Here is a 72089-nt window from a genome sequence, read left to right as displayed (position 1 = left end):
CTAGCGGCCGCGGCCGCCAGCCCGGGGGAAGGGGGGTGGGGAAGAGGGGGGGTGGGCTGGGGGGGGTCTCGAAGGGGGGGGGAGGGCTGAGAGGGCGGGAAGGGGGTGGGAGGGGTTGAGAGGAGGGGGGGCTGGCGGCCGCGGCCGCCAGCCCGGGGGAAGGGGGGTGTGGGGAAGAGGGGGGGAGGGCTGGGGGGCTGGGGGGTCGTGAAGGGGGGGTGGGGAAGAGGGGGGGGGAGGGCTAAGAGGGGGAGGGGGCTGACGGCCGCGGCCGCCAGCCCGGGGAGGGGGTGGGAGGGGTGAAGGGGGTGGGAGGGGTGGGAGGGGTTGAGAGGAGGGGAGGGGACTGGCGGCCAGCCCGGGAGTGTGGGGGTTAAAGGTCACTGTGCCTTTACCCCGGTTATGTACAATACTCAAACACATATATAAATGAATGAAAAAGAAGATTAGGGTGGTTCTGCACCCACCAAAACTTGTGTGGCTCTCTGTCTCTCTCTCTCCTTCTTTCGTTCTTACTTCCGTTGAGAGCACTCTCAACTGGTATCAGAGCCCGGGTGATCTAGCTAAGCGTGCGTGAATGCTTGAAGCTTAGTAGCTCTGTGGGAGGAAGGAGAAGCTTTGTGGGAAGCTTTGTGGGTGACTTTACTTGCATCCGAGTGTGCAGAGACCTTGGAGGAACCTTTGGAAAAGTCACTTTGGCTTTGTGAAGAGGTTTTGAGAGCCTATTAAGAGCTTTCAAAGAAAAAGTCGTTTCTTGAGCTTTTTCCTGTTCCGTTCGATGACAGAGACTCCGTATTGACTTGTAGAGGCAACTATTGCTTGCTTTTGGTGTCCACATTACTTCAGGAGCTTGGAAACATTTTCATTCTTGAATCTGGGTTCATTTCAGTGGATTTGTGACTCACTGTGTCAGTTCCTGCGTTTTTTGCCCGGGTGTTGGAACTCAAGTTTGGAGCAACCATTTGCAGATCTGTCAGTTCCGATGGACTCAAGAGGTCCTAAAACTTCTATGTTGCTCATCATTCGCACTCCGGTGGAGTTTACAGATAGCTCTGTTTCCAAAAACGTTTTTCAGTCCGTGTGTTGGACCCAATGATTGAGACCACGGTTTCCAAAACCGTCTGTCCCATTGCATTCCGGACGCCCAAAAACCCCTACCTGTCAGTTCTTGCGCGATTCGGTGGAGGATTTTCAGAGTTATAGATCTCTGTGTATTCGATTTCGTCTCTCTGTTATGCATTTTTCATTCTAAGGTTTTGAAACCTTAGATTTATGCCACATGGCAGTGGATAAGTGTTGACTCCCATTTCTCACTCATCGGTTGGGATTTTGGAGTTCTGGCAGAAGAGAGATATTTGCAGATTTTCTTGCTGATTCCGATTATGCAGTGGTGCCCATGTTTTGAGGCATCTCAGGTTCTATTTTCAGTAGCGCTCATTACCGTGGGACTATGATTTCTTGAGCATACCTTATGCAGATCACTCTGGTTGCAGTTTGAGCAGTGTGCGCTCATTCGTGGTGTGCATTGGGTTGTAGTGGATGATTTATAGGCCATTTGGATGCATTGCGGTCCTTATTGGATGCGCTGATAGGCCCAAATTGCCTTGTGGGATGCTATTTTTATGGACGCTTTGCACATGGATGCTATTTTATGCTGAGGGACAGCTTTCACACATTGCTGGTGATGCACTGATAGTGCTATGCTCTAGTGGACGGTGTTTATGCTTGAGTCATTTGGCACTTATTGGCATTTTCTTTTGGGCCAGATTTGCTCATATGGATGCATAGTATATGCACATGAGTCAGATGCATCTTTTGATGCTTTGAGCTTTGAGTTTTTTGTGATATTTCAGTCTATTGTGGCATACACATTTGGGTGCACCTGGTATTTGGTGTGATTCTCTCTTGCAGGGACTAGCATTTGGGATTTTGTTTCATTTGCATCATGGCATCCTCTTCCATGCCTGAAAAGGAGTTTTTCAGCATTAAAAAGTTTGATGGGACAAACTTTTCTTTGTGGAAAGAACAAATAAGGGATGTGCTTATTCAAAAGAAGCAGATTAAACCCTTGGCAGGGATTGAAGCTAAGCCTGCAAATATGTCTGAGGATGATTGGAATGAGTTGGATGCATTAGCAAAGTCTACTATTAGACTTCATCTTGCAGAGTCAGTTTATTTCACAGTAGTAAATGAGCAGACTACGGAAGATTTGTGGAAGAAACTGTGTGCCACTTATGAGAAGGAAACTGCCTCTAATAAAGTTTACCTCATGAAGAGGTTGTTTGAGCTGCAGATGAAGGAAGGAGTCTCCATTGCTTCTCACTTGAATGAATTCAATATTATTTTCAGCCAGCTTCAGGCTCAGAAAATGAATTTTCATGCGGAGACTAAGGCAATATTTCTCTTATGTTCATTGCCATCCTCATGGGATACCTTCCGTACAGCTGTCAGTAACTCTGCACCTAGTGGAGTACTGAAATTTGATGATGTTGTGGGTAGCTTGTTGGCCGAGGAGATTAGACGGAAGTCTATGGATGGCAACAAGCAGGATGCAGCCTTAAATGTGCAAAGGGGCAGATCACAGTTCAGGGGGAAGTCCCAAGAAAGAGGGAAGTCTCGTAGCAAATCTAGGGCACGAAACATTGAGTGTTACCACTGTGGCAAGAAGGGCCATATGAAAAAGGATTGCTACAAGCTGAAAAGAGAGCAAAAGGATAAGAAAAAGAATGCAAATTGGGGTGCAAATCAAAAGGAAGAGAGTCCAAGGGAGGACAAAGGAAAAGTGAAGATCGAGGAGATCAATGCAGTCACACATGATAGTGACAATGATGTTCTCTTCATGTCTACTTTATCTGTAGAGTTGCTTACCACTTCAAATGATGCATATTCCCAGGATTGGATTTTGGATTCTGGTGCTTCATTCCATGTTACTCCCCATAGGGAATGGTTCTCCACTTATGATAGTGGAAAGACAGGTTGTGTGCATCTTGGAAATGACTATGCATGTGACATAGTGGGAGCAGGTGACATAAAGTTTTCTTTTGCAAATGGGTTTGCATTTGTTTTGAAACATGTGAGACATGTGCCTAAGCTGACCAAGAGTCTTATTTCAGTGGGTCAGCTAGATGATGCTGGTTTTCACACCACTTTTGGCTTTCAAAGTTGGAAAATTCAGAAGGGCTCTATGCTTTTGGCCAGGGGTGCCAAGTGTGGGACTTTGTATCCCTTACATGTATCAGGGGTATTTGATCATGTTGTTGCAATAACCGAGCAGCCAAGCACTTCTTTGTGGCATTGCAGGTTGGGGCACATGAGCCAGTCATATTTTCATGACTCATTTTAGTGGGAGAACTAGCTACATCACATTCTTCTTCAAATGAGCTTACTATGTCCTCATCATTCTCCTTTTGCTATAAATAGGTGAAAAGGTTATGAGATTTACACATCCCAATTAATTCAATTTTATAAAAAAAGCTTTGTTAAACAAGAATAGAAGTATAAAGATACGGTTTTATACCTAAAGATATGTTCATTGTCTCTTTGCAAGATCTTCTAAGGCAACATCATTATTATCATATTCATCATCTTCATCATCGGATTCCTCACCGTGATTGACATCATCATTACCATATAGGCTCTAGTTTCTTCCTTCTCACCTTCCCCATCCATCTCTATGTAGGCATTCTTTTTATCATACTTAGTTGTGAGATAAGCTAGGGTTTCCAAGTACCCCATGCAAGAAATGCTTTTAATAATATTTACAAGATAGCCTTTCCTAATAAGTGCTTCAAATAAATAGCCCATCCGACACAGGGTGACTTCCCATCCTAATGGTTGTGCAAAAAGTAAATCATACTAAGTAAGAGATCACTACCATTTGTTGGTCTTTCCTAGTGATTCTGTTGTCGATGGAGGGAACATGAAGCTTCTATTGGAAATAAAAGGCCAATAGGGCTTTGGTGTGGTCCAAACCCCCTCGTGGGTGCTGATAAAAAATGAGGGCATGATGCGCATGATGACACATGGACATATTATTGGGAGAAATCCCATAAGCATGGGATACATATATGATCCTTGGTATATATAAGCTAATAAATGGACCCTCCTTTAGTTCTGCCAGCTTTTTGCTAGGGACTGAAGGAGCTTATGCATGGCTAGGAGGTGGGGGATTAGGACCCCCCCGTACTCGGCACTACCAATGGTAGGCTACCATGTGGTAGCTACCCTATATTGGTATTAGAGCATTGGTATTAGAGCAGGGACCTCCTACGGACTATGTGGATCTACATGTGTGCTACGTGGTGGCAAGGCGGCTACATTGAAAGTAACTACACAAGAGTGAAGGTTACCAATATCACTCCATGACTATCCTTCTTTGACGTATCCATTGTCAGAACATATTGGGATTGAGGAGAATTCGAAAGCAAGCCTCTGCTAATATATCAACAAGAGATGATCTTGAGAAAAAGAGAGGAAAAAAGAAGACAAAGAAAGGAGAAGGATATGCATATGCTTATGAAAAGACATTGAGAGAGGGGAAAGAGAGGAGGAAAGAGAGAGGAAAAGAGATAGGCAAATACATATGCTTATGAAAAGACATTAAGAGAGGGGAAAGGGAGGAGGAAAGAGAGAGGAAAAGAGATTGAAAGAGGGGATGAAAGAGAGAAAAAGAGCATGAACATAAGAGAAGGAAGAGGCGAGCAGGCCATTGAAAGAGTGAAAAAAGAAGAGAAGGAAAGGAGGAAGAGGGGAAAAAGAGATTGAAAGAAGGGATAAAGAAGCGGGAAAAGGAAGAGAAGGAAGAGAGGAAGAAAGGGAAAGAAGAGGGAATAGGGAAAGAGAGGGGGAAAAGAGAGGGAAAGAAGAGGGAATCGGGGAAGAGAGGGGAAGAGAGGGTTCCTACGCCCATCACTACAGCTAGCGCTTAAGGCACTAGCTACAGGCCAATGCAAATAACAAAAATAACAAAAGGAAAAAAGAGGAAGCACTTTCTTACCTAGAATAGTCTCGCTCGGTGTTTTGTGGACTGGCCCTACAAAAGAGAGGAAACATACCATTTTTCAAATAACTAGTTAGAGGAAGGAGGAGTTTAAAGAAGCAACTTCTCAAAGGGATTGGATTGAGGAGACAAGCATAAGCCTACAAACAAGGAGAAAGCATAAGCTTACAAACAAGGAGAAAGAGGAGGAAGAGAAATACCAAAAAGACTAGAAGAGGTGAGTCTTTTTTCTTTCACAAAATCTCGTTTTTTGTCTTTAACCCTTGAAAATCAAGCATGAAAACTAGCACATAGCCTTAGCAATACAAGGAGAAACATGCTTCAATACTCATAAAACGAAATCTCATAAAAAACGAACCTACATTGCTTATAGAGTCTCACCTTCTTGAAAAACTTCTTTTCACACAAGCAAAGAGAGAGAAGGGTGGAGGAGCACAAGTGTTAGGAGAGGGGTTGAGTAGTGGTGAGTAGTAGAGAATAGAGAGGAGGAAAGCGAGGTCGTCGGATATAAGGTGGGAGGAGAGATTGCTTTTCCCACAATAGAGATGCTAAAGGAAGCGCCATGCTGCGGGGTTTCGAGTTTAAGCCCACAACGTCGCTATATAGCGATGCTGGTCAGTCGCTATATAGTGACACTTATATTTAAAAGCGTCGCTATATAGCAATGAAACAGAGCAAAACGTCGCTATATAGCGACGTTTCAAGGCACTTATTGTTAAAAGCTAAAAAAGAAGCTCATAGGTGGCTATTTTATTACTGTTAATAGATTTCCTTGCAACTTATGTTGTGATGTTAGAAATGTGCAGATGGAAGGGACGAGTGGAAGCTCATCAGATGATGCGCCAATGCCCGGGAGCACAAAGTGGCTTACGGAGAGGTTGTATTGTCATTGCACTCATTGCAAGCGAGAAGTACGACATCAATGTCGTATTATCATGCCCCACTTCTGGATGTATGGGGAGGAGCCCGAACCAGTACCCACCGTTGGTGTTGCACGTGTTGATGGATTATCGGTAAGTCAAAGCTATTTGAGTTCGTGGTTAATATTGGATACCATTATAATATGAAACCTTGAGACAAGATCTTATATTTACATGAAATCTTAAAACAGGATGAGGAGGCTGACGAGGATACGCATATACCTTCACACTTTGAGAAAGACTATGGATGATGAAAGGTTATGGTCGACATGATGGATTCTATTTTTAGGGACACTACATCCCATGTACAGGTGATGTCAGAGTCTGAGGTCAAAATGTGAGAGTTGCAATCAACACAGTTGTACGAGGGTGCTAGGATGTCTAAACTACGTGCTTGTCTCTCAATCTTGAATCTGCAAGCAAAGTATGGGTGGTCGGATACAAGTGTATCGGCCTTAATGAGGTTAGCTCCTGGATTAATTTGACTCATTATTTGGATATTGTTTGTTTTGAGAATCATCATTATTCGAAGCCTTTGTATTCTCACTTTTTCTCTCTTTTATCCCCACTTTTTCTCTTTTCACTTTCTCTCTTTTTCTCTCTTATTTCCTCTCTTTTTCTTTCTTATCTTCTCTCTTTTCTCCTTTTTCTCCTCTCTTTTTCTCTCTTATCTCCTCTCTTAACTCTTTTTTCTCCTCTCTTATCTCCTCTATTTTCTTGTCTTATCTCCTCTCTTTTGTCCTTTTTCTCATCTCTTTTTCTCTCTCTTTCCTTCCACGTGAAGCTTCAATAGCCTACTATTGAGCAAACAAATACAGACTTTTGTCACTCTAATTCAAAGAATGCAAGAGTCTGTAAATGTTTGCTCAATGTCAGTTTGTAAGATTCTAAGCTTGCTCAATATCTTTCAGGGATTCCAAGCTATAGGATTAGTGTACCGAATCATCATTATTCGAAGCCTATGTATGTTTGAATTGTGATAGGTTGCTCCAGAAGATGTTGCTTGCACCAAATACCATGCCCGCATCAAGAGATGAAGCGAAGAAGATGCTAACAACAGTGGGTATGGATTATGATACCATCCATGCTTGCCGTAATGATTGTATTCTCTTTTGTCGTGAGCATGGAGATTTGGCTAGTTGTTCGAAATGTGGGGAACAACGATATAGAGATGACTTACAGGGTGAGCAGATACCGGTAAAGGTCTTGAGACACTTTCCCATCATTGCAAGAATACAACACATGTTTCGATGCAAATCCATAGTGGATTTGATGACATGGCATGCATCTCATCGGTCCATTGATGACACAGTGAGGATTCTCGTAGATTGTGCAGCTTGGAAGCACATAGACAATCAGTGGCCAGACTTTGCGAGGGAGCCACACAACTTACATCTTGGGCTCGCCATGGACGGCGTGAATCCTTTCAGGTTACGCTCGACATCTTGGTCGACATGGCCCATAGTCATGGTGAATTACAATACCCCACCATGGCTAACAATAAAAAAGGGACACCTCATGCTTGCACTACTTGTGCCAGGGAAGTACAAGGCAAAAAATATGGACGTGTACATGGCACCTTTGATAGAGAAGTTACATATATTATGGAAAGGAGTGTGGGTCTTTGACATTTCCAAAGCTCCTAGACATACCAATGATATTTTGGTCAGGGGTATCTTGATGTGGACCATGCATGACTACCCAGGGTATGGAGAGTGCGCAGGTACGTGGTTGTGTCTCTATATGTATAATATAGGATTATGCTTTTATGACTCTCTTTCGCACGCATGTCTTATACTAACACATTCATGCACGCGTGCAGGACTTGTTACAAGTGGATACCATGCTTGTCCTATTTGTGGACCGGGTTTGAAATCACTTGCATGATACTCCAAACATATGAGGAAAAATGTTTATGAAGGTCATGCTCGATACCTTCCGCTGGACCATCTCGCGCATGGAGGTCAGCTTGATCCACCACCATCATATTTAAAGGCAAGTGACTGGATTCAGGCTTGGAGGGTGAATGGAGAGGAACCTCCTCCTGGTATGAACAGGCTATCGATCTTGCTTATTGGGGTCAGTTACAAATCAATCATCTCTTGGATCCCATGCATATCTTCAAGAATGTGGGGGCTACTATTTGGGCACACTTGGTTGGTTCCAAAGACTCGAGAGGAGTGTGAGAAGACTTCCATGCTATGAATAGGATGTCTCGTTTGTGGCCCCAAGTGCATGCTTCGGGAAAAGTTATCCTCCCAAAATCAACATGGAGCCTCTCTACGAGGGAGGAGGCAGCAGTCAAGGTGGACATTGCCTCTTTTCAAATACCCACAGGGTACATGCATTGCTTAAAAGGAGCATTTTCAAAGGACAATAAGCTTAGTGGGCTCAAGTCCCATGATTGGCACAAGGTCTTATAGGTATTCTAAGCTGTAGGATTACTGTACCGATAATCGTGATGCGTTAGCGTAATTATGATTATGTTATATTGTTGACATGACTTCTTTGTTGATTTGATAGTTCATCCTCCCAATTACAATAAAAGGGTGCTTACAAGAAGATGTTAGAAATGCTATATTCAAGATCAGTGGTATTGTGAGGTATGCTTACTATCAAATCACATTAATTGCATTTTCTTCAATTTAAGCAGAATAATCTGTAGATTGATTATGAAAATATCTTACATGGGCATGTGAAATAGGTGGATATCTCAAAAAGAGATCTCCATATCGAGCATTGAGAACGCTAGGGTGGAATCCATCGAAGCTGTATGCTTGCTTGAGAAGCACTTTCCCTCGAGCATTATGACAACTCAAGTACACTTGCTTGTGCACATAGTTGATGAGGTGGCTATTGCAGGTACCGTTCATAGTCGGTGGATGTTTTTTCTCGAGCGGTTTATGAAAACTTTGAAGGGATTTGTAAGACAAAGAGCAAGACCAGAAGCAAGCATGGTAGAGGGATGGCTTGTGCAAGAGTCATTAGTATATATCACAGAGTTTCTTGCACCCACGGATCTCGATATGCCGCAAGCTTGGCATAACAAGGATGATGATTGCATCATTGACGAGGTTCCCCAAGGAAAAGGGATTGAAAGAAAGATGAGCGAAGAGCAAATGGAGAAATTCAATAAGTTTTGTATCCTCAATAGCAAGGAGATGCAAAAGTGGATTGAGAGATATGAAGCGACCAAAGCAGAAAGAATAAATGCAAGGACGAGATTCACAGCAATGTACAGGCGATCGCAACCATATCCATGGGATCTGGCTCTTCTCCCCACTCACATGTCACTTGATTGGCTATAACTGGCTCTACATAAAGCCGAACGCGATGGAGAGACAATAAACGAATGCGAGCGAGAGTTATCATCTGGATGTATGATGCATGTAAGTTTCTTACCTCTTGATGTAATTAAGTAATTATTTGTGGCAATATACGCTATAAAATAGATGCATCTTCATTGTTTTAATGATGCTCTTTTACAGTACAAAAAGTACAGTGCATTATGGTCATATGGACGACATTTTTGCGTGGAACGTATCGATTCAAATAGAGTCACGTATGATTGTGGAGTCATGGCTAACTTCACACAAGATAGCCGAGCGAGTGCTTTGGATACCAATCTTCTCTCCTCACAGTTGGATTATTATGGAACCATACGCGAAATCTATGAAGTTGATTTCAGACGATTTAGTATTTTCATTCTTGATGTAAAAAGGTTTAGAACTATTTACAATGGTCCCCATGCGACAGTGAGAAAAGATAGTAGCGGTTTCTTTGCAATAGACTCCACCAAACTTTGGATTGATGAAAGTGATACTTTTGTTCTTCCCGAGCACTATGAGCACGTGCATACTAATGATTTAATTAATCAAAGCTTTCATTTTTAAAGATCCATTGATACATGTACTTAAGCATAATTTCATATATATAATTGATGACATTTGGCACCCATCTTCAATATAGGTGGTTTTTCATCCGGATCACTCTGATCCAAGATGGTGGTATGTGATCCAAGTTGCACCACGAAGTAAGAAAAATTTTGAAGATAGAGATGTGGATATGGAGATGCCACTACCAATGCCGGATCCAATTTATCCAGATGAATCTAGCAAAGAAGATGAAGATCGCAATATGAGCCAAGAGGAAGATGCACATAATGACATCGCATGGGAGGAAGATGGAGATCACGATATTGAGGAAGAGGACAACGATCATCAAGAATCACCACACTTTATTGAAGAAGATGATCAAGTACTTTTAGGTGAACGTACGATGCTAGAGTATGATGACGATATAGGAGATCAACTCGGTATAGAGTTAGAGATAGACTTGTTTGGCATGTTAGACCTGGCTCAAGATGAAACCGTTGATGTAAATGCTCTTCATTGATTTTTTTCATCTCAAACTTGGACATGAATATATGAGCTTCAAAGGCTTGATGTACATGCTCTCTTACTTTTATTCTCTCAAAAGATCAAACATGTATGAAAATTAAAAAAAAATTGCCATTGGAGAAAACTACCTTTTAAGGTCGATATGGGAAAAAAAACTCTCTGTAAAACATCGCTATAAAAAAGTATCTCAGTGTTGCTATATAACGACACTTACAATTCTGATAAAAGTTGCTATATAGTGACTTTAACAATGGTCGCTATATAGCGACGTTTGACTAAAGCCGCTATATAGCGACGCTTGACGAGGCACGCTTTCAACACTGATGACTAAGTGCCCCGCACACGCTAAATGTCAGTACTTAAACGGGGATCCGTGTGTAGTAGTGATGGATCTAAAATGCACTTCAATATGAGCCCTAGATCAAGCATGGATCCAAGGAAGGAGGTGAGACAAAGAGGCGTTCAATTCGGGCCATCCAATACGGCACTTCAATCCGGTCCATCCATCTTAATCTTGTGATCTCCACCCTCCATGAAGCGCCTCAATCCTAGCCCTTCATGAAGCATCTCCATCTCCACCATAGAACTTGAATAGATCTTATGGTCTACAATGAAGCGCATTATTCCTCTTTAATAGGCCTTCCCCTTATCAGATTTGGAGGCCACTAAAGTCAACCTAGGCCCCATCCAAGGCATTCTAGGCCCTTGATCCATCCTCCATCCAAGAGCCCATGTCAGCTTAGTAAATGCGAGGGGTCCCTTATACCCCTGGGCCACCATAGTAGGTCACTTTTACTTAACTTAATCTCTTCCTTAATCTATTCCTTGTGAGGCCCTTTTGAGACCTCAAACCTCCCCTAATACTTGTGGCAGTAGAGGATATGGAGCTTATGTAGATGGATGTCAAGATAGCTTTCTTGCATGGGGATCTACATGAGGAATTTACATGGTATAGTCAGAAGGCTTTGAAGAAAAGGGAAAAGAGTAGTTGGTTTGCAAGCTGAAAAAGAGTCTCTATGAGGCTTAAGCAAGTACCTAGAGAATGGTATCAGAAATTCAATGCTTTGATTCGGTCCCAGGGTTTTAGAAGAAGTGAGATTGGTCACTGCCTCTACACTAAAGGGCTAACTTGGATAATAGCTTGATACTCATGGGACTTTATGTGGATGATATGCTATTGGCTAGCAAGAACACTTGTGAGCTAGATGCATTGAAGGCCAAGTTGCATGAGGCCTTTGACATAAAGGATTTGGGACTATAGGTCATATTCTTGGTATGCGCATCACGCGTGACCAAAGTAGAAAACTCCTTTGGCTTTCACAAAAGAAGTATGTTACAAAAGTGTTGCAGCATTTCAATATGGGGGGGGAAATGCATCCGTGGTAGGGAGTCTTATGTATGCTATAATACTAAGAAGCCCTAGGTATCTTGTGCGTTCAAGGGGTATTTTAAAAACCCGTCAACTAAACTTTCCCCCCCAATAAAAGCACCCATGCTTACTTATGAACTTACTGTTTTTTTCTAAAGTTGGATTGAAAAGTACTTCCTATTATTATAACCTTGTTAAAATTTTCCCAGAAGTTGAGTTTAAATACCTCTCCTTTTGAATGCACGTCGTATACTAAAATTTTATGAGGTCAACCCCCCAGCATGCCCCCTATATATTAGGGTTGGTGATCTTACAATCAATACTAAGCCCATCATATGTGAGCATAAAGTACCCTCCATAAGCTAGTGCTTGCATTGTAGCATGGGAGTGGTGAACCATGTAAGGGTGAGGAGCTTATATAATAAATCCCAGCACATGCTTGCATAATCATGCATATCTTGAAACCATGATGCTCACTCTAAATCGATCTTAGTGTTAGTTTACTACAAAAGACTTGAAAAAATGGATAGTTCGGTTTGTAAAAGTAGTGACAATTTTGAAAAAATAATATTTCTAAAACCAACCCTAGCTATATCCTTAGTGGGCAACAACTGCAAGTGTGAAATCTGATGTCAAGTTGTCCTATTGCCTTTGACCTTGAAGGATCAACTTGCTATGTTATCCACATTATTCTTGTGTCCAATACGTTCAAGGATCAACTCATCATGTTTTGAAATTGATTTTTGACTATCCTAAAGTCTATGGATTCATGTTGGTATTCAACTCAAGTTGTTTATTTCCTTTGAAAAAAAGGGATATATATCCAAAGTGTTATTTTCTAGTATGTCACCTTTGTTGGGCTCCTATATAGATGGAGTACCCGCTCATATTTGTTGACTTTTTATGGGGAGGATCTCTATTCTAGGAGGTGTAGAGTGGTTTGCTACCTTATTTAGAGCCTTTTGCACGTTAATCCTTTGCTGGTGAGATTTCTTTGGAGTGTTCGTGACAAACATTGAACATTTGAGACAAAAAATGACACTTGGGCAAAGATATATATATGTTTGTAGATATTATATGTTTTTAGATACTTTCTATTGAAGGTGATTTGCAACCTTATTTAGAACCTTGTATAGAGGGTGGTTTTGTTGATTCTAAGAGGAGGTTCCCACGATGGCATTTATGCCAGGAATCGCCAGAATTTCCACACTTTTGCCTTAGCCACGACGTTATAGCTGACAATTTTGGCCATTGCAGGTGCTCTGGTGGAGACGAAAATTCTTCCTCTCCACCCGGGCATTACGAGGCTAACCCCCGTTTTCTCCTAAAAATGCAACATTTTGAATAAATGTCCCTCTTGTAATAGGTTGCTACATCCAAAATAGAGTGGAAAAGCGCCGACAGAAGGGCAACTCCAAGCAAACATACTCACACGGGGACGAACTCTGCAATATGCGAGGGGCTGGCAAATATGCTGGAATGCGCTCTAAATCCTTGATTTGTGAGATTGTCAGGGGTAGTGGGTTTGACAAACAATGATAGATATGTCGACCTTTTCGGTGAGAATCTCCATTGAAGCGGTTGGAAATCTGAAATTAGTTGTTAAATTGTGTATTCTAAATTCGTGAGAGTGTTCATAAAGAGTTGGGCAAACACTGATATTGGCGATGCGTTGTCCACGGTAGTGCAAGACAGCCCGCGGTATCAAAGTTTCGTTTCTTGGGGCCTGACTTATTCGGAAAGCAGATTCCTTCGTCTTCGATAGTTGCGCCGGCGCGTGACTTTCGTCCATGTCTATTTCTTTAAGCTCCACGGCAGCTCATCTTTACTCCGCTAGCTACGTCCCACTCCGTTTGTTTGTGCTCTCGTAGTCAGACAGCTCCATGCACATGCATAGATGAGCAAAGTCATCGTAGCTGTAGTCTAGACTCTAGGAGACTAAGGCCTCCGCTCTTTCGATCGTTGCCCTTTTGCCGGTTCCCATCACTCATCAAGCTATTTCAGTGAGTGAGACTCGGACGCAAGCAATCTGGGACCGCTCCACTTCCTGCAAGTTCTTAACTACGCTTCCCGAAGTATCTTTGCTTCACCTAATTTGCACAGTGCCGTCATCGATTATCTTACTTCTTAGTACTACTAGTCTACGCTGCCTCCGGCTCCCTGTCATCACACTTGCCCTTGTTAGAAATAGGGAGTACAAAACTTTCATGCTATCGGCTTCGTTCGATCTGAAAACCGCTCCTTCGTAGAGCTCATAGATGCATGATCTTCAGCTGCTTGAGCTAGTAAAAAGTATATGCCCATTGCGAACCTGCTTGCAGGTATTCACAAGTAAAAGCCTGTGATCCCACAAGAGCCTTCTTCCTGCCTTGCGTGCTGCTGCCCGTGAGAGGTCGTGAGTAGAATTTCGCCCGTCCGATTGATGGCTCGTCTGATTCCTACAGTCAAGGTTGTGCATGTCTGCCCACCAATTATGGTCGAAACAGACCCCTCGAATTTTCGATTCCTGGTGCAAGAATTCACAGGCAAGAGAAAAAGCCCCTGCGAACTCCCCGAGCGAGACGGTCGCAAGCTAACTTGTTCATTTGAGAGCGATGACGAGAGGAGACTGAGATCTGTTTCTGCGCATGCCCATCAAAGTCCAAATTGTCTTGACGGATCAAGAATTAAAAAACATTTGCCACAGTCTGACAAAGCAGACGACACTCGTAAGTCTTATAGTTGGAGCACATGTAGCTCTCATGATTCGCAGCAGGAAGTGACGAGCACATTGTCAAATGTCGATAATCATGTCTATCTTCCCAACGATCCAGTTCCACTGAAAAAGACGAAATCTGCCGGAATGAAGCGCAAGGAACACTCTAATTGCAAGAGTCGTTCTGCACTGGCGGACGTGATCACAGCACCCGCCATGCTTAATGTGGAGATACTAGCTTCAGAATTGTTCTCGTATGAACAGCCGGACCTACAAAACGCTCTAACACCACCACGATCGACGCCCCCAGCTTGTGCAGGTCCCGTTTATAATACTTCCAACGATAGCTTCGACTATGATCTTTACGCTGATCTGGATGCCTTTTTGAATTTTGAATGTTAAGTTTTGTACTCACAGACAACGAGTTCCGAGGGCAGCAGGCCTCGGTTCTCAATTTAACCTGCTGATAGTGCATGCATAAGGAACTTCCTACCAATCTCTGTATAGTCACTTGCTACAGATTCTGAACTAAGAAATTCAAGCATATTTCCTAGATACAAGTTCGATCAAGATTCAAGAGTTCCCAATCTCACGCAGCCTATTGATATTATCAAGAATTTTTCACTACAAATTGTATCAATTCATGCTTGCTCTTCTTGCATCACGTCTCACACGAAATGCATCATGAAGACAAAGCGCAACTTTACCAACAAAATGCTAATTTTGTGGAGAAACTCCCTCTCCTCTTTGCCTCATCTTCTCTGTGAGCAACTTGTAGTTTCTTTCATCTTCTGTGACGTACTTGCTATCGAGCTCTTGGTTCCTGGTAGCAAAGCTGGAGAAGACGATCTTCGTAGAAACACGGTTCACCTTTTTCACAGGCGAGGATCTCTTCTTAAGGTAAAAATTTCTCGTGCATTCGTGGGTGTTCCTGGGCTGAAGGTAGCGTGGAGCGTCAGGAATGCGAGCTGCGCTTAGATGTTCTACTTGCATGCATGCATGAGAATTTGAGAACTGAGCTCCGAGCTTTGATCGAAGTAGACAAGGGGGTAGACGATTGTGGGTTGGGGGAGGAAGCTCGCAGCATGGTAATTTTCACTGATCACTCTCTGGAAACTTTCGAGCATTTTGGCTAGGATTGCCTTTGTTTTGCCTTTGTTCGATCATCATCCGCATACGAGTATGAAATCTACTTTGCGAGCAAGCTAGAACTGGCTTTTCAGTCCTTTATATAAATGTAGAGTTCATCGAATTCTCAGCTTCTGTGCCCTTGGTTTGCAGCCTTGCTCCAATTAACTTCTTGGAAAACAAAAAATAAATAAGATGCGTCTCGAAGGTGCTTCGATGCTACAATTTAACAAGTCAAGACCTGTATCGAGGAGTCCAATGATCACATCTCCTTTCAACTCTAAGCTGGTTTGACTCCTTAGAAGCGGGAAACCCACGTAATTCCAGGACCTTATACTGAGTTATTTGCTTCTAATTATAGATGCGATGCCAAGCATTTCTCGAAAAATAAATAAGATGCGTCTCGAAGGTGCTTCGATGCTACAATTTAACAAGTCAAGACCTGTATCGAGGAGTCCAATGATCACATCTCCTTTCAACTCTAAGCTGGTTTGACTCCTTAGAAGCGGGAAACCCACGTAATTCCAGGACCTTATACTGAGTTATTTGCTTCTAATTATAGAATCGTAAGATCTCTAACTCAGTTGCACCTTACAATATATAACAAGGAATATTTACCATTAATGGGGCAACCATGCGTACAAAGCTCTTTGGAGTCAAGGAGTTTTCATGTGGAGCATACTATGTGTGTCGAAGTAGATCTTGCAAGCCTCTGTGACTACGTCTCTACCTGTCTCTAACATTTTATGCAGCATAGGGGCTGTGTCCGGTTAAGAGCCTTTGTGGCTAGCTTTGTTTACTTGTGAACCTCTGCATGGAGTTCAATCAGTCCCTTATCCGTAGAAGCCAATCTTTTGGGTGTGGTAATAACTGTTTTGGTTTTCTTCTTGCAAAGTGTTATATTTCATGTCAAATTCCTTTAAATGGAGAACTATTGTATGCTGTTCAAGTCTATGAATCCTAACAAGTAGTATGAGAGCAAGGGTGTGTTCTCTATTAGGTCGTACGTTAACAAGTTCCGTGGAATTGTCATGGGAAACTAGTCGAAGCCCGTGTCCAAAATGTGTGATTATCGAGCAAGGTGCTCACTAAAAGCATTAATTCCACCAAGTAGAACTGGTTGTGTAAGCTCAAGGTGTTGATTAATTGTCATGGACTCTAGCTTGAAAGATGACCTTGGCAATGTGAAAGTGGTGCATAGCTTAGATCTTTATCTCACAAATCATCATGTTGGTTAAATTCATTTACACCTTATGGAAAAAAACTTGGGGGGCCGCCAGGTAGGGGAGAGAGAGAGAGAGGGGGGGGGGGGGGGATATTATTCTAAATTAGGGGAGAACTTTAGTCTCAAATGGGTCTCAAATTAGTGTTTCCTAATTTCAAGGGATTAGACAAGGATTTGAGGTGCATCATTGAGAGTGATGCTCCAAGATATGGGGCAATCCCATGTTGAGGTGGAGGGTGGGCAAGCATGCAAAGAGCCCCTATTGACTATTCCTCTTACCTCCTTTAACCCATGTTGACCCTCCTTATTCTAAATTAGGGGAGAACTTTAGTCTTAAATGGGTCTCAAATTAGTGTTTCCTAATTTCAAGGGATTAGACAAGGATTTGAGGTACATCATTGAGAGTCACGCTCCAAGGTATGGGACAATCCCATATTGAGGTGGAGGGTGGGCAGGCATGCAAAGAGCCCCTATTGACTATTCCTCTTACCTCCTTTAACCCATGTTGGCCCTCCTCCCATGTGCACCTTCCAACAAATCAGTCCCAAATCACATTCACGGAGGAGGTTTGCATCACAGTGCATACTTCGCCAAAGTCAAAGTTAGAGATGATTGTGATGCACAAAGCTTTGTATCGAGCAATAGGTGCCTATTTACACAAGAAGGGAATTTTGTATGTCAGTCCTTTCTTTAATGGAGGTAGTATCCCTTATATATTGACATGGCTTCCTCCCTCCTTTGGATCATACATCAAAGGATAAGAAGCCAAAATTCTAAAGAAGAACATTGCTTAGATTGGTAGTCTATGCTCACAAAGATGTGAGCACGATTGTTTTGCCAACATGAACTTTCCATCACTAGCACTATTGTAAGTGAATTGAGAGTAGTGCATGGCCAACATGCAAATTTGAATGCTTGCAATTATATGTTGGATTTCATGGGAGATGGTAGATTAGGGGAGGTAGGAAATTATTGATTAGGAAAAGAGTCTACATTGGATAAAGAATAAGTAGAAAAAGATTTGACTTATGCTTTCACATGTCATAGATTTCCTTGCTTGACGGTGGAGCTACATGCCACTAATGCATGTACAAAACCCAAGGGCAAATGGTAATGGGTATAAGATTGCTATACTATGGGTCGGCTGTTTAACTTAGAAATATCCAACTTCCATATAAATTGTGCAGACGCATTACAAAACAACTCACATGCAAGAGGACTTGTGATCAAGCTTGTGATGAATTTTCAAAAACAGTCTATGCAAGCCTTCTCCTAGAGGAAGATCTACATTAATGAAAGATATCTTGACAATAATTCACTAGTAAAATGTTGATGACGACATTGCAATGCCATCAACAGAGGAGATGAAGGCGTGTTTCTGACGGCGTACATTTTGACACCATGTGCCTACAATTTTGATGAATTTTGTAAACTCTTCAAATTGTCCATGTTGAATTTGCTTTTACATGCGTCTATGATTGACACTTTTAAATAGTTAAATGATTTTATAGCTTCATGTTGCACCCACAATTATAAGAGCTTAAGTGCCATGTACTATCTTTTCTTTCAAGTTAAACATTTTTGAATGCTTGATTATGCATCTACAATTTTGAATAGTTTTGTAGAATTCAAGTTGCCCTTTCTATTGTTGTGAGTAACCATTGGTATTTTAATACCATGTGGCAAAAAGTATAAATAATCATTTTCAATTGTGCAATGTACACATGTCTTGGCATTCTTTCATGACCTTTTCTTAGGTATTTCAATAAGTTTTCTTTCACAATGACATCATCTTCTCAACCATCCACACAAGTTGCTTACTATGCACAAGACCAAAGCACTCATTCTCAGTGAGTCAAGCAAGATGCACTTATGAATACAAAGTGTGGTGGCTTTCTTGGTCTGCATGGGCCAATATTGTTAGATATTACTGTAGCCTTTGAACAACATATCAGCCCACTATTTGTAGCCATGAGCAAATTGAGTGAGAAAATACTCCTCTTGGGTCTTGCTTCTTTTTGCCAGAGAAAGACACAAGTTTGTGCATGTGCATACATTTATTGCAAGCTTCAAACCAAGAGGTCTTGTGTGTGGTAGGCTTGGCTAGTTGGATTTATTCATTGTTAGTCCCGCACACAAGTACCTTTCTAGTTGTTGAAATTTCCAAGCAATCCCAAGGCCTTAATGTGTGGATTTTCAATGGAGTATCATTCCACCCTGGGCTACTTCCAAGATCTAAGAAATGCTTGAGAGTAGAGACTAAACATCCCCATGCAACAAAATTCTAGGATGTTTTAAAGTCGTCGAAACCAATCTTTCCAGTCAATACAACATTAATAACTACATTTATGATGGCAACCTTGAGAGTCCTCATGGGACATTATTGTTAATTGAAACTTGAGAACATATTCCTTTTAAAATTGGACATGAGGTGGATTGGAAGTCCCATTAGGGTAGGTCCGCATGGGCTGAATTTTCCTATTTGCTATGATGGAAATTGCTAGCTACATCCTAAGAGGAGAAATCTGTGTCTGGCTAGCTTGTTTCATCATTCAATATTGATGGATGACTTCCCATTTCCTACACTTGTTATTTTTGGGGCTGGATGTACATCTTTGGTTGTCAGGGCATGGTCCAACCTACCCTCTGTAACCTTTTGAAGATATCTACCTTGAGGCCACACTACGCGTTTCTCGATTGGGACCTACAAAAGGAATGGCAATCTTTGAAATTCTATGGAAGTCCAGTCCATGGGGACCTATTGTTTTGCAAGTAGTGATGTATAGCCCAACAAAAGACACAAAGGTTTGAGGTCAGTGGAGAATAAATGTACACCATCCATTTGGGCCACTTTCATAGAAGAAAAGTGCCCCCTAATTTTAACCTACCCAGTTCTGGCATTTACTAAATAATATATACTAGACCTAACTAAAGCCAACCAAAACGTAAAACAAATGTAAACATTTATAAACAACCTAAAAAATACACATAAATAATAAATATAGATAATAAAAACCCCACATAAAACTTCATCAAATTCATAGTTGAAATCCAAAACATAACAACATTTCACCAAAATATTTTCAACACAAAAAATGTTGACATATTCTGCAGATTCAAAAACTCGATAGTGTCTTCCTATAGATCGATCCTTCTTCCTATAGATCAATCGTTCTTCCTACAGCTCGATAGCATCTTCCTATAGATCAATCCTTCTTCTAGCACCAGGTCCTTCTCGCCACGGTCTACTACATAGCCTCCAACTAGTGCTTTCATGCGGAATGCATGGCATCCACCACTAACAAATTTTATAACACAATTTTTAAACATACGTTGTTGAACAACAAATGACCCAATGAAAACATCACACTTCTCCATCACCAAAGCCTTTGCACAAATGACCCAATGAAAACATTACACTTCTCCATCACCAAAGCCTTTGCACCCTAAGGCCAAGACTCTTGGATTCACTTCAAATTTGAACTTAACAAATGATCAAACACCTCTAGAACCTTAGCAAGAACTTCATTAGTTGGCGTAGAAGCATCCAAGGAATGAGAATTGCCACTCCAATAGAATCCACACTAAGATTACCCTCTGCCACACCAGCAGCTTCAAAACACTTGGACTATTCTTCAAATCACAAACCTACTCAAGCCTCCATGATGCAAAATTCAAAAAAACAGTGAGAGGAGGCAGAAGACTAACACTCAATGCCAACCCACCCTCTAACATGACCATCCCTCCCCGTAGCGATGATACCCAAACTAGACAAATCTTGCAATAAAGCCAAAAAATAAAAACACAAAACTATAGAATACACCACAACGATGTGTACACATACTTGCACAAAACTACTAGAATCCCCTCCCCGTCAAGACACTCCACAAGAATCTAAACACATGAATACCATCCACCTTCCTCGCATACTCCCGCATAGTCTGCTTCAATAATCTCCATACTCCCGTACATTTCTAGCCTTGTCATAAGGATTCGATAACACCTCATACATAGCCTAAACTTCAAAATCAGATGTATAATCATGCCCTTGAAAAGCATAACAATTTTATGACTGGTCACAACCAATCTTATGACTAGTCACAACCATTCCTACCTCAACATGCACATTACACATTGTTATACAACTCATAGAGTACTTTGAAGGCTATTGTTAAAAAACTTGATGCCTCCAAGTCGCAAGTTTGTATCATATTAGATCCATTCTCCTCACATGATTATTGTCATACTAAATCTACAAAACCAAAAGAAAATTAAAAATAAACATCTAAACAAAAGTCAACAATCCAAAATACAAATTGATAGACTCAAACATACCACACATCAAGAGGATTCGAAATTGGTGTAAAAACACAAAGTTCAGATTCACACAAGCATAATCATCATAATAGGAGGTAAATACTTCTCATGTTGACAATGCATCATGATTAAAATAGGAGGTAAATGCTTCTCATGTTGATAATGCGTCATCATCAGAATAGGAGGTAAATACTTCTCATGTAGACAATATGTGAAAAATTACATATGCTTCATGAACTTATCCTTCCACCGTTTGCTTCTTCCGAATTCCAAGGAATTGTGAAGACAAACTCCCCAAACCAACTTGTTATAGTTGAGATCCTTGAGTTAACGGTAGGTGAAAGGGTGTTCAACTCAATATCTATGGTCTCATTGAAGAGGTTCGATAGTTATATATTTTGAGCATGCTATTGGATACTTTATCCCCATGTCTCAAGCACATATCATGCACACTTGGACATCCATTAAACAAGGGCTTCCATGGAAATCCAAGACATAAAAAATACACAAATAAATGTTGCTTTGAGTGGCGGCAATGTATTGTAATTGCTTTAATTATTGGTGGTGACATTGACTCTTGTAACTTAAGGAGATTACTTCTACTTTTACGAGAGAGGGAGTCGTCCTCTGCACTAGGCCACAAGCCATTATACTTTATGTACTCCAATGCAATGAAGGCATGCGCTTATGCATAGGAGTATTGTCCAAGTACTTGCTTGGGAGTGTCATTGAAGTACTTGAAGGGCTTGATGGCTGGACGGCTTCAGATAGAGTTGGCACACCACCAACTAGGCTACATGCAAGTGCGGGAAGGCATCCCTTGACTGACCGCACTGAGGGTAGATGGAGCATTTCTTGGGGCAGCCCACTCTCGGGTTGCGGGGCCCGTTTGGAGCCTCAGATGATCCCGGATGGCTCTAGGCCAAACGGAGAACGTAGGTTAGTTGCTCTATTTTGCGCACCGGTTCTATCGTATGGTTGGTGGCCTATTTCGGGACCAACCCCCAGTTGACTGTTTTGGGCGGACTGGGTCGGTCACCCAATTGAGCCTAACCGACTATGACTGGTGGCTATATAAGAGCAAGCCCGTGAAGCCCATTTCATCATTGGCTATAGCAACCCTGATTCCTTAGCATCCACAGCCTCTGTCTTCTACTGTTTCCAGCACGCCATCGAAGCTTCTTTCATAGGAGCGCACGGTTGGGAAGCATCGCCATCTATTGTATCAGTTCTACAGTAATCAAATTTTTGATTCTCCATACTATCTTGTTTTCTCTCTTGCGTACGAGATCCCGTTATCTGTTGAGCACAGATGTTGTATTATTTTTGTAGAATATGAGTCTCTAAGGCAATGCCTTCAAAGAAGATTCTAAGGTATATTTGGAATACTTGAAGCCTTTCAAACACTGTGCCGCTCCCCCCCCCTCCCCCTCCTCTCCCCCGAACTCATGCTTGCCAACCCACCCCCAACCCCCAACACACACACACACACATGCACGCACGCACGCATGCACGCACATGTGCGCATAACTATGTGGGACTAATTGCCCGTGGCCTATGCTAATAGGCAAGAGATGAGCTTCTTGAGGGAAATGAATGTGGGAAGCTAGCTCAAGCGGGCGAATGCCCAAATTGCTGGAGTTACTATTGCTACATGAATACTTAAATCTTTAATGCATTCTCCATGAGTTGAGCAAGATGCACCTACAAATATGAAGTGTAGTGGCTTTCCTAGTTCGCATGGGCCAATATTGCTAAACATTGCTAGAGCCTTTGAACAACCTACTAGTCTAATTATCCCCGAATTATAAGCTTGCTTGTTTGTAGTCAAGAGTGAGTTGGCTAAATAAAAGCTCATTTATGGCAATCTCCCTGGTTGTTGCATACATTTTATTCAAAGCTTAAAACCAAGAGGTTTAGTGTGTGGCAAGCTTGCCTAGTTGGATTTATTCATTGGTAGTAAACCTTGGACAAGGGCACACAAGTCAAGTAATCACCTTTCTAGATGTTGCGAATTTCCAAGCAATCTTTAAGTCTTTAATGTGTGAATTCTTAATCTAGGATCATTCCACTCTTAATCTAGGATCGTTCCAATCGAGGCTTCTTCCAAATTCTAAGAAATCCTTGAGAGTAGTGACAAAACAAAGTAGATTTTATTTAAACTCATGGAAACCAATCTTGACATATTTATTCTCATACAAGTAATAAATAATAATAAGTTTCAAGGATGTTTTAAAACATCCTACAATAATAGAATATCCTTACAATAATAAATTCTAGGATGTTTTAAACTCATGGAAACCCACTATGTTCATGAGGGCAGCCTCGAGAGGCATTGTTAGTTGGAACTTCACAACTTTTGCCTTTTGACAAGGGAGCTGAGGTGGATGGGGAGCCCCATTAATAATGGGAGCAAACCCCAAAGAAGGACGTCATGCTGTGCTGCAGAATTCAGAGCGACTGTTGTAGGAACAGAGACAGTTGTCCAAACAGGTTGAAGAAGAGAAATATAGTAAAGTAAAAGAGCAAGCAATTTTGAGATGTGTGTGAAAGCAAATATGCTTGATTGTTGGAACAGAGGCAGTTGTCCCAAAAAAAACACAGGTTGGGGAAATACAGTAGAGTAATTAGAGCAAGCAAGTTTGAGCAGAAACAGACTCCAGAGGCTTGATTGTGGAAGAAGAATGCTCTGCAGCTGTGAAAAATAAATAAATATATGGTGCTTCTGCATGATGAAGAGATGAATGTTGTCAGTCCCTGCATGATCTACAAGAGCAATTGCATGATGAAGATAGTAAAGAAGATGAATGTTGTGAGTGGTGTCATTTCCTTTCCCTGCATCATCTACAAGAGCTCTGTGAGCTCTGCAGGAACAGGGCGGAATTGGGTCCCCTGAATTCCACAGCAGAAAGGCAACCAAGACATCGCTTTTCCTTCTGGAGCTCCTCCTCCATTCCTGTTTTCTTCTTCTCATTCAATTCAATCCTGCTCCTCTCTCTGCCTCTTCGCATCCCCTTCTTCCATTCATACTTCTTTCCTCTGCCCAGTTTCTCTCAGATTGCAACACCCTTTTCGCCCCTCTCCTTCTCTTCTCCAAACACACTCGCTCTGCCTTCTCATCGCCTGCAATTTGCTCTGTTGGATTCGCATTTCTTTCCCCTTGCCTCTCACTCTCTCCAGTAATGCCGCTCTTCTGGGTCCCTCTACCCTCAAGCGATCTTGCCTTTTAAGGTGAATGGTATGCACTTCACCGAGGAGGACACCGTACGGCGTTTCGCTGTAGCATTCATTGTGAAGCACACTCTTTCAAGGGCCCGCTTTTGCGGGAGCAGAACTTAGAACGGCCATCGCGTTTTTCTGCGGCCCTCGCCGAGGAAGATTCTAACGGCTTTGCGTTATCAACGGCAGATTGAGATTAACACAACTACTTTTCACGTACCGCTCTCTATTGTCTCCCATTCTATTCTTATTTGGCGGCATGAGGATATCTTCATCATCAAAACCACGGAAAGCGACTCACCAAACGTGGTAAGCTAAGAGCCGAAGTGGAATCTCGGATTCCAAACGGGTCGCGTGGTTTATTGCCGCAGGGCAGATTAAAGTGCAGAAGATAAGGTGTTCAACGAAACGTTCTAATTTTGTGTGTGTACTTTTGGGCAACTGCATAGCATCCTTCTATGTTTGAACTTTAGCATTCTACCTACTATGTCTTTTTGCTAATCGAGCTCCCTACAATGGCGCCGGTGTTGATTATTTTGTGTTAATAATCAGGATAACGTTTGGAACTCACAAGCCCATGTTTATGGTATAAGCACTGATGACATTTCTTGAACTGTGTCAAGGCCTTATATACATGGAACTTTCATACATGAAGGATTAAGGACAATATTTTTGTGGATAGGATTGCTTGGGTTGGGCTCCACCCTAATGTGACGAGAGAGATTGTGCCAGCCACTCCTCTGAAATGTTTACACAAGCAAAGAAAGGATTTAAGAGTCCTTTCTGTCGTGGCTATGGCACAATCATCCTGGCTATGGCACAATCAATGATAGATCAAGTAGGTTCAGAAGGCCATCCATGGGTTTAGTCCAAGGAACAAGCGTGGGGTCTTTGTGGTTTTAAAGGAGAGGTCTGGAACATTGTTTATTAGATGAACCTTACTACACTGTAGTAAGCCAAGTTCTTCTCAAATGACACTCGGTTGATCATGTGTGCCTAGGACTTAAGACATTCGTGTACCGATATATCATACTTAGGCAAAGCCTCATGAGAAGACCTTGGACTTTTCACTTTCAGTGCTGATTGTTTTGATATGCAAGAGGGTTCATTGTGTCATAGTCATTGAGGGCTTGTTTCAAGAGCCTCAAAGTTTTGGTTGCATGATTATTGTGAGTGGAAAGTGTACTCAAGAAGGTATGTCTCGTCTTGGTATAATATTAACGGCTCACAATATTCTATTAATTTGATCCACCCCGACTGTTTTTTATCCCCCTTGAAATTGCTTTTGCAACTATCACACATGGCATGGACGACTCCTATTGGGATCCAACAGTCTAGAGGTCTTTTAATTGCATTCTTTGCATCCTTTGCATTTCATGTTTCAGAGGCAGTACCTCATTACGTCTATTTCGACAACAGGAGTTCTGCCACCTTGGGAGGGCTCACAAGATTGGAGACTCAAGGGCCAGAAGAGCTAGGCAGGGCTGCCCCTACCTTGGTCATTGGCATCTCATTTTCACATGGTCATTGAGGATCCGTGGGGGTCTATTATCACCAGATTGGCTGTATGCAGACGCCTGTCACCTTTCTCTCTCAGGCAATAGCACTTCAGAGAGAAAGGGCAGTATTCTCTAGTGCCATCGATTATCGCGAGGAACATCTCTCCAGGGTCAGTTGGCCGAGTGGGTGAGTACTGTATCCACCATGTTCATCTTCATCTTTTGATTGGATGGTTCTTGAGTAGCTTGGGGCAAGTACGTTGGTCACTTCTACCTTGGCCACCAACACATTTGTCTCACATGGCTTATAGACTTTGAAGTTTTCAGACATTAATAAAGCTTATCTTTACTATTTTTATTTCGGCAATTTGTAAGATTGGATGTACTCTTATCTTATTTAGGTATATATTAATTGTTTCTTCTTTTTATGCTTCTTTACCTTGGAAACCTTCAACGAACCTTTTTGTCAGGATTATTTCCAGAAAAACCCTGCTCTAAGACCTTTAAAACGTTTTTTGCTAATGCCATGCAGCATTGATCCTGCAGAGTTAAACATGCTCCCTCCATATGTTATATTACTTCTTTCTTGTCTTTTGCGTAAATTCTGGTTAATCTTAAGAAAATAAGGTACAAATCAGCATTCTGCAGCCGTGTTGTTTCAGCCAGGTCCTTGCAGATGGTTTCACACTCACTGCCTGTGAGAACCCTAACAGGCGCAAGGAGCCCGTTAGCATAACACTTCAGTTTCCTGCAGTCCTTTCCTTGCTCCCAAATGAAGTGCAGGGTGTAGATACGCCCACGGAAATGGTGTCTTACATGATTAACTCTCAAGACCAGCTAGGGCTCAGATGGAGCATAGGGTAATTGTAAAATCTTAGGTTAGAACCATTATTTGTGATTATTTGTATTACTAGGACATATTGATTGCCATAGTCAAGATGGCCTATTTTCTGGTCATATTTTGACTAGTGTTTTTGTTGGGGACCTTATGTTCTTGATGAGATCAGTCAATACCAGTGTCGTGAACATTTATTGTACTGGCCAATTTATCAGTTATAAAGACTGACCAACTTGAAAGTTGCTAAAGACGTATAGATATATGGAAAAGGTCTACAATATGTTCTGCTAAAACGTAGGGGTTTTTGAAAACCGTGTATGCGAGTGCATGGAGTGGGTGCATGCGTGCAGACATGTGCGTATGTAGACACGGACACAGAAATGACTATAGGACATGGTAATTTAATTCTTTTTCTTTGTAGAAATTTGGACTTTAGAACAACAAAAAGATGGTATTTGTATGATTGGATATATTCTAGTCTTACAAAGGTATATATATATATATATATATATATATATATGAGCCCACACACACACACACACATGTATGTAAATATATGCCTATATACATTACATACGTGGATATGGTCAGAGACATGGACGTGAAAGCACACACACAGGCACACACTTTATGTAAATAGATGCCTATATACATAATATACATGTGTCTATGTGTTAGGTTTAGTGAATGCCCTGTCTGTCAGCCCCCATCTGAGGAACACGTCAGGGCCGACTGCTCATGTATTGGACTCATGATTTGGGGTGGTTTGGAGCCCAGTCAAGGGCTGTAATGGACTGGCTGGGTATACCCTTTATAGGCCCCCAAGAATGCGCCAGCTTGCTGGTTGGCTGAGTTTGGGGGGCATGGGGCACCCTGTCTGTTCTCCTGTAAGAGGCGGCCCTACTACCAAGGAACACAGGAAGGGAGTACCTTCTACACATCTTGAGGTTCAGTTACCCTCAGTTTTCCAGCCCTTTGGCTGTGTTTTGTAGTTAGCACTTGCCTGCGTGTTTGGAGCAGCCTTCTTCCATGCCTTTTTGGAGCTCTTTAAAGGTTACAACTTGCTGTTTTGTCTGCTGCGCTCCTCAGATTTAGCCTTCTTCCATGCCTTTTTGGAGCTCTTTAAAGGTTACAACTTGCTGTTTTGTCTGCTGCGCTCCTCAGATTTCAGTTCATCTCTTTGTTCACTATTTTGTTCAGACATTACAGAGTTGTGGGACTGGCATTAGGGTTTTTGTCTATTCTGTGTCAGTATATCAGAGCCAAATGGTTGAACACTTGTGATCTCCAGAAGGGAGGAGTTGCTTTTGCGTGATGGAAGGAGATCCTGTTTTGAGTTAAGTGTAAGCTCCTGTAGTTTGGCATTGTGACTGTTTTAGTTTCCACTTTCGAGATCTCTCTCTCTCTCTCTCTCTCTCTCTCCCCCTCCCTCCTCCCCCCCTCCCCCCCCTGCTGTGGCTACATATGTGCCTATCCCAAACTTTGATGAAAGGGGGGCGATTGATGGTACCGACTATCTACTTTGGAACGTGAAGATTTGGAGCCACATGGTTGCAAGAAAGATCTTTCTGTATGCCTATCCCAAACTTTGGTAAGGGGGAGAGTTGGATGGTGCCAATATCCACTTCTATAAATACAAATATTGATTTAATTATGAATACAAAATATAATAACTATAATCAGGAGAATCATTAATGTTAATTTATAGTATGCCTCTCTATTTATAGTATAATGTAACACAATTATACTAGCAGGTATGCTTAGTTTTGTGGAGATTGCATCTAGGCGTGGTATATCTGGGTTCTACTTTTATATATTACAATGTTTCTTAATAGTTTGAAGAGACTCATAACTTACAAGGCACAAACACAGGTCATGTGACATCAGTTGAAGTCAATAATTTAAAGTTGTGATGTTAATTGAAGTCAATAAATTGTAACCCGTGAGTTAATTTGTATTATATCTTTCTTTGTAACCCGTGAGTTAATTTGTATTATATCTTTCTATTTACTCGGTTACACTTAGTTATATGTAGTTTGGTAGAGGGGTGGAGGTTTCTTGCTACAGCCAATGCTCCCCACAGTGGAAGCAAACCAAAGAGCATGGTGCCCAGGATCACACAGTGCTAAAATCGGATCCAACTTCTTTCCGTAGTCTGTACTAGTATAGAGAGAGTGAGATGTGCAGACAGTAATTGAACAATTCTGAAGAGAGGATAGAAACAGCAATATGTATTTGTTGAAAATAGGAGGGAATGAATCACTCAAACCTCCACCCAAGATCTCTCCAACTCTTACACACACTCAAGATAGATGATCACAGATGCAATAAACACTCACTCAGAAATAACTTGGACGGAGAGAGAGAGAGAGAGAGAGTATATTCATCCACCGGATGGTGGGCAGAAAAACAGCTCACAGGGAGCAATACAAAATACAGCAAAGTGCTGGAGAATACTGAAGGACTCTCTCTCTCACAAACTGCTCCAGAACTGAGTGCACAGCACAGCCTTGGAAGGAGGCTTTCAGTCTTGCACTAGATGCTGGAAACAATGAAGGAGAGGGCCTTTTATAGGCACTGCCCAGGCCCCTAGGGTTGACCGACCAGCAGGGTTGGTACCCTGTTTGGTGGCCGACCAGGTGGCCCTAGAAAACCGACCAGGGTTGGCCCTGGTTGGGCCGACTTGGCCTGCCACAGGCCCCTATTTAAGGGTGCCCTGTGCAGCCAGTCTGTGCAGATGCAGAAGCCTCCAAGTGAGGCCTAAGGCCCCTTATATTCCTGCTGTTGCAGGCAGCAACCAGCCCGTGTGCTGGTTGCCTATGATGCCAGCCTGAGTCTCTCTCTTTCCCCAGCCCTCCTACCTCTCACTGCCCCTTGTCCCCTCAAATCGGGGGCTCACAGGTGGGCACAGTGAGTTTCTGACAGTATTTGTTGCAAGATGGACCAAATCATATACAAAGTATGCGCACAGTGTGCTACCCTCTATCAGCAGGGTGCTGACCAGATGTGGACCCCTATGACACCCACAAGTTCTCCTACCTTCAAAACACTTAATCTGCGTTGATCTCCTAGAGCTTTTGTGGGCTTTGTAATGGTACCTTGCAAACACACCTTCCTGCTGCTCCTGCTCCTTGATTGTTCGCACTCTTATGGAGATGGATAGATGCATGCTTACTAGTAAGAAGTTGCCTCACAGGTTTTGGCTCGAAGGCCTCATGTGTGCAAATTATGTTTTGAATCGGGCTTCCACAAAGGCGTTGAAGACAATCACTCCCTATGAGGCATGGCATGGGAGAAAGCCTTCAGTGGATCACTTCAGAGTTTTTGGTTGTGTTGCATATGCCCACGTGCCTGTGGAGTTTCGACACAAGTTGTCAGATAAGGCACTTAAATGCATTTTTGTTGGGTATAGTGCACAAAGCAAAGACTATCATCTCTACAATCCTGCTTCTCGCAAGATTTTTGTGAGTAGAGATGTTATATTTTCAGAGAATTCAGCACATACACATGCTGAATTTACTATTCCAGCTTCTTCAGATGATGTTTTTGAGGGAATGCTTCCTATAGCATTTGGTTCCCCAGCTGAGGCTCATGCTGAAAATCAGAGTTTACAGCAACCTCCTCCTGATCCACATGCCCCGATTCAGCCATAGGCTGATTTTGTACCTCCACAGGGTGTGGCTGAAGTTGCCAGGCAAGAGATTCAAGAGATACATGCAGCCAAAACAGTTCCGAATTGGTTGCTACAGACTTTCATGGAGAGTAGGCTTGAGGCACCTTTGCCTCGTAGTACTCGTAGTGCAGTAAGGCACGTAGGGGGGGCTCTTTCTGTTGAGACAGCTTATGCAGGTACTCTTCTTGATGAAGAACTTGACTTTTTTGAAAAAGCCAAGGATAATGTGCATTGGATGCATGCTATGCACAATGAATTGCAGTCCATTGAGAAAAATCAGACTTGGGATGCTGTGGATTTGCTACCAGGTAAGCATGCCATTGGTACCAAATGGGTTTTCAAAGTGAAAAGGGCCAGATGGGTCCATTGAGAGGTACAAGGCAAGGCTGGTTGCCAAAGGCTATGCACAAAAGAAGGGCATAGATTATGAGGAGACATTTACTCTTAACTCTCGGATGACCACACAGGTCAGTTATTTGGAATGTCCATTAGTTGGACATAAAAACAGCTTTCCTTAATGGGGACTTGCAGAAAGAGGTTTATGTCAAACAACCTCCTGGATTTGAACTTTCTGGCAATGCACTTCAAGTTTGCAAGCTGAACAAAGCTTTATGTGGGTTGAAACAAGCCCCACGTGCACGGTATGCCAAGATTGATGAATTCTTGGCAAGTAAAGGGTTACATAATAGTCCCACGGAAAGCACCCTCTACATCAAGAAGGATGGGGGGGATATTTTGGTCATCATTTTTTATGTAGATCACATGCTGCTCACAGGGTCAAATGAGGATATAATTGCAGATTTCAAAGCTGAGTTGAAAGCTGAATTTGACATGACAGATTTGGGCATGTTAAATTTCTATTTGGGGATCCAGTTCATACAAGACAAGCATGGCATCGTTTTGTCTCAATCTAAGTATGTGCAAAAGCTCTTGGATAGGTTCAACATGCATGATTGTAAGCCTATAGCCACTCCCATGGAGCCGGGGTTATAGCTTACTAGATCTACTCTCATGGGGTGAGCACACCCACAGCACAAGCCCTCTCTCTCCCTACCCTAGCCTCACACTGGGCGGGAACACCCACAAACACTGCCCTTCTCTCATCATGAGATGTTGATCTCTAACACCCCCTCTCGGCTCTTGGATGGAATAGAGATGCCAGGGAGCTAGGTATTACTCCACCGCTGAAGACTACCACTGGTACTGTTGAAGAAGTCCCCTCGTGGCTCAAATTGCTTTAGCACGATCACTGGAAACCTGGAACTGTTGCTCCCATGCCACATGTGCTAGGTATACTCCTCTGGTCTGGTATTGATATATTGGGTCAACTGGTACAACAATCCAACTGCTGGAACTGGTACATGACTCCAACAGAGGATCGTGGAACAATAATCCAATTGATACTGCCTTCGGTGCAAGGTCTGCTTCCTTGCATAGGCACTTGTATCGTAGAGCTAGATAGCCCCCTCTGAAGCCCCCTCTCAAGTCCAAACTAGTACATAGTTGCCAGATCGATGAACTTTAGTGCTCCAATGGCAACAGGCATATAATAGCTCACAAGGATCAATCAGTTGTGTCTAGGTTCTCGCACTGGCAATCTACTGACCCATCTGGATCTCTAGCAACATCAGACAATAGCTGCAACAGAACACTGAGAGACCCCCTCTGGATTTTCCAGGTCATAACGTCCAAACAAAATACAAACGCGTAACATATTGCCACTTGAATCAGCGGGAACGACTCCTCGTGGCTCGAGGTCTGCCTAAAAGCCTTACCTCGATAAATGACTCCCTGCTTGATACACCTGATGGGCAGGTCCAGCTACCACAAACAAGCAAGCAAACCTCCATCTGGAAAGCATGCTGGCAGCTCTTGCCAAGTGCTAGTAAAAGGCTGGAGTAATCACGGTCGCGACAGTCACACTGTTGGCTACTTGGTTATTGGACCCCTCTGCGTTCCTCTTGGGACACTGACGCCAATAATGACCTTTCTGGCCATATCCATTACACATACAGGATGCCTTGAGACGTTCTCGTTCCTCAGCTGTAAATTGCTTTCTTTCTTTTTGATCAACTGTTAAAGCCTCAGGCTGATTGTCATAGGTACGATCGATGAAGCGCTCCTCCTGGTCAAGCACCATTGGGACCAATTCCTCCTAGGTCAACTCATTCACCTACCATTGGTGATGAGGGATGAATAGAAGACCCCGTACTGAGAGGATAACTGGGACAGGAGAGTTATGGCAATGTCCGTTGATGAAATCTGCTTCCCTGCCTGGAGGATCTCCTGTTGAAGTTTTTGTAACTTGTTGATGTGTTCCTGCATCGATGAAGATTTCTTGGGATCCAACAACCTCATCTGGACCTCCAGTGAGACCCTGTTCATGGGAGAGGTTCGGTTATACATGGACGCCGAATGCTCCCATATACTTTTGGCCACTGTCATGTGCTTCACATGATTAATCACCTGAGGAGTACAGTTAAGAAAGATAAATGATCTTACCCTAGCATTAACACGGTCCCATAGCTAGGACAAAGTCTCGGCCTCCTTCCGAGCAAGGATGCCAAGGTCCTCTACCAGGGGATCTGGTCGAGCAACACCTATCAAGTCGAAATCTGCCATGTCGTATGACTGTAGCACAGATTTCATCATCACCTGCCAAACACCATAATTGAACCCATCTAATTGCCGGTCAACCGGGAACGTGGGCAACATTGGAATTCTAGTCTTGTTCTCTGCCATCTCGGACAAAGTCGTCATGTTAGAGTGAAGAGGATGATGAATTGAAAGAGAAGATGGATGGGATATAAGGAAACTGAAGGTTCAAGAAAGGAGAAGGTGAAAGAATAGGATGAAGGGGCTGACAGCCCAATGTACCTTCACACCTCGCTTTCTGTCCCTTGGAAACACCTCCTCTCTGATCTGAAAACACCCTTCAAAGTCACCCCTTTGCTGGTCACCCGAACAGTCCACTCCTCAAACACGCTCCTCCTCAAAGACACCTCCAAACAGCACCCTAATCCTCCTCTCTGTGTGTTGGCTCAACACTCCCTCCGCTCCTCGGGTCTCAAGCCAACTGTGGCTCTTATACCATGTGCGAAATACAGCGGAAATGCACGGAAGAGAGAGAGAAAGATAGCACGCCTCACACACACACACTGAGAAGGAGAAAAAGGAGAGAGAGGCATAGGAGAACTGCAAGTGATCTCTAGAGAAAACCCAGCTACAACTGGGGGAAAACCACGGAAACAACGAGGTTTGAACACACAGCTCAACAACCAAGTGAAGGGAGCACTAGGGAGTGGATGAACTGCTCCACTACTTTGCTCCTCAGGTGCACAACAGGGCTGGCTCTGCTACTTGCCAGGCCCTCCAAGAGATGATGATGTGCTGCTCCAGATTATGGATGAAACACCAAGGAGGGGGGCCTATAAATAGCCCCAGCCTCTCCCTGGTCGGTTAGCAAGAAGGGGAGCCGACCAACTGCTCTCCCTGGTCGACTCATATGCAGGGGGACCGACCCCTCTCTGCCCTCTATAAAGGGCTGTCTGGCAGCCCTACTGCACCTCCTAGACGGCCGACCACCTGCCTTGCTCATGGCACACAGCCCTACAAGAGGGCACACACCTCTATGCCTAGAGGGGGGCTGACTCAGCAGGCTCTACATGAGCCGACCAGGCCTACTGCTCCCCTATAAAAGGCTCACCTCCTCCAGCATACAAGGAGGCTGCCTAGCTGACTAGATCTACTCTCACGGGGCGGGCACACCCACAGCACAAGCCCTCTCTCTCCCTACCCTAGCCTCACACTGGCGGGCACACCCACAAACATTGGCCATCTCTCATTAGGAGATGTTGACCTCTAACTCAAACCTTTGACCTTTGAGGCGTTGGGTCCTTTACTGCTATAGGAAGTGGCTCAGGAGAAGCTCTATAACAAAGATGACGATGACAAGGCGTTGCTGGCAAAGGACAAAGTTGGCAAAGGGCAGGGAAGCCTAGAGGTGGCAAGCCCAAGAGGGATGATTCTGGAGATCAAGAGGACACTTCCAGTAAGACGAGGAAGCAGAAGAAGGTGATGAACCATGCCATTTTGCGAAGGATTGTAGAAAGAGAAGGCGGATCAAAAGAACAAGAAGATGGATGCTGTAATTCAGAAGGGGGCATTACAGGACTACACATGTCATTGGTATGTGCCTCCATGAGGTACATGGTTTGCTTTTAGAGCAAGCACATAGGTAGGACGATGTTTTGGTATGTACTTGATGTCATTAATTTGAGCCTTTATAGCATGCTGTGAAGAGAATCTTGTCTTCATGTGTCTGAGGAAATGTGATATTGGAAGGAATGTGCCTTCCTGGAAGACAGAAGGGGAAGTGTGGGTGCTTGTTGAGGGGTATTTAGGCACCATAGGTTAGGCATAAGTCCTAGTGATCATGAATGTCAACAGTCATATATGTGTGGCAGTTACCAAGAACCATGATAGTCAGTTATAACTCCTCTTGGGATCTTCTTGGTAACGGTGTCTTGATATGTAATAGTCAGATTGCTGTCTGACAATATTCAGATTGTATATGCCCTTTTGGCAAGTTCTATGTTGAGGCTATGCACTCTTCTCTATGTTCCTGAATGGAAAGGATGTATCTTGGCTGCAGTTCCAATGTTCAATGCTATTCTTTGACGAGAAACTATATTTTGATTGCTCTTTGTCTTCCGACTATGATCCGACTGTACATTCTTTTCACTGTTTTCTGTTGATAGTTGGCAAAGCTCAATCTTTGAGTGTTTAGGGATGATTCCACCTTGAACACATTTGGCGGTCCTGCAGTTGGTTCGTACCTTCAGACGATTGCTGCAAATATTCCTGAGGGTGGAGGGACAATGAATTCATGGAGGAAACCAATGAAGAAATCAATTTGGTTTTGAAGAAAAGGATTATCTGAAGGATTCCGCCTCTTCTCAAAGCAAGAAACCCAGAAGAAAAGCAAGCAATAGGAGGGGAAAGGAAAGAGACGAACATCAACGACAGACAAGACAAAGGCAAAGAAAAGAAAAAGCCTTGATGAGGAGGCGCATACCGCAACTCCTCTGAGGATTGGGTAGAGGATGTGGGGAAAATGGGCTGCTGAAATTAGAGATCCCTCAAAGGGTGTCCGATTGTGATTGAGTACCTATGATACTACAGAAGAAGCTACGTGTGCCTATGACAAAGTAGCCAAGAGAATTAGAGGCCATTGCCCTGTTCAAGATCGCAGTCATGGGATAGAAAGGCTGCACCTTCACTTGAAAGCTACTGTGAAGTGGAAGATGTTGGTCATTCAAGTAAAGCAATCAAAGCTTCCACATCGAAGCTAAACTCCATCAATTTCTGTGAATTGGATCATGGCTATAAAGATTCACATCGAAGTTAAGCTTAATAGATTGCTGTGAATCAAGTGGTTTTTGCACCCATGGACATTCCATGAAGAAATTCTGATTTTTGCTCTTAAATGGGGAAGAAAAAGTGTCAAAATTTGCTTGAAGAAGGATCATAAAACTTCTGCATGCTCATATTTGCATACATCATGTCGTAAGGGAGATAAATGCAAATACTACTACGTGGTTGATCTTGTTGAAGAATTATATGGCATCATTGAGTCTTTAAAGAAAGCATCGGCATCTAGAACATTGGAGAGAGCTAGAGATAAATTGTTAGATTTTCCGACACATTGGATGATGCTTATGATTATTAGAAGAGGGACCAACCTGTTCTCAAGGTTAACAATCAGCCCATGTTCTTAAGATCAACACCCAGCAAGCTTTGAAGCAGTGTGATATGGAGCAGCATATGCAAGGAAATTGGCCTAGTGGATCATTAGAAAATTATATACAGCAAGTGATTTCAGAAATGGTAGCTTGGTGATGAGTTTGTATGCGTTGTTTGATGATGAAGATTGAAGTTTTGGCTGAGTAATCTAAAGTGCAAGCTGAATGTCAAACATAAGGTCAGAATCCAAGTGTTTTGGGCTATCATATGGCAGTCGAGCACAAGTCAGGGTGAAACATTTACAGTCCAAACAGTCTCAAAAGTGGATGTGAGGTGTCTCTATTTCTATCTTTTATGATTTACATGAACAATAAGTTTCTGATTTCTGATTTCTCACGGCAACATCAAAGAAGAAAAAGTGTCGAAGGTAGCGTTGTTTATGTCTGGAAATGCTGATCATATGGAAAAGGATTGTTACCTAAATTTGTGCAAGCATTGCAAGCAACATGGCCATCGGAGGAAATATTATCCATCATTATTGGATGACAAGTTCTACTAGATCTTTCCTGCTTTATGTGAGACAAAGTCTGATCGGAAGGTCAGAAAGCTCTTGGATAGACTTGTCGAATATTCAGCTTTGCTTGAAAGGCAAAATCTTGGCATACTAAACTTTGCAGAGGTGATTGGAGATCTCATCAGTATCTTTCCAACATCTCAGAAAAAAGAAAGAAAGAAAGTTTATTAAAGTCTTCGGAAGACCGATGGGTCTATGAGACTGTGAAAATCCTGATACAACAAAGAGTTCAAGTTTTGCAGTTTGAATATGGGCACGAAGAGGTCAATGATTCTAATTCTAACTCAGATGCGGACAAAGACTTTCAAGGTGGTGGTAAGAATTGCAATGATAATTCAGTTATTTCTGTTTGTAATCAAATGGATGCAAATGTTTCAGAACAGACCCGATTAGACACACAGTTCAAGCAGTCGAACAATAGTCTGATGACAGCCCGACTGGAGTCCAACAACAAACAGCCCAAACAGCAATTTTGATTAGTCGGAAAGCAATTCTACAAGGTCTGAAAGCAAGGAAGGTATGTATGAAGACTATGCAATGCCAATCTGTTCTGGAATTTTCCATAGACAAATGGAGCAACAAGAAAATTAGTTATCAGATGATGACAAAGATTCAAAAAATGATTACTATCTGAAGGAAGATGATGAAGAGTCATATGATGAGTGTGCATGCTTTGCATTTGCACCGTCCTTTGCTATTGATGTTATGTGGAAGCAAGAGAAAATCAATCCAAATGCAATCTTCGAGGAGCCTGACTACAGAAGCCCTTACAACAAAGAAGGTTTAGGCTACATTCTTAATCCGATTCAAACCAACCATGCCGAAGTATGTCAAAGCAATGGAGTCAATGTTCTTTCTGATCTTTATTTGAAGATTGCAACTTTTGATGAGGATGATCTTGAGGATTATGCAGTAAGCTCATGTATGCATCTTTTTGCTATTGAGGATGAACAAATGGATCAACTGACAACAACCCAAATAAAAAATGAACCAAAGGTTTGATGTCAATGTTGAAGATATTGTCTCCGATTATGATGTTTCTGATGGTGATAATCAAGTTGATAAGCATATGTGTGAAGAAGATGCAGTTATTCAGTAATTTCTATTGTCCATCAAGGATGATGATGCAATATCAGAAAACAAATTTGTTTCAAATGTTTAATCCAAATGTTGTTACATCAGTTCTAGACAGTCAAGGAGTTAGTCTAGCCAATGAAACATCTATTTTCAATGTTGTACAAGCATTGATGAAAGGGCTACAGTTCTAGACAATCAAGGAGTTAGTCCAGCCAATGAAGCATCTATTTTCAATGTTGATGATACAAGCATTGATGAAAGGGCTACAGAGATGGCCCAAATTCAGAATGACGAAGAAGAGGTAAGCAAAGAAAAAAAGTTAGATCCAAAGAAGGTTGAAGACCAATTGTTTGATGGTGAGGATAATGAAATCATGAAGTTTCTTCTTTCTTTTGAGCATAATCAGTTTATTGGTGAATTCCTAGACATGGTCGAGGGCTCAAAGGGTCCGAATCAAATGAAAGGCAACTCAGAATTGTGACAGAAATTCAGTTTTCAGATTGCAAGATGCAATTGTATTCAGCTTAATCGTTAGGAGAAGAAAAGGAGGACAATGTTCTGAAAGAATCACTCATTGAGGTGGTTTCACAAACAAAAAATTCAGATGTGAAGGATGATATGTCCGAGATCTTTTTTGATGCTTTGATTGAGTTTGAAGATGCAAAAGCACAAACAAAAAAATCAGAAACAAATACAACAACAAAAGCAGATACAAGCAGTGAAATTGCTGATGTTTATGCAATGCAAAGGATGAAAGATCAGGGTAAATGGAAGAGCTTAACCTGGAGCCAGAAGATCCCAAAAAGAAGCCGAAAGAGCCCGGAGGAGTCCCCTAATCATTTCTTCTTCATACCACAAATTATCAGACACTTGGCACATGATCAAGGTCAACAAATGAAAGTTTGGAAGAATGAAAAACAAAAATCAGAAATTCAGCAAGTAATCAAGATGCGGTCCGACAGTTCCATGCAGTCTGATAGAAGTCAGATGCAGCCCGAAGGTCAAATAGAGTCCGTAAGTTGGATTGTTAGTATAACCTTTGTAGAAGAAAGTTTTGAAAGTCTGACATTGTTTTTTCTGATCTTTAATTCAGCATGTGGTGATCGGATAGCTGGCATCATGTTGACAAACAGTCCGACAATCCAACTGTAGTCCGATGATAGTTCGACTATCTCTTCTCTTATTTTTGATGCATTTTTCAAAATCTGACTGGCACAGCATATTTCGGAGTTGTATTAGCTTTCTCACTGTATTTTCAAACTCTGTTATTGGAAAGATTTTGACCGTCAGATTGGAGTCCGACAATAGTTCGCTGATCTCAGTCCAACTGTGGCAGATTCTAGACAGAAACCAGAATTTAGCCAAGGGATTAAAGCTGATTTAAAATTCAGTATTCCAATGGTTTGATCATATGCAAATGCAGGTGGTTCAAAGACAAATGAAGGATTTCTTTGAGGACTCTACACTGATATATGTTGCGGATGCTGGAGCTTCATTGACATATTTCTAATTGCTTGATAGGAGCGATGTATCTATTTTGTGTCAGTGGAATGTGAACATGCTAATTCATGCATGGTTCTACTTATTTATTTTGTATGAACTAGCATGGATGACATTATATTTCATGGGTTCCCTACCCTGGCATGTAGCCATGAAATCGTACAATTGTAATCATTAGAACTTGCACCATGGAGGGTAGGAAGGGTTCATGTCTACGCTTTTTGTTCCAAAAGGGCTGACCACCGGGAGTGCTAGGTGTTGGGGGGGTATTTAGGCACCATAGGTTAAGGCATAAGTCCTAATAATCATGAATGTGAACAATCATAAATGTAGGCTAAACAAAGGGTATGGTGCCCAAGAATCACACACTTTCAAACCAAAACCAACTTCTTTCCATAACTTGTACTAGAGAGTGAGATGTGCGACAGTAATTGAACAATGCTGAAGGGAGAGATGATGGAAACAACATAATGTTTTTGTCCCAAGATGGACCAAAATATGTGCACAGTGTGCCACCCTCTATTAGCAGGATGTTGACTAGATGTGTACCCCTATGACACCCAGAACGGTTCTCCTACCTCCTCGTGGAATCTTCAAAGCACTAGAGCCTGTGTTGTTGTCCGAGAGAAAGAAAGAAAGAAAGAAAGAAAGAAAGTTTATTAAAGTCTTCGGAAGACCGATGGGTCTATGAGACTGTGAAAAACCTGATACAATGAGCTGTGGTAGTGGAGCTACTAAACGAGCATCCACACCAATGCAGAATGCAAAAAAAAGCAAAATGGCAGTACTAAGTCCTAAGTACAACATAGTCATATCTCGACTAAAAATATCAATCTCAGCATCATCGTCGACATCATCATAACCATCATCATCATCATCATCATCATCATCATCAGCAGGACATCAGGATGGATGAGGCTGTGGAAGTGGAGGCATGAGGTCAACAATAGAGCGCTGTCGCCCCCTCAAAGGTGCAGTCCTGGTATGTCTCTTGGTTATAGCTCTGCGTCTAACGAGGTCCACTGTGACCCCCGTCGGTCGGGCTCTGACCCTAAACAAGGAGGGGATGTCCCTAAGTATGATATGTGAGTCAACCCTCTGTTTGAGTTGTCGGGTCATAGGCTCTGGGTCATGGTTATGTCGAGGTCTCGCCTCGTGGGGTCTATGTGATCTGGCTGAAAGAACTCCGTAATAGAGCTCTGAGAGGTATCAGTCGAGAAAGAAGTCTGCTCCTGTCTCCGTGCTCGGAGTATCCTATCGCGGTGTTTGAGCACCTCATGAATGAAACCAGCCAAGCATCACTGGTCTGGGTAGGAGAGGAAATGGACCAAAACCCCATAACTATCTCTGAAGAGGCAGTAGAAACGCCCTCGGATCTCATAGTAAAGAGGACACCTGAAGATGAAATGCTCCTTTGTCTCAACCTCCTGCATGTCACACAATGTGCATATGCACCTCTCCTTGGGTAACCGCTCTGCGCTGCCGCTCTCGATACGAAGTCTGTGTGAAGAGACCCGGAACTGCCCAAGGGAGATTCTCAGCGAGTGGGGTAGGTGAATCTGCATGTATCCTGGTGGATCAATGAAACCCTCCGTTGTGATATGTAAGAAGTGATCTCTGTAGAAGCCCAGCTTCACTGGAAGATCACTCAGGCTGTGCTGGAAAGGAGGTAGTTTGGCCATGTGGAGTCCTAGTCCTGCAAACCATCTCTCCGTGCGTGCATATCAGCACCTCTGGTCTCCCCCTGCTGCAGGTGCCATGGAAGAGGACAATGATAGCCATGGTATCCTGCTACGTCCGGATGTGTAATCCCATACTCCCTGACTCGGTACAGATACATAATGACTTGAAATGCAGCATCTAGCTATAATGGGAGTGACCCAAACTCTGCCCGAACGATCTGGTGAGGGACGGATGGCTTACCACGGATCATCCGTAATAACATGAGAACCTATAGCCGCTCCACTTTGGCCCACTCTGTATCCGACAAGTCTGGCCCCCAGCATGGATTGCCATACATCCCTGCTGGGTGGACCAAGGAGTCAAAAAGCAACCCTTTGGTCCAAGGATCCTGAAAGTGTGAGTGGAAGCACTGTCTCTCTAGTCTAGCCAATGAAGCATATCCTCTGCTCAGACGCGCCTGCATTGCGGGTCTCATGGTCTCAAAAAAGAGAATGCCTTTGGATTGAGTCTATGGGTTAAGTGCACTTATGTGATGGTGTTCTATGCTTGAAGGCCTTGCGAAGGCTCAGTGAATTGGGGCTTTGTGTTCAGTTGCAGGGAAGGTCTCCTAGATGCAACTTGTAATCATTTCATTGTGAAATATAAAGAAATACTGAAAGGGGCGCCATGGTGTTTGGGGCCAATCGGATGCACTTGTCTATGTTTGTTGAGTAGGGGCATTCTAGCCTCCATCCCTTTTTCAGTGGTTTTGTTTGTGAACAAATGGGTAAATGCCAAATGGTGATCATGCAATGGTTAATGGTTGTCATATATGCTTTGTGAGCTGTAAATAAGTGTTGAAGTGATTAAAGGTTTAGTTCCACTGCCCTCTAAGTGATTAGAGGCCGGTTTCAAGATGGGTTCGAAAAAGACGACCCCTAGATAAGTGTATGATGAAACTACCTCAACAGGGGACCCATCAAATGCGAAATGCTCATCGCACATGACGGCTCGAGATGTATTGAAGATCATAACCTTGGTTTTACCCAAGTTGACCTTCAAATCATGAGACTCACAAAATGATTGTAGTGCGTCAAGATGTCTCTGGAGCCCCTTTGCTGAGGAAGACAAGAGAGCCACGTCATCTGCGTAAAGTAATATGCGGATCAGCGTACCCGCGAGAGAGTAACCTACCCCACCCTGTGCTTGCATCACTGTCTCGAGCTCGTCGATGTAGAGGCCAAACAAGGTAGGTGATAATGGGCACCCTTGTTTGATCCCGATAGTGCTCATGATCTCGTCTGTCCATCTAGATCTTGTCCGGCTCTGCCTGAAACTCGCTCATAAAGTGCCATGACAGCCCAAATGATCTCCTGGTTGTAACCCAAATCCTGTAGGCATTGTATGAGGCGGGCTCTCGAAACGGTGGTTAAATGCCTTGCGGAAATCCACAAAGCAGCAGTAAACCCTTTGCTTCCGTGCCATTGCCTCCAAGATGATACATCTGAGCGCGAGAATGTGGTCCATGGTCCCATGATCCCACCTGAAACCGGCCTGTCCCACTACTCTGAGTCCTCAACACTCCGTAAATCTGCTGACCTCAGAATCAAGTACTGAGGCATAAATCTTGGACATGACATGTTCAATCATAATGGTCCTGTAGTTCTCCGGGTTCATGGGATCCCCTACCTTATGGATGGGTGAGATAGTGTTGATGGTCCATGTGTTTGAAAACCCCAAGCAAACAGCTTTATTAAATAGCTTGGCTAAGATTGGGGCTAGGAGGTTAATCCCATATGCAATGAACTCAGTGCATAGATTGGGGCTAGGAGGTTAAATAGCTAAGATCGGGGCTAGGAGGTTAATCCCATATGCAATGAACTCAGTGCATAGTCCCTCATGATCCTTCGCTCGGCCATTATGAAGTTTCATTACGGCATCCTTTACCTCCCCCCTAGTAAAGAGGGTGCAGGATGTGGGGCGTGGCATATGTGATAGGTTAGGGGTTGGCTGATTTGGGATATCATAGAGTGTGCGTGCATAGGCAGACCACACCTGAGTGTCAGTAAGTGGTGGGGGGGACCGTCCCTCTAGAAATCTCCTCTAAAAGTCCTTAGAGTTGCTACTGAACAGAATGTTCAGTAGCTCCTCCTCGTTTCGGCGTACGAAGTCAAGTTTCTTTCTACGTACCAGATGACGGTACTCCCGTAGCGTCTCTGGTTCGCTCGGAAGGCTGTTTTTGTTTCGAATCTGAGCTGACGGCGTAAAGCCTTACACTCATCATCGTACCAGCTATTACAGGGTACGGTCCCAGGTGTTGGGTGGTGTGGAGGAAGGCGTGAAGAGCAGCCTCGTGTAGTGAACGAGTGACTAGGGCAGCACGGTCCTCTAATAGGGGTATAAAGTCAATATATGCGAGAAGTATGTACAGACGGCTAGAGTGAGTAGGTGAGTGATCGCGATCAAAGCGTATATCATGGTAGGTGGAGTAAGAACTCAACGGGATAGAAAGTGCTGTGCGGTGGGGGTAGAAATGCTAAAGAAAAGATAGGTATGATCAGCCCCTGGAGGGAGAGGAGCTACAGTAAAGTCAGTGATGCGAGATGTGAAGGCAGGGGATCCCATGATGTAGTCCACAACACTGAAGCCTCCCCCATGTGGAAAGCAAGTGAAGCCACCTGATGCGGGCCATCTGTCAAGACCATTATAGATAATGAGATCATGCATTCTGCCGAGGTCTAATAGGGCCTGCCCATAAGATCTCGTTTGTCAGTGGAAACTCGTAGGATACCTGCCTTCTCAAGGTCAATGTCTGGCAACAGAGTGGAATCAGCCCTGAAGTCGAGTGGTGCCTGATGAGCGCTTGTCCTCGCGTTGAAGTCCCGAACTAGGAGGACTTCCCCGTGGCTAGAGAAGTCAGCAATGGATTGATAAAGAGCAGCAAATGGGGATGTCTCATCCTCCCCTCGAATATCTCTGGCAAAGCGGGAGGTCTTGGGGGGAAGTAGTAAATTGCAATAAACAAATCCCGGCTATCCATGTGTGGAATCCGATCCAAAGAAACTTGGAGTGTGGATCTCTCTGCTCCACTGAGATGGCCCCCAAAAGTGTGGAGTAAAGGATTGCGACTCCTCCTGACCCTTGAACCCCTCCTGTATCCCTCGTCTCATCTCTGTAGGCAGACTCCCATGTATACCCGCTGACTATTGGTAGTGGGCACTCTAGACTCTAATGTGTCTCTGTGTAAAAGACTATGTCGTGACCTGTATAGGATTTCGAGAAGTTCCCTGGTCCTAACCATAAGGTACCATTACAGTTCGAGATGGTACATGATAGGGTCTCGGATGTTTGGGTCTCATAGACCCCGCCTCCCTATGCGGGAGGAGAGGTGGGTGCCCGACGGGGGCTTGTAAGGAGTCGTCCATTTGGTACTATTGCCCACTTCCCCTCCTTGTGTGGGCTTTGTAAGGGTACCCGGCATACACACCTTCCTGCTGCTCCAATGGACAGACCAACATAAGGCAGTGTTTGCTCCTTGATCCTTGATCTCCTTGCTGCTGTGTAGCAGCCCAATGTGAAGACCGCTATCGTTCTAGACATCCTTGTGTAGGTGCACCTCCTGCATGTTCTCCTCATTTGGGGGCTCACAGATGTGGAGGTTACCTACCAAACTGCAACAAGCAAGCCTATTCAAGGCATAACTCCTAGAATAGGAGTTGTATGCTGAAAATAGTAAGTACAAGCTTGGGGCTGAGTTTGTGGGCATCCTAAGAGGAGTTCGAAGTGACATAGGACCTATAGGTCTTGGAGTAGCTGGGACCTTGACAAGGTCACCTTCAGGGTGATGGCTTGTGATATAGGATGCAGGTTCTTATCGTTAGGTTAGCTAGATCATGTCAGTTTAGCAGGCTCGTGGGTGAACTTATGGCTGGAAGTTGAGCTTGCTAGCTCAACCCTAAGGAGTTCTCATGGACATCTGTCAGCCCATGGCATGGCTGCCTTGCTGGCAGCTTTGCAAACACCCTGCAGCCTGACTGCAGACGCAGCAGGACAGCAGGCAGGCGTACAGCCTCTATGGAGTGCTGATCATTTGCAGGTACAAGCACAGCTTGCTGGTATCATCACAGGTGCAGAGGCAGGTGCAGGTGTAGGTGTTGACACAGGTCGGCATCTAGTCCAGGCCTGCCATGTATCCATACAGCACACCTGCCTCATTCTCCAACACTCACAGCAAAGCACATGAGCTTGTGCACGCCTTTCTCTTTATGGATCATGCATTCCACTTAGTAGAAGGTAATAGGCTAGATTGAGTGAGTTACGCTTATTACATTGATAATGGGTCGCGGACAGTCATTCACTATTATGTGTGCAGTTTCTACCTCTTAATGGTACGGCACTTCCTGCAAGCTTGCACAGAATTTTGAGCTCATAAGAAGGGCATACAAGAGCCCAAGTCAGCCCTCAGTAAGAAGTCTAGAGACTGCAGTTTGAATGGTGGGAAAAAATCTGGTAATGGACAGCAGTCTGGGTAAGAAGAACTGGACCCGAAGGAAAGCAACGGCTATCGTGGATTCTTGGATGCGGAGATTCATTCCATGTATAGCAAGGAAACTGATGCTATTACTGTCATGTGCAAGGTCATCGCAAGAATGGTTGCCTGCACTTCAAGAAGCTTCGCGAGGAGATGGCCACACCAGATGGCCCAATTTGAGCCTCAACTCTGGCGAAGATGAAGCGCCCTCAGCCAGCAATTCAGCCCAACAGTCCAACAGTACTCAGCTTGATGGCAGCAGGGGAGAGTGGTGGAGTAGCAGAGGGCCTCATCTCCATTCTCCATCCTCACAGGAAGGGGTTTCCTTCAGACAGTTGTATCTCCCATATGGGCCATAGTTACCTTTTGCTCATTTTGTCTAAAGTCACTTACAAACGCCCTTTTTTCCTGTCTAAAGTCACTTACAAACTCCCTTCTTCCCTTTGTTCTATTGCTTGTTCTATAAAAGATTTAATTTGTAAGATTGGGTATCTTCTAGTCTTATTAAAGGTATAAATATATTTTGGCTCAGCAATAAACACTGAATACTCTCTGTGGAGGGGGAGCTGTTGCAACCCAATCCTGCCTCCTCATAGAGTCACAGCAAAGCACATGAGTTTGTGTGTGCCTTTCTCTTTACAGTTGCTGCTTTAGGCTAGAGAGAGAGAGTGAGTGTGACATCTCACTATTACAGTAGGCCTGCTACATACTGACTGTTAGTGTTGCTTTGTTTTGCCAGATCAATGGATTCTAACTTGAAGGTTGGTACACACAGGCAGAGGCCTTTACACACTCATAACTTCCAAGGCACAAACACGAGTCATGTGACATCAATTGAAGCCAATGATTGAATCATGTGACTTTAATTGAAGGCAATAAACTGTTAACCCAGGGATGAAAAATTGAAGGAGAAAAAGTTCAGTCACTGTGACTAATGTTGAAACTTCAAAATCTTGAAAGCATGTTAAAAGTTGAGACTGCATTTGGACTGAGTTTCTATGTGGATATCTATGTCCCCTTTCTTTATTATTTCTAAGCCTTTTACTCCATTCCCTTGATGATTTTTAAAACCTTATACATGGCAGGATGAGTTTGGGCATATTCCTGGATTCATCTAGATATATGTATGTGAATTTGTGATTCCCAGTTTCAAACAGGAGGCTGGAGTAAGGAGTTGATGTCTCCTCAGAAAAGTTTTCCGAATTTTCTCAATGTCATTCCAATTGCTCTTCATCCTCGTACCTCCACTCCATAGAGTAAGACCTGGGTGACGAATGTCTTGAATAGATCAGATCTAAGGGGCCGTATGCGGACGCCCCCTTGATTCCATTTGTTCTCAAAAGCATAGTAGTTGGTCCAGCTGGCATGAATTCTTGATTCAAAGCTTTTTTGCCATTGGTAATTTACTGGAATTTTGATACCCAACTATTTGAAATGTTTAACTACCTCAATGCGTTGCCCAAGGGTATGTGATGTGTGGCAGCTCCTTAGGCTGAATTGTTTCAGCTACCATAGTCTTCATCTTCCCTACATTAACAGATAGGCCAGTGCACTGACCTAGTATATGCATCAACTTCTGAAGGTCCTCCTGATACTACATCAGGCGTATTGCCAAAGGTGAGATCGATCAATGCCTTCTTCTCGTGAGATTCATAACCATTGTTTCAAGCTCATCTATGCAAGCGCAAACAAAGTGGTCAAGAGTTGCAGCCCTGTGTTAGCCCATGTCAATGAAAAAAGGTTGCGTCTGCCTGTATGTGTCCACATCTGACCTTTTCATAAAGGCACATGCGGCCACGTACAATTCCCTGCTACCCCCATCGATGCGAATCCAAATGTATTGTTTTACTTAATCAGGTGTATGCATTCCTTCTTCACTATCTATGCAAGCTCAAACAAAGTGGTTGAGAGTGGGCAGCCCTCTTTTACCCCATGTCAATTAAAAAAGGTTGCGTCAGCCTGTGTAATCCAAAAGTACTGTTTGTAGGCATCTTACTTATCAGGTGTATGCTTCTTTGCCTTTCCTTCTTCACTATATATGCTACCCTGCCGTTTGCTCTTCTTGGTTGCCCCTACAAGGCTGCCAAACTGAATACTCATCATAACCCTCAATTTCTGGGATGTGACATGCATCATGCTCCCAAGTGTCTGCCAGGAATATGACATCAGTATCATTGGTTACATAGCGTAAACCTGCCCCTTTGTGCCATGGGTAACCTCATCAGTTACAGAAAACAATATCAGTGCTCCATCAGGTCCCATAGACTGCATCTCCTCTGCTGTACCTGGTTTGGTGTTGATCCGCCGACTCTTCCAGGCCTCGTAAATATTTCTTCTTTCTTCTTGTTTTGGCACACAATCCTCACCTATGTAGTGGGGAGTTATTCTTGCAAGTGCACCCAGGTGGAACCCAAGATGAATGCTTTTGTCAAGAGAGTGAGAGAGAGGCCATCACTATTTTTTCTGTGCACGCGCGTGCGTGAGAGAGAGAGAGAGAGAGAGAAATTTTCACTCCTGTCATTTTTATTTTATTTTATTTTTCTCTGTAGTTGGAAAGAGCTGTGTAGCTTGTTGTATGAAGGTGTATTACTAGTTTATGTAGAGGACCAACTTATTCAAGGAAAAGCTCAATCAAGTAAGCCTCATGATTTTGCTTCTTTGCAGGAATAGAAGTATGTCTTGGCAGAAACCTATAGTGTACAATCAAAATTTATAGACTTCATCACCAGGGTTACAGAATAGGGCAAGGTAGACTTTACTAAGTGATGGCCTTTCATTCCTTTTCCAAGGCCAACCAGCAAAATGTGCCAGGCCTGCCCTCAGATATGCAAGACAGTTTTCCCTCGACCCCGGGAAAGGTGAAAATGGAGAGAAACTATTTTTTTGGTCGAGCTTCAAATAGGTGGTATTCTTCCTCTTTGGCAAAGCTTTTTTTCTGGGCTTTCATTCTTGTCACTTTGATGGTTACTTTCTTTCTTAAATTGACGACTCCGACTCACAAGTCAGCGCAATCCAATCTATGGGGAGGATTATCTTGGGAGAAGCAGGTGAGGCATTCCTGCCGTGTCAAACAGGATGGAGGATTGGTGGTATTGGTAACAGGAGCAGCGGGATTTGTGGGAATGCATGTTTCACTTGCCTTGAAAAAGAGAGGAGATGGAGTGCTTGGCCTTGACAATTTTAACAACTACTATGAACCCTCGTTAAAATGGGCCCGGCAGGCTGTCCTGGAGAAACATGGTATTTTTGTGATCCAAGGAGACATAAATGATGGGCTTCTCTTGAAGAAGCTCTTCGACCTGGTCTCCTTCACCCATGTCATGCACCTTGCAGCTCAAGCAGGTGTAAGGTATGCTTTGGAGAATCCTGGTTCTTACGTGCACAGCAACATTGCAGGACTTGTGACATTGTTTGAGGCATGTAAATCTGCGAGTACTCAACCTTCAATTGTGTGGGCATCCTCAAGCTCTGTTTATGGCCTCAATACAAAGGTGCCATTTGCTGAGAGTGATCGTACAGATCAACCTGCAAGCCTTTACGCAGCAACAAAAAAGGCTGGAGAGGAGATAGCACATACTTACAATCACATTTACGGACTCTCCATTACTGGTCTGAGATTCTTTACTGTGTATGGACCCTGGGGTAGGCCTGATATGGCATACTTCTCATTTACCAGAAATATTCTGCAAGGGCGGCCAATTACCATATATCAGGGGCCAAATCAAGTCAATCTGGCCCGTGATTTTACGTACATTGATGACATTGTGAAGGGCTGTGTTGCTGCACTTGATACTGCAGGCAAGAGCACTGGTAGTGGAGGTAAAAAAGCTGGCCCAGCTCCTCTTAGACTATATAATCTTGGTAATACCAATCCTGTTTCTGTGCCAAATCTAGTGGATATTTTGGAGCGATTATTAAAGGTTAAAGCTACGAGGAACATAATCAAGATGCCTCGTAATGGTGATGTACCTTATACTCATGCCAATGTTACACTTGCAAGGACTGAATTGGGATACAATCCGACTACTGATCTACATACAGGTCTGAAGAAGTTTATAAAGTGGTATCAAAGCTATTACAATGGAGTGTTGAGACCTTAGTTGGTGCAGGGAACCCACTTTTTCTTCTTTTATCAATTCGTCTACTCTAATTGTGTTGGGGTCGTTTATCCTTTGCACTTTAATCTAGTCCAATTGCCTGTGCAATAGGACAAGTCATGCTTCTTGTTTCTAAATTTTATTAAGTTCTTCAGAGAGCATAGTTTGGTGCATCTCTGTGAATGGCATATGCGTTGTTATATCCAATGCTCTGCAAGAGGCAGTGGCATCGCCGTCTTCCAATGTTGGGATTGACATTGAAATAAGCGAACACACATTTTTCAGCTCTCTAGACAGGACTCCCAAATTCATATTACAAATCTGGTTACATGCAGGGTTGCATTTTCCCATTTAGTTTCCCTGTAGCTAGCAGAAGAAGAGGTGATAGATCATAAAGATGGTTGCTTCTGATGTGACATTGCTAGTGCCATTGGTAATGACACTCTACACTTTTTGGCTGCTAAGAATTGGTTCCAATAGGAGATTGTTGTACGATTAAGGTTTTCAGGTGACATTTATCTGGAGCATTTGGACAACTTGGATGTGGGGTTTGAATCTTAGCTTTACTGGATTTACCCGTGAAAGTGATTCTACATCTCTCTAAATTTATATTCGAAACAATAGTGCATACGGCCAGTATGTTTCATATGGAACTCTACAAATAGATGTTTCTTCGCTATTGTAAGATTCCATTGCTGATTGTTACTGTTATAATGATCATCTACATACAAAATTATAGATTTTTTGTTTCTTTTCTCTGTTTTCAACACATCCTTGCTCTCTTTACCCAAATCACCATTAAAATGTTCATTTTTCATATCCAATGAATGTGTTGCATCTGTTAATAATTGTAATGGATACCAAAACTAGATTGAAGGCTTTTCAATACTAATGTGAAAATCCTTTAGTACTAGGGATATTGCATTTCACCTTTGCTATTCCAAATCTTACAATTTCAATGTGCTATCCTTCCATGATGCATTCATCTCTTTACCCATTGTCTCCGGCTAAATTTGCTTTTGTATTCTATCTCATAGCTAAACTGGTTTTTCTATTTGCATGATTGTTGTCATTTTCCTTTTCTTGTCAAATGCTTGTTTCGTATTGAGCAGGAGCAATGATTTTTGTAATGCTGATGGTGCCTTTCAGTTTGCATGGTCTCTAGAAATTACGTAGTGTAAAACAATAAGCTTCTTGTTTGCTAGACCATATAAGCTTAGAAATTACGTCATTTGAAACAATAAGCTTCTTGTGCATTGTCTTTAGAAATTACGTTGTTTAAAACAATAGGCTTCTTGTTCACTAGACCATATAGATTGTACACTTTAGTTAGCTCATGTATCTTATCATAAAGCGTTTCCTAGACTTAAAGAGTCAAGTTTCCTTCTATAATCATCTCTCTCTCTCTCTCTCTCTCCCTCTCTCTCTCTCTCTCTCCAAGGCTATGGAAGCTACATAAACAGTGGGATGGCATAGAGAGGGGATGAAGTGGATGGAATCATGAGGTATAATAGCCGTTGATCTATTCGAAGATGCATGTGAAATAAAGGAGATTGTGACTCAAAAAATACTACATGAAATTTGGCAAAACTTTGGAACAAAAATGCAATTTTATAAGCAATAAATTAACTCATTATTTTTTGTATATAAATTTTTGAATGACAGTGTAAGGGACGAGGAGAGATGAGAGGAAATATGAATGCATAAATACTTGGGGGAAGACATTACGATATTTAAAAGGCATCTAATTTGCAAAATCAGAGCTAGTTCTTAGGATCTCTAGGTAGAGCTGTATAGATGGGCAAGACGCAGGATCCTCATAGGCACACATCAAAGAAAACTATGGGGGCGGTAGAGATCTTAAAAATCTGTTGGCGTAGGTAGTTAAAAAGCTTGAAAGCTACTTGAAAGAGATTCAAGAATATCGCAACGAAGTATTGGGTCTAGCACACAAGAAAGCCCAACATGTTTTGCATTACTCTCCATATGTTGCACTTTCCTCCTCAGGGCGGTAGGATGAATTTTGAGCTCTTTGATTTCTTGCTGGAAATAATAGATTTGCTCTTACGGGGTTGAGATGATCCGCTATTTGTATGTCTTAGCCAGGGGGTGGGCATCGATAGGGTTACAATAATTGAGTATGAGGGCTTGCTTAAATATGTTGAGAAAGGAAATGACTTCATTTTGCAATCCATAATGGCCTTCATAAATTTGATTGTCCGTGAGTTGGACAACCTTCAGGTTGGGGCCGGTGGTTCAACCAACCTGGAGTGATCTAATTGGGTTGAAACTAAACTCAAATTGAAACTGCTTGCAAACTGGACTAAGAAAAGCGAGTTGACTAAACTATGACAATTTGCCAAAGAGAGAAGGCAAACTAAAAAAGTGTCTGGCAGTGACCTGTGAAGAAGTCTATTCGTGTCGAACTTTGAACTTTGGACTTTAGAGTTTCGAGTTTGGGGCTGGCATGATGAGCTTTGGATGGGAGGCTTAGGCGGAACTAGTCTGGAGCCTACAAATTGGAGTTGATAGAGTAGTTGTTTGAGTACGATGTGGTTTGGAGTTGTTACAAGCTGACCACGAATTGTTGGGGATGATCAAAGATGAAATGGTTGGGTAGAATTGGAGTTGTGCACCAAGTTCTAGAGTGGTGACATGTATATATATATATATACATGTATGTATGTATGTATGTATGTATATGTATGCATGTATGCACACACACACACACACATTTTTGTGCATGCATACAAACATACATACATATACACATACATCTCTCTCTCTCTCTCTCTCTATCTCTATATATATATATATTTATGTATGCACACACACACACACACACACACATACATACATACATACACATACACACATACACATACACATACACACACATACACACACATACACATGCACATGCACATGCACATGGACACGCACATGCACATGCACATGCACATGCACATACATACATACATACATATGTATGTATGTATGTATGTATGTACACACATAAAAATAAAATAAAATAAAATAGATTAGTAAATGTATCACACACACACACACACTTATTTCTTTACACACACATGTGCACGCACACACACACACACACATGCGTGCGTGCACACACACATGTATACTCCCATGATGAATTATTGTTTTATGTATCCCCCGTGAAATCTTCCCTTTATACTTTCTTTTTAACCACCCCACACACCAAGCCTACTAATTGTCTCATACCTCCTCTAATCCCTTCTCAACCCATGTACTCATTCGCTCCTTACTCCACTTGTGACTTAAACTTCACTTGTGGCTAATTTTTTTTAAAATTATCTAAGAATCCATATGGTTGTCTATATTCCTAGGTAAAGCAAGTCGAGGAAAACATGCATTAGCTCTCTACCCAAACGTAACTATGATGTTCTAATACCTAGTTTGTTTAGTGAGTTCAAATATCATCACTTTGGCCACATACACACCCCACTCGGTTGCAAAGGCAGTTTAATGTTGATCTTTCGGGATGATGGATACTTGATTGTATCCCGAGAATCCATCTAGGAAGCTATAAGCGTCCTTTCTGGCTACTCTTTCTAGAGGTAAGTGGACCCCGACCTCGGAACCTAGACTACCTAAGAATTCAATATCTTTTTTCAATATTATGTTTGTCAAACTCAATATTATTAAAAATTCTTAATTTTGAACAAATTTTTTGCAAACTCTAGTTGCATTTTTCAACTTAGATGTCTCAAACATTTTTTCCTTATATGTTTTCCTTTTTTTACTTTTTATCCAATTGATGGAATTAATTTTATGGCTCAATTATTGATGGGACCTTTTAATGTAAACACACACACACACACTTGAATGCATAGCAAAAGCTCTACTCATGTTGATCACAGAAGCATATGATACCATACGAAGCATTTATTTGATATAAGAAAAAGATTGGATCATATGAGAACATTGGGATGCATAGCAAATTATAGATATAAATATTTATGTTTATAATTTTCTATGCATCTTTAAATGTTCTCATATGATCCATTGTTTTTGAATAGGGGAATATAGTAGCTTAGAATTAAGCAGTAGGTGGTTCATTGCTCACTACAAGTGGAAGATTAGACTTTACTATTATCATTTTGAATCGTATTTAAAGTTGTTGAAGATGGAATATGGAGGGAATATGTAAATGGTACTATGGTGTTGTGGTAGGTCACCTTATTTTCTATTGAGCATTGGTTTGTGCTGAAATAGATGATGCTATACATAGTATATACTCAAGAGAAGAGTGGAAGAGTGGTATGAAGAGAGAATTATCTTATTAGATGAGAGTGATGAGGAAGACCTAGAAGATAAGGGGGTCATTGTTTGCTTGGGTGTAGCCATTTTTGGTGAGGTTCAGGGACTATTATGTATATGGGTATTTTGCATGATCCATAACTTATGCATTGCTCAACGGAATTTGGCAAACTTTGTCTTCAAGTTGTAGTACACATTCCAAACTTGAACATGAGAGCAAAAAATTATGGAATAAGGATATGGAACGAGACTATTAAAGCATTACAAGTGCTATGTTGCATGTGAAGCATGCATCTTGAAGACTCTAGGATATAGCAATTTATTTAAAAACATCAAAATTTTGTTCTATACATACATGCAACCAAGTAATCATTCTAAAGTACACTACGTGAGATTCTCCTCAACCCAAGGACACACCTAAATGAGATCATTATGCATGGGTTGATGGGCCTCAAATGTTATGCTAAAGTGATGCATACCCATTTGAGGGCACGCTCCATAACTTTCTTTTGATTTGTTGAAAACCAAAACGGATTGAAAATTTGCAATCCAAACTATTGGGACTAGCGCATGGTGGTCTTAAAACATTGATAGTTGTTGGTATTGGTATCTAGATTCACCCTAAAATGGAAGAAGTCGAAAAACTACAATTTGTGCATGTGCAAAGATATTTTCATAAATCCAACACTATTTACAATTTTGAATTGCTTCTTTTTCCATGCATTTGCTTGCTATATGGCTCATAAGCATGCTAAAGGTCATTGCATTTAATATACATAGCATCCAACCAATAGCGTGCCCTTTGGCCTATTTGTGTTTCAAAGCATTTTAGGCCACATTACACTTATTTGGGATATCAAAGTCTGCTGGCATGTATCGTCGGAGGGGGAAAAACCGACGGTTGAAATTTTGCTACTCCCACGAATTTTGAATTTTCACACCTCTTGCCCATTAAATCTTGGAAGATTAAGTACGCCCAACCTCGCCCTACAAAAGCCTTGCAACCCACATGCACCTCGATGTGAGCTTGCATAGACTTTGGTTTACCAATGTCTTCTTTCAGGTAAATTGTCTTCTATTCTTTGCTTGCCTCACCAGCTAGCTTCTCTAGGTCTATTCTGACTGATCGTGGCCATGGCATCAATGGCAACATGCATCTCACCATGGCTTGCAAGAGAAGCAGACAGAGGCTGCGAGACAGGAAAGCTGAAAAGCTAGGTCAAGGCACAAGGAATAGAGTGCGGATCGAGGAAACGTTGACACGATATTGAATCGACAACGGAAGACACTTTTGCAACATCTATGAAGGGAGCAACAACGAGAAGAAAGAATACTCCTTGTAGAGCAGTAGCAAGAAGCGGTTGCAAATGCACACATTCGATCATTACCATAAGAGTGAAGAACACGAGCTTTGGTGTCACGATTGGTGGGAGCATTCGAGGCAGCAACATCAGGCCATTCAGGTGATTACCAGTCTTGAGTCTTCACAAGCTTTAGCCTACATCCTAAAGTTCGTAGAGTAACAACCCTACCAACACCTCGGGATATACACGCCCAAGAGGCGATGCTCTCTAACCTGAGAAATGGCCTATAGAAAGTGAAAGGGGTGCACAGCTTAGATCAACTAGCTGCAAAGAGGGCGACATTAGCTATGTTGGTGTCCCTTGAAACAAAGGAGAAACAGCTTGGGCACACAATGTCGAAGATGTTGTCAATTAGAATGACCAATGTGGCTCCAACAGTTGAACGTAGAGTAGAAGCAATGCACGATCATCCGGATACGAGAAGTATGTGGGCTTCAATAGAATGCAAGAAAAGGAGAGACAACTTAAGTGCAGAAGTCATTGCTACAGTGACGATGCTTTGGAGAGAAAATACAAGAGTTTCTCCAAATAGAAAGGACATCTGTAAGAAGTGGATAGGATGCAAGGTGTTTGAGGAGCACATCATACACATGCTAGATACAATGTAGGTCAATGGTGCCTCAACCAGCTTGGTGGTTGTTTGTGATTGAGCTTTGGAATAGTTTACTTGTTTCATTTCTTAAACTAGGCTTGGACTAAATGTGATTGTCCTAAACCAGCCCGGATAGTCAACCATCGGACTGGTTTAGGACACATTTAGGACAGTCACAATTTCAACCATCGAGATGGTTTAGGACACTGTCACAGTTTCAACCACCGGGATGGTTTAGCCTGACGGTCTCAACTTCACATATTAGACAATAACAAGTATATTGCTTTTCATTTCTGAATTTCACCATGAGAAAATAACAATATATTGCTTTTCATTTCTGAATTCCATAATTTAACAGTGGTATATGACCCCAATAGCAAGAAATTAAATTTAACGAATTTAAGTTCTAAGAAACAATAATTTCAACCATCGGACTGGTTAATAACTAATCTCTGTTCAACCACGCTGGTTCAGGACAATCACATAATTGGCAATTGAGCTGAAGCAACCACGGTTGCATGATGTTCCAACCACCAGGCTGGTTTAGTAAAATAACAATATATTGCAAAATGCTCAACCATGCCACCACGATGGACAACAACTAATGTTTGTTCAACTTGGTGATTGAAATTGTGATTGTCCTAAACCAACGCGGTGGCTGAAAATTGTTTTACTTCATTATATACTTTAATTAGACTGTGCTTTGTATTCTTTTAGTAGTAGGAAAAAGGGGGTCATTGTTCTATTGTTCCTACATGTTGTGTCTCAAGTTTGTGGATCAGAATCCAAACATTTCAATTGGTCAGAGGAGCTTTGAGCATTGTAAGCCCTGTAACGTCAAGAAACTCAAAGATAGGAATGTTTGTTATTACAAAACACACATAGACTTTGACCTAGCTATGAATGACTTGAGATCTGGTCATGTTGGAGCATTGCTCCGTGGGGATCGATGCCCATGCCTCCCCAATGAATGTTCAGTCTGTAGGGCGCCTGGATCCTCATCATGTGTTGCAAGGGAGGGTAGGTTTTGTAGCCTGAGGTCTCTATGGGAGCCAGTGGTTTGTCCAAAAGGAGACCGTGAGTGGTACAAGATTAAATGCATTCGTAAGCATTGAAGTTTGAAGCTGAAGAAGAAGACATTCAATGTCTATCCAAATGAAATGAGGAAAGACAACCACGTTGCTCTAAAATGGAGGAGATTTGAAAATATCAATGTTGAAGGATCCAATAAAAAGAGATGTTTACTGTCATATAAGAGCAACCAGCCAAGGGAGCTTGTAGGTCACGTGGTTCAATCCATCCCAAAATATGTGCTTCATAATTTCACGGCCAGCTGGCAGGGTAAGTAGTTTAGGATGTCCCTTGCCAATTTTCCCCTGACACTATTGTATTTGTCATAGATTTTGCAAAAAATTATTCTTTTCAAGAACAAGATGAGATACAAAGTGCTCACTTGTACAACAAGCAGATAACAATTCTTGTGCATATCACCGACAATCATTTGCTTGATTCTTCCATGCCTGATGCAAATCTACTTGCTGACTCATAGGAGTTCAGGTCAGTGCAACACACTTACCATTTCTACATATCAAATGATAGGGAAAATGACACCCTATTTGTGCAACATGCTTTTCTACTGCATTGGGAATCGCTGAAAACGGAAAATCCACATGCAAAAAATATAAAGCAACATTGGGTGTGGTCAGATGGTGCTGCCTCTCAATTTAAATCAGCATGCGGATTCTACTTCATCTCAAGGTTCAAATCCTTGACCAGTCTAGACATGATGTGGAATTTCTTTGGGTCTAGCCATGGCAAGGGTGAACATGATGGATGCAGTGCTGCTATTAAACAAGCTCTGTTTAAACACCAATTAGCATGCCCTCAAGAAAAACTCAATGATGCCCATGATGCTGTAACATGGCTTATAGCCAACCTCTCCACCAGGCACGCATTCAACATATAATAAACAATGCCTTAAGAATACTGTAGTATATGCAGAGTGTTCCATGAAGTGAAAGTGGCTGAAGTGCAAAGGAGAAGTCGGCATGATTGTGAGAAAATTAAAGGAGTTTGTGGTCTGCACAACATATGGGGCTTTTTAAACAACCAACTGATTAAAGTGAGAAAACTTTCTTATTTCTGCAGTGCGTGCATCATAGGGGATCATAACGATTGTGAGAACATTGCAACTGCGAAGACATGGGAGCGAGTTCAAGTTTTCCCTCTACGTTTAGATAGAGTGACAAACAATGGAGAGACAAATGACTCGCCATAGTTTGGGGAGAGTATCGATGGCACTGACTGTCTGGAAGAGGGGGATAACTTTGCAGTTGTCGTAGATTCTTGGGAGAATGAGGAAGATGACCCATACTTTCTGTTGCAATGCACAAAACCTAAGTATAAGGTTGAGGAAACATTGAAGGATAATTGGGGAACAACCTTCAGAAGTGGGATGTAGTAGTCAGAGCTTTTTGGTACAAAAAAACATCAAAGAGAGGCCGCAATTACGAATTGCTACATAAGAGTCCACAAACATGTGTGTACTCTCATATAGTAAGAGCTATTAAGTTCCAAATGTAACCTGTGCCACAACAAAAGAAGGGCAAGAGTGTCTTCAAATGGGATTTAGACACGCATGAGCACATCTTGGGGTGTCTTGGAGTGGTGGATGAGGACGACTGAGATAGTACTAAGAAAATGTATGTAGTCTCATTGTAGGGAAACAATATGTCCACTTGTCCTACAAAATCTAATTTGTATTGAGACTGCTTCTTTTTAGTATATCCCAAACAACCACTGATTAAATTGTTTTTTGTAAATCCTAAACGGTAAAACCCATGCTTGTTTTTAGTATATCCCAACAACCACCGTGTTGGTTTCCCATAACAAATCCACACATCCTACAAATCCATTCATCTTGTAATAATAGAAGCAAACCACCACACTGGTGGCTATTCATATCCTAGTGCAAACCAACCACTGCGCTGGTGATAACTTATCCTGCACTACTACCGTGCTATCCCTAGACTACTTCTGTGCTATCCTAAAATTTGTTACACAGTGCTATACTAAAATAGTGCCCCAGTTTAGACTATTTATCATTTTGTTAACTGCCAGATTTCCTTGTCTTCTTGACATGTTGAACAGCTTTTGCCAGACTTGAGACCTCTACCATATTGCGCTTGAGAGTCCTGGCCTCTAATAAAACCAGTCGAACATTTCATGTAGTGCATTTCTGTGCATGATACCACCCCCATGCCTTGTATTCTTGAAGTATGTTGCCTTTGCTCTGTAGTGCAATTTATCCATTCCTTGAGTATTCCAAATGGACATAGGGCCCCTGCATGTGCATAAAGAATATGCTATAAAGAAAAACATCGTATTAGAAACATAAACTGACTCAAGTTTAAAGCACAAAATTTCAACCTAAGGAGGATTACCATGTAATGTGTAATATGTGACTTCCCCCATGCTTCTACCATCAATGATATAAATTCTCCCAATGCTGTCCTGAATCTCTCATAATAAAGCTCATCTATTTGACCTTGTCTAAGCAACTTTATAAATGCATCAAGCTTTGTCCACAGTTTTTCTCTCAAGTAGCAATTCGCGGATGTGAAGCTTGATTTGTAGTGCACTCACACAAAGCTTTCCAGTACTCCCAACCTAGGGTGCTTTGAGCCAATGTATGTTTTTCTTTATCAGCATTGTGGTTGGACAAGAACCTCCTTGCCTTTCCTCCACCCATGGACACTTTAGCAGGAAGATTTTGTGTCTTTCTTTGTTGTTTCTTGCCCTTCTTAAGCTTCACATTTCCTCCATGAAGTCCCATTAGTGAGAGTAGTTCTTCAACTTTTGCAATGCATTGTGCAGATACTTGCTGTGGCCTCAAATTCCAAGCATAAACTAGATGGAGATAGAGTAACTTATCAAGTATACGTAGTTCAGCATGCAAAGTACACATGTGTACCCGCTCCAATGGAATTGGTAGAATGGGGTCCCACTTAGGATCCTTTTTGTGATGATCAGGGGCTGCACTTTGGTTACAAGAAAGGATGCCATTTTCCCATTGTAGGCTTCCCATTTGCAGGAGAGAACAAAATGTTCGAGAGGGATAGAAACACTATTAAGGTGAGAGCCACCGTGGTGGTTGTAGCCTGACCGACTACTACCAAGGTGAGAGCCACCGCGATGGTTGGCCCGAATTTTCAATAATTCAAGGTGGCAGTACTGACTTGCATGGTAATGAATGATTAGAGGTGGTGGAATCTAAGATTCTCAGCCAGGTCTATGGTGGCAGCTAAGACGGCTGGTACTTAATTACCAGCCACCGCAGTGGCCTGCAATTACTCAGCTTCCAGTAACCCCACCACTAGGCTTGCATGAATAATTACTACGAGTGCAATAAATTATAAATTAGGGGAGAATTGGGATCTCAAAAGGGCCTCATAAGGAATGGATTAGGGAATGCTTAGTGGGCTAATGCAAGGGGCTTAGAGGGTCCCAAAGAGGCCTAACCAGCCCAACCTAGGTGGGTTAAGCCCACATTTGAGCCCACCTCTCCGCCCATTAATGAGGGGACGGGGCTACTTTTTAAAATTTGAATTTCAAACTTTAAATCTCCCTCCCTCCCTCTCTCTCTGTCCCTCCCTCCCTCTCTCTCCCTCCCCCTCCTCCCTCCCTCCCTCCCTCCCTCCCTCCTCCTCCCTCTCCCTCTCCCTCCCTCCTCCTCTCCCCTCCTCCGTCTTGTTCCTCCTCCTCCCTCCTCCCTCTCCCCTCCTCCTCCTCCCTCTGGCTCCTCCTCCCTCCTTCCTCTCCCCTCCTTCTCCAGCTGCCCAAGCTCCCCCTCCTCTGCTCCTCCCTCTTGCAGAATCTCTCCCCTCCTCCTCCCTCTTGTAGCATCTCTTCCCTCCTCCTCCCTTCAGTAGCAGCTCCTTCCCTCCCTTCTACACCTATCGCCGTACTCTCATCCTCCTCTTCCTCTTGCCCTCATCTGCTTCTCCTCCTCCCTCTTCCTTTGCTACTTTCTCCTTCTCCTGCTCCATCTTTGCCAGCTCTCCCCTACATTTTAGCCTGCATCACTGATACCTCTCTTTGAGCACTCATGGCACCATTCAAGAACATATCCAACAAGTACCCTGTAAACCTATAATTGGAGGCAAAATATGCAAGCACACGCCATTTGGGATATAGTGGAACTCCTCAAAGTGTGCTCCATAGTCTTTGATTGCAAGGGAAGAAGCATCTTGACCTTTGGGTGGATGGAAACTTGTATCCTTTAGCCCCTGCCACCCAAAAGAGTCCACCTTTTCATACAGTGCATGATGTTCTTTGGTTTGTTGGCAATGGACATGCTGGATTGCTTGGTTATTGCAATCGATTGAACCATTCTCAGACATTGGCTATGCAAGCAAGTGAGGTGTAGAGAGCCCAAGCAGAAGAACTTGCACATTTGGGAAATATTACTATTGTGGCAATGCATAATAGTATGCAGGATCTCCAATTGCAAAACAAAGAACTCAGTGAGACAAAGCACATGCACTGGACTTGGAGCGACAAGAATTGGAAGAATCAATCCAGAAGCTCACTGAAGGCAAACAAGATTTGGAAAGGTCTATCTATGGCCAAGTTCAACGTGCTGTGGAGAAGGAACGAGAGAAGTCGATAGAATGAGTACAAAAGTTGAAGGGAACACCTTTGGGACTGAAGAAGAGGAAAAGACAATTGCAATCTATGGATGCATTGTCAACCAATAGTGGTGCCCGAAAGAGGAGAATACGGGCCGCAAGGTTAGTTCCCCAAATTTTCAATGAAATTTCTTACTCCTAAATATTTGTGGCGTTGCATTGTTTCCACTAAGACTCATTTGTACTCTACTTTAGGAATTTCATGGAGGATGTGATGGGAACAATGGAAATGGATGATAGTGATCCTTCATATGCCCTAAGAAGTTTAATAAAGGCAAGTGATGTCATGGAAGTGTTGAAGGACCCTAGACAAAAAGGGCTACATGAACAAGTTGCTAGAGAGGTAATGAAGGACTTCAAGGGCCTCGTGCAATCAAAGGAGTTGCTTGGAGTTGTGATGTTGCTGGTGTAAGTCGTGAAGCTTATAACTCTGATTTTAAAATTTTCAAGTCTGCTATGGAGGAAAAGTATAACATATCTACAATGCCATTGCCAACACCGTGGTCTGTAAGGCTTGCACATCAAGAAACAAACCAATGTGCTAGAGAAAAGCTTGGAGGATACCATTGTAAAATCTAGCATCCAAACGTTTGAGATGAATGCTTTCAATAATGTTTACGTGGATGTAGAGAATTTTGCAGAGAGCCATGCTCAAATTCTATGGGATGAGAGAAGAAGGTAAGAGAAATTGCCTCTTCGCATTCAACTGTATTTCTTCTCATTTCTATATCCTTACTGTATTTCTTTTCATTGTACAGATGGCAAGTTAGTATTTGTTATAAAAATGGATGAAGCTTAGGTGGTAAAAGAGCACAAGCTAGAGAGGGTGAGCATTTTTATTATGAACGACGCCTTGCATTTTGCTCAAGGGGATGAGGAAGTTGAGCATGATTTCTCAGTCCAATCTGAGAAGGACATATGGTGGCTTGTAGACTTTGAGACCCCAAAAGAGTGCCATGAGACATTGAAGTGGGTTTTGGAGAGAACCGACATCCCGTCAATTGTTATGAAGTGCTTGTATGGTTGTGATATAGGTGCAAATGCAAAATGGACATGCTTGTATTGCACCCTCCCAGAAGATGCAATCTCAAGCCTCCACTATTCCATTTCCTTCACTGCTTTATCTTCTATCCCTCTCGACCATTTCTTTCTCCCTTTTGCAATCGGACTCTGTAAACTCAAGCCTTAACTATTCCATTTCCTTCACTGTTTCATCTTCTATCCCTCTCGACCATTTCTATCTCCCTTGCACTCTTCCTGCAACTTCTATCCCCTCTCATAATGGACCTTGCATAGTCCGGGAGCTCCTCACACAATCTTTCCTCCCCCTCTGTAGCACAGTGCGAGAGCCCCTCCTCCCCTAATCTTGAAATTGTGACATATGGGAGCTCCTCTCTCGCTCTTCAAAAGCCCAATTTGGATGCTCTCCAAAACTTCACCAAGATGGTGCAGGAGGTGAACGTGAATGAGGGGCAACTAGTCTGTCAAGTCTAAAGATTACCATCAATGAAAGCGTCATTGAAAATGCTCTATGAATTTTTGGAGGCATTTGCAAGCACACTTTTTCGAGAAGCAGTGGAAGAGACATGATCTTCTAGACATATATCCCAATGCTTAGATCAGTAAACATGGTGGAGTCAATATTTTGAGCTTGCTAACAGACCTCCAAGATGTGTTGAAGAAGACCATTCACTTCTTTCCTATGACAAGAGGAACCTCCAAGCTCTAGCAGGTTCAAGCAACAGTAGAGCAACTGAAAGGACGTGATGTATCTTTCTCAAGGGCAATCTCCAAGAGTGTGCTAACCAACCTAAAGAATTGCATGGATGGCAAATCCCAATTTTCATCTCAGTCCGATGGAGTTGCAATGCACCTGATGGCATCCACCCTCAAAGGGATTTTTGAGCAATATGAGAAGCAGATGTCTTAGAAGGTGACTTTTCTACAAGAGAAAGCCACCGATGCAACAAAGGCAATGCAACTTGAGAAAAGTCTCAGGGAAGCTACAGAAGCCAAGGTAGAGGAGAAGCAAGGGCCTTGCTTCTCAGCTATGTGACTAGATAGTGTCCTTTGATCCATGCCAGCATGGTGATAATAATGAGACAAAAGATTTTGATTGGACAAGTAATGTGAGATGAAAGATTTTGATTAGATCACTAATGTGAGATTGAAAGATTTCAATTATTGAACTAATGTGAGACGAAAGATTTAGATTAGGCAACTAACATGAGACTGAAGAATGAGAAGGTTGAGCTCAATAAACTCTCTCCCTATTTAAGTGCAGTGCAGACACAACTAAGAGCCTATTACGAAATCTAGCCCCAAAACTCTATACACCGATCCACCTACACGAATCTATGGCATACACAAAAGGCTTTGGAATGCTTTTGTTCTATCTGAAAACTGTGTTGGATGAAATCCTCACAGAAATAGACCCAGAGAAGGAGGAGAATAGCTATAAGGAGGGCATGCTTTGGTGGTGGGTCTATTACTTGGAGTCGGCACAAACGGTGAACATTAATTTCCCTGGCTATTGTTTTTCCTACTCCTTTAAGGTACTTGTCAAGCTCATGATGTAGGTTTCTTTTGGCTCGACATGATAGAGGCGCGAAGATGTATAGACCACAAAGACCAAGATGAAGAGGACCCTCAGCGAACGGAGGAGTTACTATGGGCATATAAGTCGGCAGAGTCAAGAAAGCAGTGTGTAATCCAAGTGTGTGAAGAGGTATGCCATTGTGCAGCAAACTGTCCTCAAGCGCTGGGAGATGCTTGCTATAAAGAGGTACATAAGATAGTTGGGAGTTTGGAATTTCCTTGAAAAAATCAAGAAGGAATCAATATGAGGAAGGAAGGAATCAAGAAGCAACTTTGTCATGTACATAGCAATACTATGGTATTGACGGCCATAATAGTTAAATCAGATGCTATCCTGCTATGCAGCAGGGTCTGAAATGCATGGTCTACCATACCCAAGACTATATAAAGCACTTCAAAACCCTAAAATTTCTCATTTCTATGGCACGAGTTAAACAAATTGGTAGACCCATTGGACGCGTTTAGACGCTACCGCTCTCCTCCTCACAACTCCATGGCCTCCGAACACACTGCAAGCCCCAGTGGCCAAGAGGGCAATGATCAGCAAGGATCTGAAGGCGGTTCTCATCATCAAGAGTCCTAGCAACGCAAGTCCCCACCATCTGACTCTCATGGGGGATCTTAGCACCATGAGGAATCCCAGCATGATGAAGGATCCAAGCACAACTAACAGTGAAAGTAGAGAGGTCTCCCAAGAGGGACAAAATAGTCCAATCAATCGTGATCAACTGCCCCTCCCTCCTCCGTGGGGTCCTAGCATGGAGCATCTAGACCAACAAGGGGAGCAAGAAAGGGAAAGAGAGGAGATGGAGAGATTAAAGGGGCCACAATAAGAGGAAGTATTTGGCAGGATCACATATATAATGGACCTTGGCCCCAATCCTCCAACCAAGCAGACCGCACGGAAGAGCACCATTGACCCTCTATGCCTCGATATTGTCACATCTGAGGAGCCTCTAGTACGAGCTGAGCAAGAGCCTCAGCTTGCTGTCTCATAGCCTCATCAAAAGGAAAAGGGACTAAGGACAAAGAAGACCCCTAGGCATGACAAGCTACCTTGAAGGACCCACCAAACACAGGAAGAGGAGTTTAAAGAGGTGGTTGCAAGGAAGGAGAGGCAAAAGAAGTTCAAAGCGGACAAGCGGCCATGGGGCCATGTCTAGAGGCCAGTGCAGGGTTCCCCAAAGATTAAGAGGTGTAAAAAATCAGGCGTGAAGGCACTTCAAGAGATCCAGATGTTCCAAACCACGGCGGACAATCTCATTTCCAGTGCACCCTTCCAGCGTGTTGTACGTGAAATAGCATAGCATTACAAGGATGATTGGTGTTTCACTTCAGGTGCTATGGGAGCAATTTAGGAGGCAACGGAGCAGATGACAGTAGGTCTTTTTGAAGGTGTGTACTTATGTGCTATCCATGCCAAAAGAGTAATAGTGATGGACAAGGACTTTGCACTCGCCAAGCGCATCTACTCCGATCCCTCCCTTAGGCCCTAGATGTTGTTTAGGTTCATTTGGTGTAACTTGAATCATTTTGTAAATCTCTACCCTTTGAGGCTAATGAATAAAAGATATTTTTATGTTCTATTACTGTTCCTATGTTATTATACATGTTACGTGATGCTTTCCATTAGTTTATGCAAGTTCAGCGTGAATTTGAGCAGTCAAATGATGTTTTTTTGCCATGGTGCAGAAGGCAAATGTGTTTGGCATCGTGCGGGGAGCTCGGAAATGCCAAAACCCGCTATGTATGCTCCCCGCACGATGCCAAACACATTTGCCTTCTGTGCCACGGTGAGATTCTTATTGGATTGCTTAGAAATGACCATTTTAGCACAAAAATTTATTTGATAGCATGCTTTTGAACATAATAGTGAATGAAAATATTAATGCCAACAACATAGTAAAGTTACAAAATACAATGATAGTATAAAATAAATTTTGTAAAAGAACACAAAATGGGGCACTGTATAAAAAGTATATGTGTATTCACATAAAATAAAAGTTCTATACAATAAAGCTTTAGAGCCTTTCTCTCTTCTCTAAAACACTGAGAACATCGGGCTTTCAATTCCCAAATACACTCCTAGCTCTAAACCTAGTCGATAGAGAGTCAACGCTATTATTGTTGCTGGCCAGGGGCATGGCTGCTGCCATCAATGCCATACCTTGAAAATTGGTTCCAAAATAATTGAGGGCAGCCATGCGGTTGACCAAAATGACCTTGTCAGCATTGTGATTGATGTCAACATGACCAATCACTCATGACAAGGCCTTGCACTTCAGGAGGTCATCAGTGCCATGTGGAGAAAACTTTTTGTGGATGACCACAATGCGCCCTTTTGCTTGGCCAAGGTAATGGGCCAGTGAGTGATCTCGACTGAAGCTACTGCGAACAAGGCGTTGCCGAGATGAGAATAGGTCGACCTCAAATGCCTCTTGCAATAGTCCAATATTATAGTAGAATTTTGTTAAAGCAAAATTATACCAAGAGAGAAGAAATTCAAAGCCCATAGTTTCTTACCACTATGGAGTTGTCATGCTCAATCCCTTCCTCTTTGTCAATGAGGATGGATCCAGATGCATCCTGTTGTCTGGAGTGAGATGTGGAGGCTTCTTCTGGAACATCAGGTAGGTCGGAGTAGATTGATGTCTCTGCATCTTTGATTTTGGCCAGTGTTAAAGCAAGAACCTCTTCTATTGAATCATCTGCTCCCAAAATCCCAGGTTCTTGCATAGTCGTGTCCACCTCGTATCCACATAGGACACCAAGAGCTTCATCCTCTTGGAGACCAAACATAACCTTGATGCCATGGAGAAAGAGGTATTGTTCTCTGTCAGACAAGAAGGGGAGTAAGAAACCATATCACTGTTGCAGGGTCAACAGAGGTGGTGCCTGAGGTGGATGGAATTTGAGAAGTAGAATGGGGTTCAGGAGGTCGCTAGAGCACTTCCAGGGTCGATGCAGCTTCCCACTCCTCAGCTTCTTGATCTATGGGCTCTTCATTGTAGATGTTGGGACCATCTACAGAAATAAGAGGATTGGAAAGGGCAGGGGTAGGGGCAGGGGCAGGGCTTGAGGTCGAGGCCTCCTCTTCCATTTGTCCCTCCTGGAGAAGGAAAATAAGGTTCATTTCCCAGGATAGGAACCTATTTCCTGTGTTTTTGATGACTCCGCATGCTAGGAGGTCATCAGTGTCTACCTCCCTAAACCCTAGGGGTGTGAGCTGGGCTTGAAAGCAAGCGATCTAAATGCTTCACGAACCTGGGTTCTTGATTGAACAAGTACTTCAAATAATCAATTGGGACCCATCTTTTTGTAGACTCATCAAGTTGATATGCAAAATCACGATGTGGTCTTGCATGTACTTGATTGAGGTCTCCAAAATCATCTCGAGCTCCCAAGTAGGTGCCTAGGACATCTATGCTCTTATCAAAGACAGGAAATAACTCCTCCTCTCTATCAACTAATGGAGTACGGGAGATGAAATTGTGGAAGGCAGACCTAGTAGAATCCATGGTAGTTTGATAGCTAGGAGAACTATGGCTATGATAGTGAAACTTTGAAACTAAAGTAACTTTATAACCTATATATACCCAAATGTTCTAAATATAAATAATAAAAAGAATTATAAATTTTTTGGTCAAAACTTGACATTGACATGAAACAAAACCAATCAAAACATCAAAATTAATTACACCACTATTAATTGGAAAATGTCAAAATCCACAATTGTTCCACCCCACATTGTTTACAATCTTCAATATTGCAGGAGGGATAAAAGTGGCACTATGCATGCACTTCTCTACACGCTTTCCTACCTTTTCACCATTTAAGGTAAAGTGAAAGGACTCAGACATGCCATCCTCCATGACCAATAGGTGTTCCCGCATGTCCATGAGAGTCCACTGTGACGTGACAGTCACATTCTTGACATCTCCTAAATGAGAACCAATACATAAACTTACCCATGTATTATCATCATAGTTAGAGTCAAGGGGGAGCCAATTGCCACTTGTTTTCTTCTAGCGCCTATATTGGAAAGAAAAATATAACATTTGGTGGGAGATGTGGTACTTGACAACCACATTGTCCTTACATACATGGCATTGAAACAGATCACCCTTTTGTTCACCTAACCTGCTTCCCCGATTCACCCCAAGCAATTCCTCAAGGGCATTCTCATGTAGGCACTTGCATGACCACATGGTTTTTGTTCTGTGCATCTGGATATTTTGAAAACAAGAAGCAAAAATGTGTAGAGGCATAAACGAAAGCCAAATGTAAACTTCATGGCCATGGCCACATCCTTTGAAATCTTTTCCTTGTATGATTGCACCGTTCTTGTGTACACCATGCTGTAATCCATGTCTTCAAGTTGTGGTGTTGCAATGCATTGAAGATGGCCATAGCCTGATGCCGTCCTTGGAGTAATGTACTTGGCATTATACCAATAGATATTTCTTTGTTTCAAAGTAGAGGACTTCTCTCCAGCATGCATTTGCCTTCCTAAATCCTCATGAATGGTAGTAAACTTACCTAAGAAGCACTCGATTGGTTCCCACTTCTCAAAGTCTGAAGGAAATACATCTGCTATGCACAAGTGCTATTTCAAAATACAATTTCAAATTGACTCATTACACTTTGAAATCTTACACAAAATGCAAACTTACAATGCAAGGGTATTGTCGATTGATTGCTTGACGGAGGAAGGCGCATGTCCTTCCCCATGTAGATGTGTTGCACCTTTGCAAGCCATCCTTTCTTCCCAAGCTTGATCTTCATGTTGCGGCCCTTCCATTCATGCAAAAGATCACCTCTTTTGCTCTTGGGAAGCTTATGTGGACCCTTGGCAGATCCTCTCATGACTATCCAATCTTTCAAGCTGTAGGTGCAAGGCACCCATTCACCCATTGCATTTTTGCTCTTATGGGATACAGAGTACATGTATGGTCTCCTCACCATGCTTGTACAAAGGTCACAACAGCAATAGTAGACTAGAAAGTGCAGCTTGGAGGGAGAGAGAAGCTCCAATAGAGGGAGAGAGAGGGAGAAGGTATAGAGGGTGCAGCTGAAGGTTGAGAGAAGCTCCAAGAGGTGCTATAGCTAGGAATGGAGGGAGAAAGAGCAGAGGGGGATGAGCAGCTGCTCCAGGAGGTATTGTTGCTAGGAAGAGGGGGCAGAGAAGCTGCCAAATGAGTTCCCACGTTTGAAAAATGGAGGGAGAATGGAGCTGGACCAGAGAAGAGGAGGGGGCAGGCCTATAACAAGCTGAGAGGGGGGAAAACTTCACCGAGAAGGGCCCACCACCTCTTGAATGACTTGTAGGAATGTTTGGGGGAAGTGTATATGGGAGAAGGGTCAAGCATGGGTTGAGGGGGGGGGGGAGGATGGTTTGAGTGGTCGCTGGTGTAAGAGGAGTATTGAATAGGGGCTGTTTGCAGGTCTGCCCACCCTCCACCTCAACATGGCATTGCCCCACAAAAAGGAGCACTCCCATTGGTACACCTCAAATAACTCACTAATCCCTTGAAATTAGGAAACACTAATTGGGGGCCCTTTGGAGACCCCAATTCTCCCCTAATGGTGGTAATGAGGGATTAGAGGTGATTAGGCTTCATGATTTACTTTTGTGGGAATTACTGCCTGATGGTGGTGGCTGTCATCAGCCATGTCTATCATGGCTATGATTCCACCGTGCCATCGCTCATGCACCACCGTGCTTTAGCATGCATGATCACTACGAGTGCAGTAAAAATTATCAGTCACTGGGCTGGCATGCTTAGTAGAGAGCTAGAGTGCACAGTAATGTGTGATTAGACATGGCAATGAGTGATTAGACATGGTAATGAGAATTACTGCCCGGTGGAGGTGGCTCTCATTAGCCATATCTATCGTGGCTACAATTCCACCGTGTCACCGCTCACCCACCACCGCGCTTTAGCATGCATGATCACTACGAGTGCGGTAGAAATTCTAGTCACCGGGCTTGCATGCTCAGTAGAGAACTAGAGTGCATGGTAATGAGTGATTAGACATGGTATTGAGTGATCTAGACATGGTAATGAGAATTACTGCCCGACAGTGGTGGCTCTCATCAGCCACGTCTGTCATGGCTAAGATTCCACTTGGCTGGTAGTTAATTACCAGCCACCGGAGTGGCACCACATGGCATCTTCTTGATGATTACTAGCCCATATGAGGGATTCCATCGTGGTGGCCTGCAATTAATATGGATGGAACCCCAAGCTCCAGCCACCGCCGTGGTGGCTCGAACTTTATAATATATATAAGATCCGTGGCATTTGGCATTTTACTACATTGCTTTGATCCGCCCATGCTCTACTACTTTGCTCCACACCCCTCCTCTAGCTGGCTAGATGTAATCTTTTAGGCTCTCAACGATCTTTTAGCTCACTGGATGTAATGTTTTGGTCTCTAAGGCATTTCTGTAATCTATTTTCATTCAATTTGAGGCTCTCAGTATGCATTGTTGTTAACTTTTATATTTGTATTTGAATGGTTATGGCCGCCACTTGTAATCTTTTGGCCTTTAAGGCTCTTAGCAATTGTCGAGTTTTCATAAATGTAAGATCCTCTGTTCAATTTTTGCTCAGTATAAGTTGATAATTGTTATATAACCTGTTATTGGATGTAGATGTACATTGTAATCTCTTTTGCTCAATTTTCACTCGATAAGTTGTACTTTTTTCCTCATTTATATTTACTACAACAAGGACTAAAATACAAGGAAAGAAGGACTACAATTTCCTTGGTTTATGACCAAAATAGCGCTAAAATAACTCCATCGATCCCACCGTTGTGAAATACAATTAAACTTTCAAAAAATGCAATTAACGATATAGGGGTCCCCTCCAGGGACAAGGGCCATATCGACGTGCATTATACAATATCCAAGATGCCACTGGACAGAAATGGCATGTTGACATGGCCCTTGCCCAAACCCCTCAAGGGCCATATCTTCAATTGCATTTTGCTTATTGCACGATGGAATACATTTTCCCTGGTACACATATATATATCTCCAAGAACCAGTGCAGTGGCTTTCATAGATGTCCTTCTATTTTTCAGCACGCTGTTCGTCATAGACCTCCCCATGTAATATGTAAAAATAGGTAACGAAGCTATAACTCCAAGAACCAACGCGGTGGTCTCTCCAAGACAACCTTGAATTTTGGGCAATGATAGGTGGTCGGGCCAGAGATTGTGCTGAGGCGATGCTCAAAATGATAGATTGCGTCTCATTATTATGCCAAAAACTAGCGCAGTGGTCTCTCCAAGCCAACCTACGATTTGCATGGGTTGCTGGCAAAGAAGCGGCAAAAGGCTGCACGATGACAGATGGTCAGGCTAGAGGCTATGCTGTAGCGGTGTTCAGAATGATAGATTGCATCTAATTATTATGGTAAGAACTAGCGCGATGGTCTCTCTAAGCCAACCTTCAATTTTAATGATCTGCATGGGTGCGTGCCCAGTGACAGGTGGCAAAGATGCAACAAAAGGCTATGCGATGATAAGTGATCAGGCGGCATAGGCCAAAGATTGCATTACGTGAAGCAGTGCAGAGATGCCATGTGTCGAGCTATGCGGTGTTCTCTGAACAAATAGATTGCATCTCATTATTATGCCAGTGCACCTTCATGACGTCGAGAAATTTTCAGGGAGAGCATGGGTCCACACAAAATTCAAATATCCACCCAAGAGCACATTGCATCGCAGCCCCAAATGGCCTTGAAAATAGTTCTGCGATTGGCTACACCCAAGCAAATGCTGACCCAAGGATGAGGTGAGATAAGCTAGAAAAAGTGGCATGATGATGTGTAAAGGTGATATTGAGGCTATCTATGGTTGACATTGACATTGGAATAGATTGAGTTGATTGTCCCTTGTGGCTCCTGCTCATTGACAAAATATGAAGAGGGGAGAGGAGAAGAGTGGAGATGAGGAGAGAGGGCACAGCTAGAGAGCACACCACAAATGACTAACTGTGACTAACTGTACGCTAGAATTAGTTGAAAAAATAGAATATATATAAACCCTTTTAGGGTTAGGGT

The 72089-nt window shown here is 42.7% G+C and overlaps 1 pseudogene across 6 annotated transcripts; it reads left to right on the top strand.

The window, feature by feature from the left end:
* The first annotated feature begins 23506 nt into the window (after positions 1-23506).
* On the top strand, positions 23507-50153 carry LOC147883592 (UDP-glucuronate 4-epimerase 1 pseudogene; annotated as a pseudogene). Of its 6 annotated transcripts, none has more exons than XR_015543756.1 (3): positions 23514-24581; positions 25692-25958; positions 48036-50153. The product of XR_015543756.1 is annotated as a UDP-glucuronate 4-epimerase 1 pseudogene, transcript variant X1 (transcript). The 6 variants fall into 6 exon arrangements; XR_015543757.1 differs by lacking the exon at positions 23514-24581 and adding an exon at positions 24608-24695 and having other exon boundaries at positions 25695-25958; XR_015543760.1 differs by lacking the exons at positions 25692-25958; positions 48036-50153 and adding an exon at positions 46111-46239 and having other exon boundaries at positions 23507-24581.
* Positions 50154-72089: the final 21936 nt, after the last annotated feature.

Source organism: Dipteris shenzhenensis, chromosome 28 (genome assembly GCF_047967505.1).
Source record: "Dipteris shenzhenensis isolate YYH24624 ecotype China chromosome 28, Dip_SZ_1.0, whole genome shotgun sequence".
Lineage (NCBI taxonomy): Eukaryota > Viridiplantae > Streptophyta > Polypodiopsida > Gleicheniales > Dipteridaceae > Dipteris > Dipteris shenzhenensis.
Note: the sequence above shows the minus strand (reverse complement) of the source record. Positions and strands in the feature narration are given on the sequence as shown.